Source organism: Lolium perenne, chromosome 4 (genome assembly GCF_019359855.2).
Source record: "Lolium perenne isolate Kyuss_39 chromosome 4, Kyuss_2.0, whole genome shotgun sequence".
Taxonomy (NCBI): Eukaryota; Viridiplantae; Streptophyta; class Magnoliopsida; order Poales; family Poaceae; genus Lolium; species Lolium perenne.
This window is the reverse complement of record NC_067247.2, coordinates 26,568,628-26,640,716: the sequence shown is the minus strand read 5'-3', so window position 1 is coordinate 26,640,716 and position 72,089 is coordinate 26,568,628. Positions and strand designations below refer to the sequence as shown.

Below are 72,089 nucleotides of genomic sequence, written 5' to 3'. Positions count from 1 at the left end.
TCATGTCTTAAACTTGTTTAAATATTGGTCAAACCTAGCTAAGATTTGACCAAAAGATTCAAACGGGCATAAAATAAAATAAAACAGAAAAATGAAAAACAAAAGCATATAGTCTTCTTATGTCATATAGTAAGCATTCAAGTTGATAAACAAGGTCTAGACATACTCAAGCCAGAAAAATCATGTATATATCTACCCCTAACCCTAAACTCTGTCTTATGAAGTCAAGCATGCATGAAGAGAAGTGGTTTTTGGTTTCAAACATGGATATTTCAAGAACCCTCCCAAGATTTACATTTTGGAGTGACTAAGAAGGATTTTTATTTAATTTTATATTCATGATTTACATTTGTTGAAACCATGGTCAAACCTAGGATTTGACCAAGATTCAAATGGGCATAATAATTTTAAAAAAATCAAAAAATGAAAACCAATGCACATAGTCTTCTTATGTCATATTGTAAGCATTCTCAATTAAGTTGATTTTAGAGTGACTAAGAAGGATGCAGGCTTCCCTTTTCATTTTCATGTTTTAAACTTGTTTAAATCTTGGTCAAACCTAGGATTTGACCAAAAGATTCAAATGGGCATAAAATTTCAGAAAAAAATCAAAAGAATGAAAAAACAAAGGACATAGCATTCTTATATGTCATATATATATAGTAAAGCATTCAAGTTGATAAACAAGGTCTAGACATATTCAAACCAGAAAAATCATGTATATATCTACCCCTAACCCTAAACTCTGTCTTATGAAGTCAAGCATGCATGAAGAGAGGTGGTTTTTGGTTTCAAACATGCAAATTTCAAGAACCCTCCCAAGATTCAAATGGGCACAAGAATTTTAAAAAAAATCAAAAAATGAAAAACCAAGGCACATAGTCTTCTTATGTCATATAGTAAGCATTCAACTAAGTTGATAAAAAAGGTCTAGACATATTCAAACCAGGAAAATCATGTATCTACCCCCTAACCCTAGCTAAACTATGTCTTAAGTCAAGCATGCATGTAGAGAAGTAGTTTTGGGTTTCAAACATGGAAATTTCAAGAACATCCCAAAATCTTCATTTTAGAGTGACTAAGAAGGATCCATGATTACCTTTTCATTTTCATGTTTTAAACTTGTTTAAATCTTGGTCAATCCTAGGATTTGACCAAGATTCAAATGGACACAAAATTTAAAAAAATCAGAAAAATGAAAACCAAAGTACATAGTCTTCTTATGTCATATCGTAAGCATTCAAGTTGATTAACAAGGTCTAGACATATTCAAACCATACAAAATCATGTATCTACCCCTAACCCTAAACTCTGTCTTATGAAGTCAAGCATGAAGAGAAGTGGTTTTGGGTTTCAAACATGGTAATTTCAAAAACCTCCCAAAAACTTCATTTTAGAGTGACTAAGAAGGATACAAGCTTCCCTTTTCATTTTCATGTTTTAAACTTGTTTAAATATTGGTCAAACCTAGGATTTGACCAAAATATTCAAATGGGCATAAAAATTCAGAAAAAAGTCAAAAGAATGAAAAAACAAAGGACATAGCATTCTTATGTCATATATATAGTAAGCATTCAAGTTGATAAACAAGGTCTAGACATATTCAAACCAGAAAATCATGTATATATCTACCCCTAAAACCCTAACTCTGTCTTATGAAGTCAAGCATGCATGAAGAGAAGTGGTTTTTGGTTTCAAACATGGAAATTTCAAAAACCTCTTAAAAAATTCATTTTAGATCGAGTGACTATGAAGGATGCAGGCTTCCCTTTTCATTTTCATGTCTTAAACTTGATTAAATATTGGTCAAACCTAGCTAAGATTTGACCAAAAGATTCAAACGGGCATAAAATTAAAAAAAAACAGAAAAATGAAAAACAAAAGCATGTAGTCTTCTTATGTCATATAGTAAGCATTCAAGTTGATAAACAAGGTCTAGACATACTCAAACCAGAAAAATCATGTATATATCTACCCCTAACCCTAAACTATGTCTTATGAAGTCAATCATGAAGAGAAGTGGTTTTGGGTTTCAAACATGGAAATTTTCATGTTTGAAACTTGTTTAAATCTTGGTCAAACCTAGGATTTGACCAAGATTTAAATGGGCATAAAATTAAAAAAAAAATAGAAAAATGAAAAACAAAAGCACATAGTCTTCTGATGTCATATAGTAAGCATTCAAGTTGATAAACAAGGTTTAGACATATTCAAACTAGACAACTCATGTATCTAGCTACCCCTAACCCTAAACTCGGTCTTATGAAATCTAGCATGAAGAGAAATCTTTTGGGTTTCAAACGTTTAAGCCAAAAGCCCCATTTCAAATATTTCAAACTTATTCAAATTTGGTTCAAATTTGAAAGACATACAAGTTATAGCACACATAGTGCATACATGTTCACACATACTGCACTAGATGCTAACCAAAGCACATAGTCTTCTTATGTAATATAGTAAGCATTCAATTAAGTTGATAAACAAGGTCTAGACATATTCAAACCAGGAAAATCATGTATCTACCCCCTAACCCTAGCTAAACTATGTCTTAAGTCAAGCATGCATGTAGAGAAGTCGTTTTGGGTTTCAAACATGGAAATTTCAAGAACACATCCCAAAAGCTTCATTTTAGAGTGAATAAGAAGGATCCATGATTACATTTTCATTTTCATGTTTTAAACTTGTTTAAATCTTGGTCAAACCTAGGATTTGACCAAGATTCAAATGGACACAAAATTTAAAAAAATTAGAAAAATGAAAACCAAAGTACATAGTCTTCTTATGTCATATCGTAAGCATTCAAGTTGATAAACAAGGTCTAGACATATTCAAACCATACAAAATCATGTATCTAACCCTAACCCTAAACTCTGTCTTATGAAGTCAAGCATGAAGAGAAGTGGTTTTGGGTTTCAAACATGATAATTTCAAAAACCTCCCAAAAACTTCATTTTAGAGTGACTAAGAAGGATACAAGCTTCCCTTTTCATTTTCATGTTTTAAACTTGTTTAAATCTTGGTCAAACCTAGGATTTGACCAAAAGATTCAAATGGGCATAAAAATTCAGAAGAAAATCAAAAGAATGAAAAAACAAAGGACATAGCATTCTTATGTCATATATATAGTAAGCATTCAAGTTGATAAAGAAGGTCTAGACATATTCAAACCAGAAAATCATGTATATATCTACCCCTAAAACCCTAAACTTTGTCTTATGAAGTCAAGCATGCATGAAGAGAAGTGGTTTTTGGTTTCAAACATGGAAATTTCAAAAACCTTCCCAAGAAGTTAAATTTTGGAGTGACTTAAGAAGGATAGATGCTTAATTTTTCACATTCATGTTTTAAACTTGTTTTAATCATTGTCAAACCTAGGATGTGACCAAGATTCAAATGGGCATAAAAATTCATAAAAAATGAAAAGAATGAAAAACCAAAGCACATAGCATTCTTATGTCGATCATATAGTAAAGCATTAAAGTTGATAAACAAGGTCTAGACATATTCAAACCAAAAAAATCATGTATATATCTACCCCTAACCCTAAACTCTGTCTTATGAATTCAATCATGAAGAGAAGTGGTTTTGGGTTTCAAATTAAACATGGAAAAAAATTCAAAACCCTCTTAAAAATTCATTTTAGAGTGACTAAGAAGGATGCAAGATTCCCTTTTCATTTTCATGTCTTAAACTTGTTTAAATATTGGTCAAACCTAGGATTTGACCAAGATTCAAATGGGCATAAAAATTCAAAAAAAATGAAAAAATGAAAAACCAAGGTCTTCTTATGTCATATAGTAAGCATTCAATTAAGATGATAAACAAGGTCTAGACATATTCAAACAAGAAAAATCATGTATCTACCCCTAACCCTAAACTCTGTTTCACCAAGTCAAGCATGAAGATATGTGGTTTTTGGTTTCGAACATGGAAATTTCAAAAACCCTCCCAAGAGCTTCATTTTGAAGTGACCAAGAAGCATACATGCTTACTTTTTCATATTCATGTTTTAAACTTTTCAAATCTTGGTGAAACCTAGGATTTGACCAAGATTCAAATGGGCATACAAATTTTAGAAAAAATCAAAAAAATGAAAAACCAAGGCACATAGTCTTCTTATGTCATATAGTAAGCATTCAATTAAGTTGATAAACAAGTTCTAGACATATTCAAACCAGGAAAATCATGTATCTACCCCATACCCCTAGCTAAACTCTGTCTTATGAAGTCAAGCATGCATGAAGAGAAGTGGTTTTTGGTTTCAAACATGAAAATTTCAAGAACCCTCCCAAGATTTACATTTTGGAGTGACTAAGAAGGATAGATGCTTAATTTTTATATTCATGATTTAAATTTGTTAAAACCATGGTCAAACCTAGGATTTGATCAAGATTCAAATGGGCATAAGAATTTAAAAAAAAACAAAAAATGAAAAACCTAGGCACATAGTCTTCTTATGTCATATAGTAAGCATTCAACTAAGTTGATAAACAAGGTCTAGACATATTCAAACCAGGAAAATCGTGTATCTACCCCCTAACCCTAGCTAAACTATGTCTTAAGTCAAGCATGCATGTAGAGAAGTCGTTTTGGTTTCAAACATGGAAATTTCAAGAACATCCCAAAAGCTTCATTTTAGAGTGACTAAGAAGGATACATGATTACCTTTTCATTTTCATGTTTTAAACTTGTTTAAATCTTGGTCAAACATAGGATTTGACCAAGATTCAAATGGACACAAAATTTAAAAAAATCAGAAAAATGAAAACCAAAGTACATAGTCTTCTTATGTCATATCGTAAGCATTCAAGTTGATAAACAAGGTCTAGACATATTCAAACCATACAAAATCATGTATCTAACCCTAACCCTAAACTCTGTCTTATGAAGTCAAACATGAAGAGAAGTGGTTTTGGGTTTCAAACATGGTAATTTCAAAAACCTCCCAAAAACTTCATTTTAGAGTGACTAAGAAGGATACAAACTTCCCTTTTCATTTTCATGTTTTAAACTTGTTTAAATCTCGGTCAAACCTAGGATTTGACCAAAAGATTCAAATGGGCATAAAAATTCAGAAGAAAATCAAAAGAATGAAAAAACAAAGGACATAGCATTCTTATGTCATATATATAGTAAGCATTCAAGTTGATAAAGAAGGTCTAGACATATTCAAACCAGAAAATTATGTATATATCTACCCCTAAAACCCTAAACTCTGTCTTATGAAGTCAAGCATGCATGAAGAGAAGTGGTTTTTCGTTTCAAACATGGAAATTTCAAAAACCCTCCCAAGAAGTTACATTTTGGAGTGACTTAAGAAGGATACATCCTTAATCTTTCATATTCATGTTTTAAACTTGTTTAAATCATGGTCAAACCTAGGATTCGACCAAGATTCAAATGGGCATAAAAATTCAAAAAAAACAATAAAATGAAAAACCAATGCACATAGTCATCTTATGTCACATAGTAAGCATTCAATTAAGTTGATAAACAAGGTGTAGATATATTCAAACCAGAGAAATCATGTATCTACCCCCTAACCATAAACGTTGTCTCATGAAGTCAAGCATGAAGATATGTGGTTTTTGGTTTCAAACAAGGAAATTTCAAAAACCCTCCCAAGAGCTTCATTTCGGAGTGACTAAGAAGGATATATGCATAATTTTTCATATTGGGACCTCACGCACTAGTCCATGCTCTCTGAAGGTATGAATCCATGCTCACTGAAGTGTGGGACCTCATGCATGGGCACCACACGTAAGTGACAGACCTGTTTGTGTAAAAACTCGGGTGATTATTATACTGCATTAGTACATTTGTGCACTAGTAGATATGATTTGGCCCATTTTTATCCATAGGCTCATCTGATGTGATGTCTGCTATATATATTGTCTTCGATGAGTAGCACACTCATTACATACTCATACCATAGAACGAAGATGAAACCCCTTACCCTCAGCGACGTACGCAACATGGTGTTTGGGTTGGATGGCCCACCCTATTTAAAAATGTTTTAATTAGTTATTTATGTAAAAACTTATCACATATAAAAGTGCAAAAAAAATAGTAAGGTGTGCCCACCCGGCCTACGGTTGTTTTGTGCGTCCTCCACCGCGTACTCATCTTGATCTCTGACGATGAACATAGTTCTTAAGAACACATGCAACACTTACAGTTGATAGGCCGTTGAAAAGCTAATCAATGATAAAACATGCTTTTATACATCCATTGTACTTTAATTTAATTAGTCCCTCTAATGGACCCCAACTATGTGTGCTTGAGATTTGGCAAAATGCTTTGCCGTCGTGCCACAGAACAAGTAATAAACAGACCAATCAAGTTTTAATCATTGCTAGACCTAACTAAGTGTTCAAGTGTTCGATTTTGACCACATTATAGTTGAGGGGCCAAACATAATTCTTAAATACTTGAGGGACCGAACATAGACTTCTAAACACCTGAGGAACAAGACAAAGTTGAGTACTATTGTTATTATTAGACTAGTCACAATGGGGAGTATCATATAATAGTATCATGCATATGATACTAGTGTACAATATTATTTTCACAATCCATAGTATCATCATGTAGTAGTATAATATGTTACATGTATTTAGTGATTTGTAGAATCTCAATACAAAAGTGTGTACAAGATTTGTTTGGCAGTAATTTTTCTAGTTCTACATGCTATGATACGATATCTACCTATGATACCACTATCGTCTCTTTCATCATTAATTGATATGACACATCAACATTTTGCATGCATGCAGTTCATGATACTACTTATGATATTGCCATTGTGAGTAGTCTCCCTTTGTCCTAGAGTACAATGCCAATTTGTTTCGAGAGGCAAACTTAGACTAATACTTGGGCCCGCCAATTATGAGTTGCATGTCATTCAGAACTATATCATCGGGTGCTTGTTTCGATGAACTTTCCAATGGTATATTTTGCGGATGTCATAAAATTAGGCTGGTCATACTATTTCTATAGTGGGTAGTATCATGGAGTAGTATCATAGTCATGCTACATTTATTATTTTTTAGAATCTCAATGCAAATTTGTGTACAAAATTTGTTTAGCATTAACTTTTCTCGTTGTTTCCGCTATGATATAGTATCTACCTATGTTACACTAATCTCCTCTCTCCTACTTAATTAGCTGCCACATCAACATTTTTTTGGGACCAATGCGTATGATACTAGCACTATCATGTGGGTACCTAAATCTCGAGTCATAGTTTGACACAAAACCGATGTGGACTTTATTCATGGTGGAAGGGAGTAACAATCATAAGCATATTATTATTATTGATTGAACAACATTTTATTTGATGTGCCATAAGAAGTTTAGAAACTCCTAGCCCCTGGAGGTGTCGTTTTGGCACACGCGTGCATATGCACCCATTATATAAAATAATAAAAAAACAATTATATAAATGTTATTTTTTTTTGGTATACGTTGTGACATCCTATGTTCGTTCATAACTTTTCGTGGAAAAACGACATATTGTGTGGCGTGTACAAAAAAGGCAAAAAATGTACTGTACGTAGTCGTGTTACAACATCAAAATTTGTCTTTTTTGCAGGAGCCACCTTTTTTTTGAGAAAATTTGTGTACCAACATAAAATGTCTAGATATACATGTAAAATTTTAGTTTAGAATTTTTTGACACTTTGAAATATGGATTCACATAATGGGAGCATATGCTCATTTTGGACTTGAGACAACAAAACGGTGTGCATCACAGTTATGCAGGAGAATTTGGATGTAATTGCTTCTAAAAGTAATAAAGCATCCTTATATCTCTATATTGTCTATATATCTATACCTCTACCTCTACCCCCCTTGGATTCTTGAACAGACGTACAGTACTAGTAGGGCCTACTATTTATTATTATTATTACCTACTGCAGCCAAAAATTAATATCATCGAGCGGTAAAATTCCCCGCCAATGCCCAAATATCTCGCGCCGCAAAGTTTCAGATCTGCGAATATTTTTTCCCTCAAAAGAAGGACTGCGAAATTCCCTTCGACTCCTCTATCGCCCAGCTTCACCCTAGTTTCGCCCGCAAGCCCTTAGAGAAACCGCCCGTCTTACCTACCTCCAGACCTTCACGGCCGCCGCACCGGAAAATCACCGCCGCACTTCGCCGTTCAAGCTGCCACGGCTTCAAACCCCGAGGCTGCCCTATCTGCTTGATCCGCACCTACTCCGGCGTCCACCGCACCATATCTCGTTCGCCGACTCTATCGACCACCGCACCTGACCAGCTTCGCCGACACCGACGCCCCCGTGCACTGCACATCATCTGCTTCACCGACCTTCTAGTTCGGCCGGCGCGCTGAACACTTCATCGACCGCCCAGCATGTCCTTCTCCGACCCCCCAAGATCTGCTTCCCCGGCACCCACCGCAACAGCAGCCCCCTCGCCGACCTCCACGTCACCCGTAAGAACGCGGAACACGTCTAAACGCCGCCCAGAAATAGGTAACCAGACATCCCTGCGCGTTTTGTTCTGTTAGGAGTATTGCAGCTGACTGTATTTCTGAATTCGTGCTATATTTTTATCTTACAAGTGCTTTCGTTGGTAACCACCTCATCCTTTAGATTTAAACACGACGCATAGGTATTTTTTTCCCTGACCTAACCCACCCATTTGCTGAAACTCTACATGGTATCAGAGCCTAGGTTTCCTTCCTGCTAGTGCTAGCCGCCCCAAACAGTACCATACAAGTTCTTCCTTTGACCACAAAAACCACCGTTGAGATGTAGAAATCCAGGCGGCGGGAGGCCGCATCAGGTGCTCCGCGTGGGTTGCGGCTATCACACACAGCGATGAGAGTTGTGTGAGATCGGCGGCTGCTCGCGCGAGGACAAAGAAGAGGGTGAAGATCGTTTTGGTTTAGAAAGGAGAGAAGAGGAAGTTAATCCGTGGCAGAGAGATCTGGATCCATGCGAGGTGGAGATGTTGGAGGCGTGCGGAGTGGGCCTAGCCTTTGAGCGTAGTGCGGAGCCGGAGGTTGGTGCTGGATGTTGACCAGCGCGAGCCAGTTGATGTGGCCAGGTGCGGTCTGCTAGGTTGGCCAGGGCGGCGCCATCCGAGTGGAAGTGAGGAGAAAATGGAGATGTGAGGCTGTGAGGATATGTTGTGATGGAGTTGATGAGGCTGCGGTTGAGTCGTGATGGAGTTGATGAGGCTGCGGTTGAGTCGTGATGGAGTTGATGAGGCTGCGGTTTAGTGGTGATGGTGATGGTTGTGGATTTGTCCAGGGGAAAGGCATGCGTGCCTGAGGTGAGACTGGTTGAGGCCTGACCGGGGGATAGGCATGGGTGCTTGAGGAGTGGATGGTTGAGGCAGGAATTGGCTGGGGGTTTGTGGGAGAGACGGAAGAGGTCAGTGGCCGGGCAGAGTGGAGAAGAGAGGCTGAGGACATTGAGGCGAGTGTGGATGGTTCTGCGGAACTTGTGTGGTGAGGCAGCCGGGGTTGTTGAGGACGTGTATGGTTAGGAGTTGTGCGTATCCCAGATGGTTGAAGCTGGATGTCTTCGCTGCTGATGAAGAGATGAATCGAGATGACAAGATGATGGAAAGTGCAATGATGTCATGTATCCTAGGAGTTATTGAAGGAGATATGCTCTAGAGGCAATAATAAAGTGGTTATTATTTATATCTTTATGTTTATGATAAATGTTTATAATCATGCTATAATTGTACTAACCGAAACATTAGTACATGTGTGATATGTAGACAACAAGAAGTCCCTAGTATGCCTCTTAAACTAGCTTGTTGATTAATGGATGATTAGTTTCATAATCATGAACATTGGATGTTATTAATAACAAGGTTATATCATTATATGAATGATGTAATGGACACACCCAATTAAGCGTAGCATAAGATCTCGTCATTAAGTTATTTGCTATAAGCTTTCGATACATAGTTACCTAGTCCTTATGACCATGAGATCATGTAAATCACTTATACCAGAAAGGTACTTTGATTACATCAAACGCCACTGCGTAAATGGGTGGTTATAAAGGTGGGATTAAGTATCCGGAAAGTATGAGTTGAGGCATATGGATCAACAGTGGGATTTGTCCATCCCGATGACGGATAGATATACTCTGGGCCCTCTCGGTGGAATGTCGTCTAATGTCTTGCAAGCATATGAATGAGTTCATAAGAGACCACATACCACGGTACGAGTAAAGAGTACTTGTCAGGAGACGAGGTTGAACAAGGTATAGAGTGATACCGAAGATCAAACCTCGGACAAGTAAAATATCGCGTGACAAAGGGAATTGGTATTGTATGTGAATGGTTCATTCGATCACTAAAGTCATCGTTGAATATGTGGGAGCCATTATGGATCTCCAGATCCCGCTATTGGTTATTGGTCGGAGTGATTACTCAACCATGTCCGCATAGTTCACGAACCGTAGGGTGACACACTTAAAGTTGGATGTTGAAATGGTAGAACTTGAATAAGGAATGGAGTTCGAATATTTGTTCGGAGTCCCGGATGAGATCCCGGACATCACGAGGAGTTCTGGAATGGTCCGGAGAATAAGATTCATATATAGGATGTCATTTTATGTGAATTAAAATGTCGCGGAAGGTTCTATGGAAGGTTCTAGAAGGTTCTAGAAAAGTCCGGAAGAAACCACCAAGGAAGGTGGAGTCCACATGGGACTCCACCTCCATGGCCGGCCAACCCTAGGTGGGGAAGAGTCCCAAGTGGACTCCCCCTTAGGGGGGCGGCCACCCCCCCATATGGGAGGTGGAACTCCCACCTCTAGTGGGAGTCCTAGCTTGGCTAGGTTTCCCCTCCATATGGAAGGTTTTTGGTTCGGGTCTTATTCGAAGACTTGGAGACTAACTCTTGGGGTTCCACCTATATAATGAGGGGCATAGGGGAGGGGCCCGGCCACCACAAAGCCACAAGTTGGCCGCACCCCCTTGAGGCCGGCCACCCCCTCCCAAACCCTAGCCGCTCCCCTCTCCTCCATATCTCCCGCGTAGCTTTAGCGAAGCTCCGCCGGAGTTCTCCACTGCCACCGACACCACGCCGTCGTGCTGTCGGATTCAAGAGGAGCTACTACTTCCGCTGCCCGCTGGAACGGGGAGGTGGACGTCGTCTTCATCAACAACCGAACGTGTGACCGAGTACGGAGGTGCTGCCCGTTCGTGGCGCCGGAACCGATCGTGATCAAGATCTTCTACGCGCTTTTGCAAGCGGCAAGTGAACGTCTACCGCAGCAACAAGAGCCTCATCTTGTAGGCTTTGGAATCTCTTCAAGGGTGATACTTGATACCCCCTCGTTGCTACCATCTTCTAGATTGCATCTTGGCTTGGATTGCGTGTTCGCGGTAGGAAATTTTTTTGTTTTCTATGCAACGTTATCCTACAGTGGTATCAGAGCCGTGTCTATGCATAGATGGTTGCACGAGTAGAACACAATGGTTTGTGGGCGTTGATGCTTATGTTATCTTTAGTTTGAGTACTTTGCATCTTTGTGGCATAGTGGGATGAAGCGGCTCGGGCTAACTTTACATGACCGCGTTCATGAGATTTGCTCCACGCTCAACATGCAACTTGTATTGCATAAGTGGCTTTGCGGGTGTCTGTCTCTCCTACTATAGTGAAGATTCAACTTACTCTTCTATTGACAACACTAGTATCACCGTTGTGGTTCATGTTCGTAGGTAGGTTAGATCTCTCTCGAAAATCCTAAACCACGTAAAATATGCAAACCAAATTAGAGACGTCTAACTTGTTTTTGCAGGGTTTGGTGATGTGATATGGCCATAATGTGATGATGAATATGTATGAGATGATCATTATTGTATTGTGGCAACCGGCAGGAGCCTTATGGTTGTCTTTAAATTTCATGTTGAGTAGTATTTCAAAGTAGTTGTAATAGTTGCTACATGAGGTGAACAACCATGAAGACGGCGCCATGGATCTTGACGCTACGCCGACGATGATGGAGATCATGCCCGTTGATGATGGAGATCATGTCCGTGCTTTGGAGATAAAGATCGAAGGCGCAAAGACTAAAGGGCCATATCATATCAAATATGAATTGCATGTGATGTTAATCCTTTATGCATCTTATTTTGCTTAGATCGCGACGGTAGCATTATAAGATGATCCCTCACATTAATATCAAGATAATAAAGTGTTCTCCCCTCGTATGCATCGTTGCCAAAGTTCGTCGTTTCGAAGCATCTCGTGATGATCGGATGTGATAGATTCAACGTTCATATACAACGGGTGTAAGCCATGTTGCACACGCGGAATACTTGGGTTTGCTTGACGAGCCTAGCATGTACAGACATGGCCTCGGGACAACGGAAACCGAAAGGTTGAACACGAATCATATGGATGATATGATCAACATGTTGATGTTCACCATTGAAGCTACATCATCTCACGTGATGATCGGTTTTGGTGTAGTGGATTTGGATCGTGTACCACTTAACAACTATGAGGGATGTTGTATTAAGTGGGAGTTCATTAGTAATTAGATTAAAACATGAACTAATTATCACAAACATAGTCTAAGTAGTATTTTGAATTAATTTTGTAGTATTGGCATTCGTTTCCTACCATGCGCTAGTCTTATAATTGAGATAGAAATACTGTTTATATCTGATAAGAAACTTTACGGACTGGTACCGTATTGTTAAAGAATCAAGAAATAATTAAGTCCTATTGCAAACTTTTAGTAAACCTCACATTGTTGATTCAAAGAGCTATGGTTTCAATTAGTACCTAAAGTGATCTTGTCTCCGTGAAACTTGAAGTTCAAATTTGTTTGAAAAGTAAGGAGCTGAAAATTTAGTTTTCAGAAATAATCAAGGTATGAGATATAAATGATATCTAAGACCTTATTGCAAGATGATAGAATATAATTTGGTGAGACTACATAAACTCATAAGTTTTATGGGAATGTACGAAGGTTGAAGACGCAAAGCGTCACAATCCTCCAACTATTGGGGCACTAACGATATTCGCATATCCATGAAGTGACCATCCTTAATATGCACCGTTGCTAAGACTCGTCGTTTCGAAGCATCACGTGATGATCGGGTGTGATAGATTCTACGTGTGCATACAACGGGTGCAAGCTAGATTTGCACATGCAAATACCAAGGTTAAAACTTTACGAGCCTAGCATGTACAGACATGGCCTCGGAAAGTCATCATGATATGATGGATAAAACTATGAGTGAAATTGTTCATCATATTACAAAGTTACTAATAGTGAAATATGGAACACTTGTCATATGATGATCAACTTCAAAGTAAGAACCTCAAGGTTATTGGTATTTCACCAACAAACCTAGAAGTTAATGATGTTGAAGTGTTTTTCTGAATAATGAGGAAAGCTAAAAGAGAAACTGCAAAAGATATTTTGGCAAAAAGAAAAGAAAAGACTAGAAAGTCTAGCTCAGGTGTATATAAATGATATACATGTTATGGTTGTATTCCTAGTTAAGTCACACTATGAAATTCTTGGGTATTAGTACTATATTGGTTGGTATGAAGTGTCATACAAAACAACGCAATACAAGAATACAATGGCCTAAGTGACTGACAAGGAATATGATAAGAATGCACGTCTGGAACAAAAATAAAGTGTTATTATGTTCATTGTTGGCATTCTATCTAGCCCTTAGAATTTATAATAAAGAACTTAATAATTGTTATTTTGCTCTTGTCAAATAAAAACAATGAGTTGTTCAAATTATGACATTACTCCATGAACGATGGATAAGTTATTATAAATTTTAATGGTGAAACACACATACATAACACTGACGCTAAAATGCCGTAAGGCAAATGATTTGAATTCCACTTATTTGTGGAACCGCCATTTAGGTCATGTTGGAAAGGAACGCATGAAGAAACTCCATGCAAATGGATTATTGGAGTCATTTGATTTTTTGAATCATTTGGCGCTTGCAAATCTTTTCTAAAAGAGAATGACTAAAATACCGTTCATAGGCCAAGAGTTGAACGGGCAACTAACTTAGTGAAAACATACATGATGATGTATGTGGTTCACTGGACATAGTTGTGTGCGGGAGATTCTTCTACTTCATGAAAACTTTCAACAATGAATTGAGTATATATATGTGAATATATTCAATAAGGAAGAAGTTTGAAACATTTGAATGGATTCAAATAAATTTCAGCATGAAGTGGAAATCATCGTAATAGAAAAGTCAAATATCTACGATTGGATCATGGTGGAAATATTTGAATTACGAGTTTTAGCGAACATCTAAGAGAGTTATGAAATTGTTCTACAACTCACATTTCTTGGAGTATCATAATGATGATATAGTATCCGAGATATGTATCCAAACCTTGTTGGATTAATGATGAGATAAAATATTATGACGCCATTATATTTTTGTGGATTATGCTTTAGTGACTACCGCTTTTACACTGAATAGAGCATCATCATGATCCGTTGAAATGACACCATACGAGTTATGGTATGGGTATAAACCCTAATAGTCTTTTCTTTAAATTTTGGTCTAAGAATTTACAACCAAAATCGGATGAATGTCTTTGTTGGTTATCCCAGAGATTTAATTGGGAATTCTTCCCACAAGACAAAGACAAAAGTGTTTGTCAATGTTTCTTATTTCTGAGAAATTGTTTCTAGTGAAGTATTTGAGTGGGAGGACAATATAATTTGATAAGGTTTATGAACCTGAGCATAATGATCAGAGTAGTGCAGCATCAGAATTGGTTTCGGAAGCGGCCACAACGATCATGGCTCCCATGACTACAAAGTGTTTTAGCCATGGAGATCGAAGTACATATTGAACCTTGTAGGTATGGTTTACTTTGTGATCAAATAAATGATTTGTGGACAAAGGATTGATTTTGAACAAATGATAAACCAACTACAAACAAAGAAGTTATGATGGGCCCTAACTCCGTTAAAATGGCTATACACCATGAAATCCAAGATAGATGAATACTTTTTGAAAGTAAATGGATCTATGAAAAGATATGGACTTGGATGAAAAATCCTTGAAGAAGCTCAACTTGTCGAAAAGTTGTTTACGATAAAGTTCAAAGAGTTGACTACGATAAGATTAGATCTTCCGTAGCAATGCTTATAGTCTATGTGGATTATTCTAGTAATCACTACATATTTCTTTTATGAGATATGTTAGTAGGATGGCAAAATACAATGCTTATCAGAAGTATGTATTAAAAGGTGTATACAAGATACAACCAAGAGTTTTGCTGATCCGTGGAATACTAGATAGATATACAAACTTCAATTTGATGAAGTGAGTATCGCGGAGTTGGAATCTTCACCAGATGAAATAATCAAAGAGTTTTTGATTTCATCAGAGATGATGAAGAGGCTTGCATTTGCAAGAAATTAAGTGGGAGCGCTAAAGACATATTTATAATACTTTATGTAGATGACATATAGTTGGTTATAAATGATGTAATTATATACTTGATTAAAAGGTTTCATTGAGAAATTAATTTCAATGAAAGGATATGGACTGAAACATATCTAGTGTCAATATCTATGAAGATAGATTGAAACACATAAATAAGTTTAAGTCAAAGTACATAGAATAGATATTGAAATAGTTCAATATAGAATTATTAAGAAAATATTCTTGTCATGTTAAAGTTTTAACAAGACTTGAGTGTATCTGACACTCAATGAGTAAAAACACATGAGTGATTATAGATCACGAATAATATGTACACAATCAGATATCATGTGCTATAAAGTGTTATGAGCATTTACCAGAATGATTCATATGATGATCATTGGACAACAGTAAGAATATCCTTGAGTACTTTAGAAGAACTAAGGATATATATATATATTTTTGTATGAAGAAATGACAAACAAATCGTTGTAAGGTGTTACACCAATATTGTTTTTGTCACATATAAAATATAATTTCAATCTCAAATTAGACTAAGTGTTGTTTAAAAGGTAGCACAATGAGCTAGAAGTTGTCTATGCTAGATTTAGAAGAGTTCTAAATATTGTGACGGATTCTACAAAAGAAGGCAGAATATGTCATTTCTTTGACAATGACAAAGGATGTTAAAGTCAAGAGGTTCTTTGAGAACTTGGTGTAGTTCCGACAGAGTCAGAACTTTGAAGCTATATTGTATGTGACAATATTAGTGACATATTTCAGACCGCGGAATTAAGGTTCCACCAGAAGACCAAACATATTTAATGCCGACTCATTTGTAAATGAGTGATGCGTTGAAACGCAAATGAATTACAAAATACATACGTTTCTGAGCGTATCAGATCCGTTGACTAAAAACCTCTCCCGTGAGCAATACATGATAAAGCACCATAAGGCCAGGGTGTTATATCTTTACAAATGTAAAACTAGATTATTGACTCTAGTGCAAGTGGGAGACTGAAGGAGATATGCTCTAGAGGCAATAATAAAGTGGTTATTATTTATATCTTTATGTTTATGATAAATGTTTATAATCATGCTATATTTGTACTACCGGAAACATTAGTACATGTGTGATATGTAGACAACAAGAAGTCCCTAGTATGCCTCTTAAACTAGCTTGTTGATTAATGGATGATTAGTTTCATAATCATGAACATTGGATGTTATTAATAACAAGGTTATATCATTATATGAATGATGTAATGGACACACCCAATTAAGCGTAGCATAAGATCTCGTCATTAAGTTATTTGCTATAAGCTTTCGATACATAGTTACCTAGTCCTTATGACCATGAGATCATGTAAATCACTTATACCGGAAAGGTACTTTGATTACATCAAACGCCACTGCGTAAATGGGTGGTTATAAAGGTGGGATTAAGTATCCGGAAAGTATGAGTTGAGGCATATGGATCAACAGTGGGATTTGTCCATCCCGATGACGGATAGATATACTCTGGGCCCTCTCGGTGGAATATCGTCTAATGTCTTGCAAGCATATGAATGAGTTCATAAGAGACCACATACCACGGTACGAGTAAAGAGTACTTGTCAGGAGACGAGGTTGAACAAGGTATAGAGTGATACCGAAGATCAAACCTCGGACAAGTAAAATATCGCGTGACAAAGGGAATTGGTATTGTATGTGAATGGTTCATTCGATCACTAAAGTCATCGTTGAATATGTGGGAGCCATTATGGATCTCCAGATCCCGCTATTGGTTATTGGTCGGAGTGATTACTCAACCATGTCCGCATAGTTCACGAACCGTAGGGTGACACACTTAAAGTTGGATGTTGAAATGGTAGAACTTGAATAAGGAATGGAGTTCGAATATTTGTTCGGAGTCCCGGATGAGATCCCGGACATCACGAGGAGTTCCGAAATGGTCCGGAGAATAAGATTCATATATAGGATGTCATTTTATGTGAATTAAAATGTCGCGGAAGGTTCTATGGAAGGTTCTAGAAGGTTCTAGAAAAGTCCGGAAGAAACCACCAAGGAAGGTGGAGTCCACATGGGACTCCACCTCCATGGCCGGCCAACCCTAGGTGGGGAAGAGTCCCAAGTGGACTCCCCCTTAGGGGGCCGGCCACCCCCCCATATGGGAGGTGGAACTCCCACCTCTAGTGGGAGTCCTAGCTTGGCTAGGTTTCCCCTCCATATGGAAGGTTTTTGGTTCGGGTCTTATTCGAAGACTTGGAGACTAACTCTTGGGGTTCCACCTATATAATGAGGGGCATAGGGGAGGGGGCCGGCCACCACAAAGCCACAAGTTGGCCGCACCCCCTTGAGGCCGGCCACCCCCTCCCAAACCCTAGCCGCTCCCCTCTCCTCCATATCTTCCGCGTAGCTTTAGCGAAGCTCTGCCGGAGTTCTCCACTGCCACCGACACCACGCCGTCGTGCTGTCGGATTCAAGAGGAGCTACTACTTCCGCTGCCCGCTGGAACGGGGAGGTGGACGTCGTCTTCATCAACAACCGAACGTGTGACCGAGTACGGAGGTGCTGCCCGTTCGTGGCGCCGGAACCGATCGTGATCAAGATCTTCTACGCGCTTTTGCAAGCGGCAAGTGAACGTCTACCGCAGCAACAAGAGCCTCATCTTGTAGGCTTTGGAATCTCTTCAAGGGTGAGACTCGATACCCCCTCATTGATACCATCTTCTAGATTGCATCTTGGCTTGGATTGCGTGTTCACGGTAGGATTTTTTTTTTGTTTTCTATGCAACGTTATCCTACAGTTATGCTGAAAGTTCATTACTCGTAGTTGTCATATGTGTCATGTTGTTGTTGCAAGATGGCCATGGTTGTTTACCCATGATCATCTTGAGGGGGTGTGTTGGACCATGAGTGAGTTTAGTAGTAGCGCTGTAGTAATATTGTATCCAGTGTGAGGCCCATAGAGGCCCATGTCCAGTGGTATTGTAACTCTAACTCAGATGATATAAATACAGAGTGTGGTGGTCTGAGTGACCTAACCCACCCATTCGCTGAAACTCCACAAAATATGAGCCACCAATCACGAGTCGTTGAATGCTCTACATGTCCACGATTGACAACAACAACAACAACAACAACAAAGCCTTTATTCCCAAACAAGTTGGGGGTAGGCTATACAAGTCCACCATTGACACGATTACAATTTCTCACTATTTGGCCGTAGGCTACTGCTCTAGTTACATCATGTTTGATATCTTTCTGCGATCCTGTATTACATGTTTATGCACGTCATAATGCTTCTACTACTGTTTGGTGTCAATTTAATTATAGCAAATCCTTGACTCGTAACTGTTTGTTGTTATTACACGTGCAGCAGGCACATCTTACACTCGTAAACGTAGAGTAAAGCTCGCCTATAATCATGTAAGTACCTGCTGTTTTTTGTATATTGCTTAATGCAAACTTCTATATCTTGGATCCTGTTTCTGTTTACAACTGGCCTCTCCTTCATGCAGAGGAGAAACAGTGAGGCACCAGGTTCTTCTGTCCAAGTACCTGATGAGGTCCGTGTGACTCAAAAAAAGCTCACGTAAGTTCCCTGTTTTTTTTTGGAATGTTAATTTACCTCCTGTGCGTAGTTCAATTGCATCATTTTCTGTATGTTGCACTACCTAACGTGCCTAATGGAATCTAATAAAATATAAACAATGACCATATGGAACATTGCACACTACCTTTGACCCATCTGGCATCCGGCATGTCTGTGTATAAGTTACATGATTTGGCTATCTTAAACAAGTCCTGAAATTCTATTATGTTAATTTTTTGCCTATTGCTTCATTGAGTTTGCCTGTTGTTCCATGGCTAGTGCATGAAGTTTGATAGAAATGATCCTAGCTGAAATGATGCACTTCATGTTTTTTTATTGCTTTATTCCTTACCTAGCTTCCTATTCTACTTGAAACATGATTGCTTTAATCCTAACCTAGCTTCCTATTCTACTTGAAACATGATTGCTTTATTCCTAACCTAGCTTCCTATTCTACTTGAAACATTGTGAAAAAAATAGTTATATTACTTGTTTAAATGTCTAGCTTTGTTTTTCTGAGTCCCATTGACATGATGTGGTATATCCATATTCAAATGATCTGGTTGTTTATATAATACGCTCCATGTTCAATTGCTTCATTCATTTTCTAGTAATCTACTAGTAAGTAGCACGTGCTTTGCACGTCACGACATATATAATTTTAAAATATATTTCCATATTTTATTTGATGTTGATAATTATTATTTTTTGCTAAAATTAGTCACAAAGCCTAAAGTTTGGCTTTTGAAAAACTAATACACCCTAAAAGAAGTAATGGAAGGAGTAATATGTGAGTTCACTACAATTAAGTTTTTTAGTCAGTATGAAATGGAAGTATACCCTAATACGAAAGTGACACAACTTTTTCATGGACACCCCATTAGGATTATGTATATTTTTGTGATTAGAGTCGAGAATTTTTAAGGATCTATCTTACCTTTTGCGGCATGCATATTGCACGGCAAGACTATCTAATTTATATATTTATACCATATTTTTTGAAATTTAAAATACATTATCCAATATCTATGTATAAATTTACTACCTCAATACTTTTTATGTGACCCACACATGGCCACCGTTAGATTTTATATCAAAACTGGTTGTCATGGGGAAAAAAGTTAGACCTTAATATGAGTAAATACGAAATATTAGTACTAAATTAATATATAATATTTTATTAGCCTTGGTTGGTTGACCAATGAACTTCGTATCTTCGAGCTTGAAGATGGTTCTTGTAACATAGTAATTGCTATTTGTTTTCCTAGCACTGAATTATATATCAATATCTTCACATAACCATGTACGATGAAGATGATATTTTTCATAACACAATGCCAATGTAGACGATGGCTTGTGCTTCTATAAACTCCCAAAACAAAAATGTTTTCTTGAGTAAAACAAAAGAACGGCTGAGATTAAATGATACATGTTTGGTATTAGGGGTGAGATGGCTGAGATTAAATGATACCATGATACCCTTTCGGGGGCTTACACTATTTTAAATTTTGAGGGTATATGAAAGCTAAAGCCTTAGATTTTGTTGGCAAGTGAATTTTGTCATTGGCCCTGTTATGGATTTTGCATTTCATTGCCACTACTTGTACTGACATCTCGCTTCATTCGTGTTTAATTCGGTCCCGTTGGTACTCGAACCCGGGTGCGCTGGCTGCGCACTCGTAAGCCTTGCCACTGAGCTAGCACTCAGTTCTCAGATTAAGCAATGCCTCGTTATGCTTAATTTAAAAGTTATGGTACTTCATACAAGCCATACAATTAATTGTTGCATTGACCTTCTACGTTGTCGAAGGCACTATCTGGGTCATGCTTAAATCAATCATACATTATTTTCCTAATTGTATCCAATCCAACATGCACATGTTTTGACTGTATTTGGCTATTTGCTAGATTTCTTCTGTGCAGTGACCTGGCTTCGTTATTGGGCACATGATGTCTAGTTGCTTGGTTCATTGTATACATCATCGCCATGATCTAGTTTGGTTTGTTCTAAGAGGCATGTGGCTTAACTGGTTTCTTTGTTATATCTGCCCATGGTTCTTTCAAAATTATGTCAACAAAGGTCTTTGTTTGTTTGCCGTGTATTGTATTGCATTTTAACTTGTTTTGTCTTAGTTTCAGCCTGCAAACAAAGCTGTAATGTCGTAGGGACAACCCATTTATCAAGTGTTGCGGTCATTTCACGAGCAACAAAGTGATGCTGGCACGTGCTCTCATTGGTCCACTGAGTCCAGTACACCAACCGTTCCAGAAGAAATAGATGTACGAGGCTCTATTTTTGATTGCTTGCTATGTTATATCAGCTCAGTGATGCTCTTGAAATTGGAGGTCTTTTATTGCATCATATGATGTTGTAACTTGTCTTATCTAAATTTCAGGCTTCAAATAAAGCTACAAAGCCAGAAGCAAGGGCCAATGCCTCAAGTATTGATGTTTCACAAAGCAGCAGTGAGAGTGCATATTGCTCGCATAGGCCCATGGTATCTATTGCTCAACTTAATCCGGCACAAAGAGATTTGGGGGATGCACTCCAAGAGGCAGTTGATATATTTGGGCGGGAAAACAAAGATGCTGATGAAATAATTGCCAACACACGCCAAGAGATACATGAATTGAAAAATAGGCAAATTTTGACAGAAAATGTTCTAAAGAATCTCCTATGCACTTGTCATGGTAAGCCAGTTGTGATGTGTCTGGGAATTGAAGGTGTCTAAATAAACTTTGATTCTGTTGTTTAGTCAAGTGGACTGCTGATGCCAATGCCGTAATTAATTACTGCTCAAAATTTCGTGGTCTGTAATAATTGCAAATTTTGTTGTTGTACTAAAATTAGATATGGTCCATGTGGCTGCTGTATTTTGTGTGAAATAATATCCTGATGTGTACTTCAATTGAACCATAAATTGGCTGCATGCTGAAAATTTGAATCTGAGCGCACGTGTGAACTGTTTTCTGCTCGTAATGCAATAAAGGCTGTTTGTTCGAAGACTACGAACATGGTAGCCCATTAATAATACCTTAATAATTATGCCTGCTAGCAAGTTAGATGGTCCTTATTATAGTCAGGCATGCCAACTTGTATGATTAAAAGTAGTTCGTACACATTAAATCTACCATCTGCATTTTTATCTGTAATAACTTTTCTTTTTACACAACTCAAAACTTGTCATGCTAATATGAAATTCGAGATGGCAAAACCTAGGAAAGATAAAGATATCACCAAAAACTCTTTCCTGCGAAATGCTGGGTTTTGAAGCCCAAGTCCAAGTCTTTCTCTGCTCAAGTTTTGGAGGAACAACTCCAAGTAGAACGAGTTGCAACAGCTATGCTAAGAACAAAAGTTGACATGTTGAGATCGAGATTAGAAGCATGTGATGCCCTACTGCACGAGGCCAATCAAGTTTGTTATAATCTCCCAAAGACTAAGAAAATGCCATAGATAATTGGAGATGAACACTACATAGTGAGTACATTGGTCTTGTGAAATGTTTCCTTAGATTATGGCACCGTTCCTACTTTTGTTGGTGGATGCATTTATCTGCGGTTGGGATCAACTTGGTAGTTGTTCATGTGGATGTTATATAAATTAATTGCATAGCATTTTTCAATCAGTTCGAACTTAAATGGTATCATAGCCAAGGTCTCAAGTTTGAATTGTCGAACGTATGGTTTAATTTAATCTCAGTCGGGCGGCAAAATCTCCCACCTATCCTAAAATATTTCAAACGCATTTTTGAATGGGATTAAGAAGATAGGGACTATATATCATGATCATGGTAGTGACTGGTATTTAATGTGATGATGATTTGATTTTGCACTCGGCCTTGAACAGAGGTACTAGTACGGTCTCACAATTTTTTATCATTATAGTTGGACCTTAGCCAAATTCAAAATCTCATAGCGGCAAAACTTCCCGCCCACAAAATACAAAAACTTCACACGCTTCCAAATTCCCATTCTGCCCCTGTGGAGATGACAGCAAAGTCGGTTGGTGGGGGGGGTATGCCCATCATTTTTTGGATCACCACCTCCCTAGCCCGGAAACCCTCCCAAAAAAAATTCATTTCCCTCAGACCACCCACCGGAACTTCCAAGTCCCTCTCTCCCACCTTCACGACCACCTCACCGGAACATCCCCGCCGGACGTCCCTGGCCTACCCGAGGCCTCGCGATCCTCGTCATCCGGCTGCCTGCCGGAGCCGCTTCATCGACGCCGTCATCAACCAGACCGGATCATCCCCGCCGAACCTCGAAACCATATGCTCATCCAGCAGTCTACCGCAGTCGCTTCAGCTGCGGTATCGTCCACCCCACCGGAGCCGTCGTCCACCGCATCGGATCTTGCTCACGGACACCGCTGTGCATGAACCGGATCTGCTTCACCGGCGCCGTGCATGATCTAAACTCTTCTACTGTCGCTTTTCTATTGCTTGCCTGCAAGTTCTTGTTTAATCTTGGGGGAACCTGTTTGTGCTAACGACACGCCGTTACGTTTTTTGCAGATGAGATGAGTAACCATGAATTGTCATGGCCGTCTCTCCAACCCCAAGTAGCACATGTAGCGTACTTCATCACCGGATCTATCAACCCCAGGAAGATCTGCTGTGACTCCCACAGAGTGCTTCTCCTAATGTAAGTCCCTTGTTTTAGCGCCATGTTCTGGGTTCAGATGCTTGTTTGTCTGAAGCTCTTTTAGTTCATTCCTAGATATGACCGTAACAACTTGCTATTTTCTAGTTCATTGCTAACTTTAAGAGATTGAACATTTTGGTTTGCATTCCCTGCTCTGTAGATGTAGCCATCATAACTTCTATCTTGCTCAGTCGTTGTTACAAAAATTATAGGCTGCTACTATTTTGTTCATGCCAATCTTGTTCTCCCTGAACATGTTGGTTTGCATTCCCTGTACTACAGGTGATACCATTGTTATTTCTATCTACTTCGTCGTAAGCTAACAAAGTAACTGCCTGCTATTAGTTCCTGCATGCTATCGCTCTGCCATCCTGCAGTACAAATTTATTTGAACTCGTCACAGCAGCTACTTCCATCATAATTTTGTCTGCCATCTGATTGTTCAAAAGCTGCAATATTAACTTGTTTCTCTTAATTGGCATGGCGCTCACATATAGAATGGTGAACATATTGGTGTGCATTCCCTCTTCTACAAGTTCACAGGTGATCCCACTATATTCCGTTTCTGGTCCATCCTAAGCCGTAGCATTAACTATCCTATATGTGTTGCTCATTACAACTTTATATCCCGAAACAAATTGATTTGTTTCCCTTATCTACAAGTTTATGAGTGATGCCATTATAACTCCTATCTGTTTTATTCCTAGCTATTATAGTAACATCCTGCTATTATTTAGTTCATGGCCAATTTTAAGTAATTGCACATGTTGGTTCGCATTCCCTGCTCTATAGCTTTTGGCATCGTAACTTCTATATTTGGTTTACATTCCCTGCTCTGTAGATCTAGCCATCATAACTTTATCTTGCTCAGTCGTTGTTACAAAAATTATGGCCTGCTACTATGTTGTTTGTGCCAATTTTTTACTTCATGAACATGTTGGCTCGCATTCCCTGTACTACAGGTGATGCCATTGTTTTGTATCTAGTTCATTGTAAGCTAACAAAGTAAGGACTTAGTTTGGCATGCTATCACTCTGCTATCTAGCCTATAGTACAAATAAACTTTTCATACTACTAGATAATAATTTTGCGTGCCATCTTGTTCTTCAAAAGCTGCATTATTGACTTGTTTCTCTGACTTGGCATGACGCTCACATATGGAATGCTGAACATATTGGTTTGCATTCCCTCTTATACAAGTTCACAGGTGATCCCACTATATTCTGTATCTGGTCCATCCTAAGCTCCAGCATTAACTATCCTCTATGTGTTGCTCATTACAAGTTTATATCCCGAAACATCTTGATTTGCATCCCCTTCACTATAAGTTCAGGAGTATTATTTAGTTCACGGCCAAAATGAAGTAATTGCACTTGGCACATGTTGGTTCACATTCCCTGCTCTATAGCTTTTGGCATCGTAACTTCTATTTTTGGTTTACATTCCCTGCTCTGTAGATGTAGCCATCATAACTTCATCTTGCTCAGTCGTTGTTACAAAATTTATAGCCTGCTACTATGTTGTTCATGCCAATCTTGTACTCCCTGAACATGTTGGTTTGCATGGGACTCGACAGTAGTAAGTCTGCTGTTTCATTCTAACATGCTCTGTTATATTGGCTATTGGTATGTGGCATGCACTCTTTGTTTGCTTATTGTGCGCATTACAATGATCTTGTTATAACGACGAAATGATTAGTTCCAAATTCTTTGGCAAACAATATTGTAGTGTCTTTGCCTTTCCATTGTTGCTGTCTTAACTTGTAATGTCTTTGTTTCAGATATAGGTGCTGCATGGACAACTTAAAAGATTGTCGGATCGCTTCATTGTATTGCTAGGTTTAATTACCATTCAATTTCTCTGGGTTCTGTAATATTTTTTCAAAGCCTTGCAGCTGATGTAATATTTAGTTAGTTTTTATAGTTCTTTCGCGCATTTTTTCTTTGGTGCTTGTGGTAAGTGAGGCTATCCGACAGAAATCATGTGCTGCGTAAATATTCTCATTAAATCACAAATTTCCATCACTTAAACGGCCCAATTAAGCGAAATCACATATGTGCCGGCCCGCAAAATCCTAAAGCGCCTATTATGCCGGCATATAAACACTAACTAAACGGGCTGGCCCACGTACTTATTGGGCCAGCCCACTTGCTTTAAGGTGGACCCCACCCACTACTGGGCCGGCCCAGTAACAGAAAAGTGGGCCCCACAAGCTTATTGGGCCGGCCCGCTAACTCGTCGGGCCAGCCCACCTGATTTACCGTGGACCCCACATACTAATTTGGCCGGCCCACTAACTTGTTGGGCCAGCCCAAAAACTTTTGTGGTGGACCCCACATACTAAATGGGCCGGCCCTTTAAAAGTAAGTGGGACCCACCTGCCTTTTTTTGGCCCGGACCACTATCTTGTTGGGCCGGGCCACTTGCCATACGGTGGACCCCACATACTAAATGGGTCGGCCCATTAACAGGGAAGTGGGACCCACCTGTGTTTTTGGCCCGGCCCACTTGCTATACGGTGGACCCCACACACTAAATGGGACGGCCCTTTAACAGGAAAGTGGGACCCACCTGTGTTTTTTGCCCGGCCCACTTTCTTGTTGGGTCGGCCCACTTGCTATATGGTGGACCCCACATACTAAATGGGCCGGCCCTTTAAAAGGAAAGTGGGACCCACATGTGTTTTTGGCCCGGCCCACCATCTTGCTGGGCTGGCCCACTTGCTATATGGAGGACCCCACGTACTAAATGGGCCGGCCCATTAACAGGAAAGTGGGACCCACCGGTGTTTTTGGCCCGGCCCACTGGCTTGTTGGGCCAGCCCATTTGATCTATTGTGGACCCCACGTGCTAAATGGGCCGGTCCGATAGCAGGAAAGTGGGACCCACATTGTAATTGGGCCGGCCCAGTAACTTCTTGGGCCGGCCCACTTGCTTTAAGGTGGACCCCACTCTGTAAATGGGCCAGCCCGATAACAGGAGAGTGGGTCCCACATGCCTTTTGGGCCAGCCCTTTTGCCTGTTGACCGGTCAAACGAGTGCGTTCGGCCCAGCCCACATGCTTAGTGGGCCGGCCCATTAAAATTTTGACTAGTCAACCTGAGAGGTTAGGCCCGGCCCACGTAACTAATGGACCAGCCCAGCTATATAGTTGACCGGTCAAACTAAGTCAGCTGGCCCGGCCCGCAAACTTAATGGGCCGGCCCGCTTAAGACGTGGCAGGCCTCGTGTGGGCCTACCATCTACCACGGGGTTTAGCCGGTTAACGCCGTTAATCGCGCCGATTAACGGCGTCTGCCACGTGGCAGTTTGCATGACGTCAGCAGTCAACGGGCTCCTGGAAACACTTCTGCAACGGTCCGATTTTCCGTGGCGGAAGGGCGCCCAAGCGCGACGGACCGAAAAAAACGTGGTAGGACTTTGCGCGCAGTTTCGACAACAGAACCCATATCGTCGGGTTAGGCCCATGGGCGACGAAAAATACCCCTTAGCGGATGATTTTGGGACTTTGCCTATCAGAACTTTTCTTGTAGTGCTTACCACATGAAGATCTTAATTTTCAATCGAATCTTGGATTTCCATATCCAATTATTGTGAGATCCATCCAGGTTCTTTTCCAGAAGGGTGTAAACATATCTAGTTGAGAAAATAGAATTCTTATTCAAGGACCAAGTAATCCTATCATTTTCATCATGAAAGGGAGCCGAAAGCAAGGCATTCAAGATATAATGCCAATGATCAAGTAACTCGCCTCTCAAGCGCTTGCGAAAAGGAATATCGATGTTTGCACCTCTCGGTCTTGCACCTGACATAGGTTAAAAAGAACAGGAAACTTTTCACAGAAAGGTTGCTCGCCATAATTGGGTCTTTCCAAAGCCTGGTAATGTTCCCATTATTCAACACAACTTTTCTCCCAGCAAAGTAAGTCTCTTTGACTTTTAAAATTTCTTTCCAGCAAGGGGAATCATTGAATCTTGAGGTGACCGTAGCCACAGTTCTACTTCTTAAATATTTTGCTTTGATTATTTCTTGCCCCAAACCATCTAGGGTGTCAAGTTTCCACCACCACTTGCATAGAAGGCTTATGTTTTGTTTCCTTATGTCTTTAACCCCTAGACTACCTTTCTTTTTCGATCGACAAACTCTGGTCCATTTGACCATATAGTATCCTTTTTTCTATTTTTTCCATGCCAGAAAAAACGTCGTCTATGTTTATCCAGTTTTTCCACGAATCTTTTATTCAAAAGGAACATGTCCATGATGTAAGAAGGAAGATTGGATAAACAGGAATCAACCAAAGTTAACCTTCCTCCAGAAGAGTAGGATCCACCAATCCAGGCATCAAGCTTTTTAATGAACTTCCCATCAATGAAATTTAAATCTGAGTTTTTTAGACATCAGAAAGAAACCGGGACGCCCAGATATTTCATAGGTAAGTTTCCTATTTGACATCCAAACATGTCGGCATAGAAGTTAGCAATATCATTTTCACCTCCGATAAGGAATATCTCGCTTTTCTGATAGTTTATTTTGAGCCCCCACATTAATTCAAAAAGATAGAGAAAAAGCTTCAGATTAATGTCATTGTTGGGATCATGTGAAAGACAAAGGACCGTGTCGTTAGCATATTGCATAATGGCCACTCCTTTATCAATAAGATCAGGCGCCAAACCAGTAAGGAGGTCATTGTTTTGAGCCTCAAGCACCATTTTAGTAAGGCATTGTGCAGCGGAGTTGAAAAGAAATGGAGAAAGGGGGTCACCTTGGAGAACCCCTTTCGAGCTTTGGAAATATGGTCTGATCACATTATTGATTTTTACCGACAGCGTGCCATTTTTGAGGATTTTTTCAACTTTGTTACACCAGAAATCTCCAAAGCCCATGGCTCGTTGGTTGTCGAGGAGGAAATCTCAATTTACTTTGTTGAATGCTTTTTCAAAATCAAGCTTCAGGACAACACCAATATGTTTTTCACATGGGCAGGATGCATAAGCTCATGAAGCGACATAATCCCATCAACTATGGTTCTATTTTTCATAAAAGCATTTTGATGCAAGCTAACAATTTTGGGAAGGAAAGGTTCCACCCTAATGGTAAGGACTTTTGTAAGCAGCTTGTAGATACATCTAAGAAGAAATATAGGTCTATATTGACTAATTTTATTAGCCTCGGACATCTTTGATAAAAGGGTGATTATGCCATAATTTAGGTGTTGCACATCCAGGGAACCATCATGAAAAGCATAGAAAAGGCTCATAATGTCATTTTTGACAATATGCCAACAATGTTGATAAAATTTGATGGGAATATTATCTGCCCAGGAGCTTTTTTTTTCATCGAGAAAAACGCATCTTTCACTTCTTCAATAGTGAAGGGCCTGCTAATAATCTCATTATCATTATCATCATCCATTCTCTCATGTGGCTTCCACAAAGAAAGATTAATAGGAAAAAGGTTCCTAGGGTCCGGTGCGAACAGGGTTTTTATAATAAGAAGTAGCATGGTCAATGAGCTTTTCTGTCCTTAATATGTCTACACCATTATCATCAAGGGAAATCATCGTATTTTTCTTTTCCGACAATTGGCCACTCGATGAAAGTAACTTGTATTTAAATTTCCCTCAAGCAGCCATTTTTCATGCGACTTTTGATACCACAACAGCTCTTCTTCTTTATAGATCTCCATAAGCTCGACCATGATCATAGTTTTTTTAATATTTTGATCACTTGGTAATTCCAAGATTTCTTCTAGCTCCTCAATATAAGCTAACTCAACTTTTAAATCATTTTTCCTTTTCTTAGTGTGCCCATATTGATTTGAACCCCAACCTTTAAAGAATTTTTTTAAACGTTTTAGCTTGATGTTAAAAATATCAATGGAGTCATCACTATAAACCCTTTTGTTCCAAATCTCAGTAACCAGGGGTAGGAAATCAGCATGTTTGAACCAGGAAATATCAAACCCGAACTCTCTCGACTTATTAGTAATAGGAGATTGAGTACTAGTATCAAGGAGTAAGGAATTGTGGTCTGACCAGCTTTCTAACCGAAACTAGAGGAAACATATCCTCCCAATCAGGTGACATAAAAATACGATCTATTTTTTGTAAGGTTGGAGAAACTTGCTTATTAGACTAGGTGTATTATCCTCCATGCATGAAAATCTCGTGGAGCCCTAGGGTGTGAATGACAGAATTGAAAATATCAATGGAATGTGAATGCACAAAATTATTATTTTTCTCCCCGCTATGTCTCACAATATTAAAGTCACCTCCAACAATATAGGGCATAAGAAGATTATGACGGAAAGCGGAGAGTTCAGTAAGGAACTCCAACTTAAGCTCTTCATGAGGAGCTCCATAGACAACAACAAGAGGCCAATTACGTTTATGAATTTTTTCCCAAATAACAAATTGGAGCATGTATTTGCCCCGTTTGACAGCATTTACTTCTAGAGCTTCATTTTTAACACCACAAAGGATGCCACCAAATTTTCCGGTGGAAGGGACCCACTTCCAAAAGAAATTGTTATCTGGGTCCAGTTTGCGAAAGAAACTAAGGTTGTAATCTTGCTTCATATTTTCTTCAATACCAATAAAGTCCAAGGAGTAATCAAACATCATATCTTTTATACAGACCAAAACCCCTTTCTTTTCGACACTCCTACTATTCCTTAGGACACCTTTCATCTAAAACGACTCGGTTTAGTATGTTTTCTAGTGACTCTGCCAGGATTCTGGGCAGATTTGTCACCAGAAGATAAGTCATTCTTGGATTGACTCCTCGTGTTAGGCCTAGAAACGATCACTACTGGTTTTTTCCTCGATGATTTTTTCCTTTATTTCTTACAATAGTAAAAGGTTCTTCATTGTCAGAGGGTGGGTTCAATCCATTGATAGAGGGGTCAAGTTACCAACATTGTTTTCAATGTAAAGAGTGTCTATATGTAATTGAGCAGATGCTTTTTTTATCAACTAATTCATTCCTAGATGTTTCCAAATCTCTAAGGATATCAATGGAAGCAAAGTCATTATCAGGAATGTGTACATCCATCTTATGAGCTCTACACATCAATTCACTATTGGAAAGAATAGCAAAGGAATTCAAACCATAGGAAGGAGGAGCAGTATTACCTTCCAAGTTCCTTTTCTTGGCAGCATTCTCCACTTTGTCCATGATGTTTGTGTTCATATCTGCTGAGGCCCTGCGGCTGCACCTTGAGGGATCCAACTCCGTTTGCACCTCCTCCACCATGTCCTCTAAAGAGATCTCAGGAGATTGAACCAGGTAACCTGGAGATCGATTCACCCATAGGGAAATTTACAGTACCAAAAATATCAGTTATCACAGGAAGTGGTGGCCATGTCTCTTCAGAAAGAGTATGTGAAAAAGGCAACAACATAGAGGAGAGAGGAGAAACAATCGGGGTCACAGGATTACAGTGCATGGAATTATTTCCATTAAGAATATGGCAGGGAACAAGCCACTTATTAGGAGACATACCAGGTTTGTGTTGAGCATCTCATGTTCTCTTGCAATGGTTTCAATAAGAAGTTCTCCACCAGTACTATCATCCTCCGATTCCTGAGTATCAACTTCTTCAGTAACATCAGTGATGGTCACATTCTCATGGTGGCATCCCTGCTGCACAGATTCAGTCTGGCTGCTAACGAGCTGTGATTCAGAGTTATCTTCAGTGACATTGTTGCTTTGTTCGACTCTTTGCCTCTTCGGGGAAGGAGCACCCGAGTTACCAACAGCCACATTAGTATTATCTCTAGGAGTTCTGCCAACAACAATCTTGTCTACCTCATAATAGATGTCATAAAAATTGTCACCAAGGCAGCCTTCAGCACTAAGGGGAATCATCTCAATGTTCCTACAGCCAACCAACACTTTAACTTATTCAGGTTTATGGAGGGTGGAAGCATCAAGGTCCAGGGATACAACAACGAGCCCACCAGCATAGAAAACATTGGCTTCACACCTCTTATCCAGGGGAATATTGCTGATTTTTACCCATGCTTTCTGAAGCGGAGCCTTAGCTCCAACCGAAGTTGTCTACGGAGAAAGACTGACAAAAGCATCGGCAGTTTTGAGTTTCATAGATGCCCCATAGCAAACAACTCATTCAACCTCACGAGGAGTAGGGAATTGCATGGTATACTGATTAGGACCATCTCCAGCTATCTCCAAATATGATGTTAAATGATTGCTCAATCTCTCTAGAGGTTGCACTCCCCTCTATGATAGTAATCACAAACACTGGTAGCCCTCTCCTTGATTAACTTGGAGGAACTCTAATCTGGCATATAGAAGAAGCCACGAACAGGTGCCTGGAACCCACACATGGAAGGAGCACATTCCCAAGGAAGCACAGTTTGACAAATCTGAGAAATATGCCCAAGTTTTTTTGCAACGATCGCATCGGATAGTGGGGCACCGAGCAGTGTAACGGCCAGCTATGTTGCAATTAAGATAGGGAGCTGGGTCACCGGCAGCCATGAGGGAATTGGCTCCGGCCCCCTGAGCAGCAACAATTTTACCTCCACCAGTTGAAGAAGCTTCTTGGCGGCGCTTCTCAGAGTCCCAGGCCACCGCTTCCCACCGATCGTTGGACTGCTGAGAGTGGGAGTTGGAGTCGCGCAGGTTGGTGGAGGAGGTCTGCGTCGCCTCATCGCGCTGCCAGACATTGCGGCCGCGGCCGCAGTTTGGCTGATTGCGACCTCTCCCGCCGCTGAACCGTCCTCCGTCGTCACCCATCGGAGGAGAGGCGGCAACTTGGGCGTAGGAGCGAGGATCTCCGGCGACCTTTCCGCGCCACCAGCCGAACGAATTGGGGGATCGTGGAGGAGAGCTAGTAGGAACCCTAGAATCCCCCCCAAAATGTTCGAGGATGAGATCTAGGTTAGACCATGTGGCGGCTCTTCCACCGGGAGATATATAAGAGCTAGGGTATCTTGGGTCCACATGTCGGAGGCCGCCATGGACGATGGATGGTGGAGGATCGGGTTCGGGACACGTGTGGTGATCTCCCTCCATGGCCGCCATGGACGCAGGCGCCACTGTGCTAGAGCCCAGCCCAGCAGAAGGACCTGGGCCTCCTGCCATATCAGTACCGGGAGAGGCCCCTAGCAAACCTTGTGTGCTCCATCGTCCTGGATAATTGGTGTATCCACCTCGTGGATGCGGCGGCGCCAGCGAGCTCGACCAAGGATGCGATCTAGTCGGAGCCTTCGAGTAGAAGAGCTCCTTAATCGACGAGGGAAAGGCTGGGGCCGAGATGCGTGGCGGAAATTCTCCCCCATCCGATTGCCGGAGCCCATGGGGGATCGCACCAAAGCCGATCGACTCCTTCTCCCCGAGATTTCTAGAATCGATGATGAATTCCGATCAGCGCTCCGTCGAGGAAGGGGTGGTTCCGGCCGCCGCCGGCGAACGACCGGCATGCGTATGTGACTCGCCAACTCGAGACGGAGGAGGAGGACGCCATTGCCTGTCCTGATTTACTTTTATTTGTGGTAGATGAATCTCTCGGTATCTCTTGCCACACAGCTAGATGTTAGTATATCGCGTCCTGATGATGATGATGATCTGGAACAGAAACATAACCTCTATAGCCGGCTCTATTGTCAACAGCGTCGATTTCTGAACTAGCACTAGCGGTTATACTGTTTCCCTGGAGGAAGCAAAGGTCAGCTACCGCCCAGAAGCAACTGGAGTCGGAGCAGAAAATGTGAGATTGTCAGGGTCCTGGTAGGCCGGAGGAGCGGACTCCTGGACAAGTTGTTGGTCGGTGCTGAAGTGCGCCGAGGCGATCCAGTGGACAAGGACGCCCGCCATCTCCACCATGGCCACCGTGCCCAGTTCACCCTCCATCTTCATGATGCCCTTTAGCCGTCGCGATCCTCTGAAGAAGGCCGTAGCGGCGCTGCCGAATACGCGCATCCCTGGGTGGAAATAACTGTTCATCTGGGGTCGCAAATGGTGTATCCTTGGACTCTGCGTCAGTAACCCTACATATAGCGCCGCCGTCAAACACGACGTCCACGTCCAGGGACACCTCGACCACCCGGCCGAGCCACGGCCCGGACACGACGTAGTCACCAGGGCTTAGCGCTCTCACCCGCCGCAGGCTAGACGGCGGCACGCCAGTGACGACGACCTTTGCCGCCGCTTCGCCGCTGTCCTTGAGCTGGAGTGCTGGACGACGTCCACCACGGTGGCAACGCCAGTGACAACGCCCATCTGTCCAACATCGTCAGACGCTGACACGACGATCTGGACGGCGCGGAGATAGCTCCGATCAATGAGGCTGACGTCGGTCTCACCGGCCTTCTTGGTGATTTCTGCGCCGGAGGCGGAGATCATCAGGAATTCGTCGGCGGGGGATACGCCCAGGTTTGCAATCTGGCCAGGCCATGCGCCGATCGGTAACTCACGAGGTCATTTGGATAAAAGTTTGTACATGCGGCAGCCTTCATGACGGCGACTGCTTCGTCCATCTGAATATGAATTAGCTCTGAATTCTTGTTGATCGGGGGTGTATGGATCGACGCTATTAATTAAATAGACGAGCTAGATGATCGATGGTTACGGGGAGTTAGGGTCCATGTAGGTTTAGGTACGGAGAGTCCGAGACGGTAACAGACACCGTGTAGTAGTACGTTTCTCTGATTTCCCCTCTAAAATAAGACCAGGAGATCACGACTTCAGGAGCCTCGGATCGTCTCACTCTAAATAAATGGTTTTGCTGTGTTCATCTCGGAAGCCACCACTCCAGTTCCAGTCCCCTGATTCCCCTCCCTCAGCCCTAGAAGTAGAACCTCTCACTCGAGGCCTGCTGCATCTCACCGGAACTCCTCCCCGTTAGATCTTTGAGTGTATCTTCTCATTCGCTCTGTTGGAATTCCACCACAGATCATCATAACAAACTATACGAACACATGTAAATACAAGAGTTACTACTAAGGGCATGTATCATGCCTGTTCTTTTTATATTTATTTCTCCTTTTATTTATGGTTATAAAACTCATAGCACTGATATGTATATATACCTGAGCATCCAACTCCGGCTGCGCGTTCGGTTAATTTGGTTAATTCGGTTCGGTTTATACGGTTTGTCGGTAAATACGGTTTTAATACTTCGGTAAATACGGTTTTGTACGAAAATACAGTTCGGTTTCGGTAGTAACCATTCAACTTCGGTTAGGTTTCGGTAATAACCAAATTAACCAAAGTTGACGCGAATTTTGTAATAACACGTAATTCTTACGTTCATATATTTTCAGTTTTGCATATAGTATAACTGAACTAAATCTACTACAACAAGACAAAAACAAAGAAGTGGTTCAGTTTCGGCAAAATAGAAAAAAAGCAGCAAATCTAGTTTAGAACTTGCAACCTGTACATTAAAATACTTAATATGCATGTTCGAACCAGTGTGATAGAATGATTTTCATTTAAGCATTGCATTTGGCGTACTATATAATAGTTATATGCATAGTTTGGCTGGGCGGGACATGCAATTATGTGTATGATGGCCAATGTTCAGTTTCATTCGGTTAACTGTTTTAATTCGGTTTTTAACTGAAATAACTGAATTTCTAATGGTTAGCTCTTTTGCTAACTGTAACCTAACTGAAAACTGAAAAAACCACAATTTTGGTTACGGTTAGGTTTTCGTCGGTTCGGTTTTCGGTTTCAGTTCGGTTTTGCACAGCCGGACATCCAACCAACCCAAACGTCTAAACCAACTCATACATAGAAACTAGACCAAGTACTAGCTAAGAGCATCTCCACTCGCCCTCTCCATACGGCATCCGGTGCAGTCGTTTTAGGAATCATATGGGGAAGTGCCGGCGCAAATTGAAAAATGGGGACATGCCGGGGCCCAGCCGTGGCCCCCATAGGATGCATATATAATTTAAATTTAAACAACAAATAAATGTGATAATTTATTACAACAAATAAGCTGCGATGGCACGAAACCGCACGGCAAAGAATGGAGAAAAACGCACGGCAAAGACCTCTAAACGGCAAAGACCCTTCATGATGTAAGGTAAAGAAAATGTGGATGGCAAAGCCGTATCAAGGCGTACGGCAAAGCTGCCGAACACAACAAAGCACAAAAGGCATCGCCATGCACGCCTTTGCCTAGTGTGTTTTAACAAATACGTGTGGGTATATGTCCATATGTGTGGGTACAAACTGCGGATCAATGGCCGCGCACAATAGCGCCGAAAACACGAGTAGAAACCTACCGGCGCAATTGACCGAATAGGTCGTGGGCGGCGCGGAAGGGCGGCGCAACCGGGAGCGTTTCGCCCGAAAACAGCCGGCAGGTACGCGGCGGAGCCAAGCCCGAGTATGCTCTCGCTCTCCCGCGCGGCAAGAACGCAGCCGACGGCGGCTGCTGCGGCGCTGCGGCGGGACGGCGGCGAATGGGGTTGGGGTGGTGGCAACGCACTAGGGCAGCAAAGAAGGGGAAAAAGATGCAAATCGAAGCGGTCGATTTCGCTATCCCTGACATGCGGGACCGGGTAAGAAATGGAGGACGCTCCGTGCGACCGCCGAGCGTCCGCGGAGACGCAAACCTGGCGCATATTTGGGCTAGGTTTGCGTCTCCGCGGACGGCCCGGTCACTTTGCGTCGCCCCGCTGGAGCAGGCCCCAGACGCATTTCCGCTCACGGCGGACGAAAATGTTGTTTGAGCGTCCGTTTGCGTCGCGCCGCTGGAGATGCCCTTGGAGAATAGATTAAGGCTTATATTTACGGAAAGTATCATTTGCTCATGAGCACCAGTGCTCTCGTCGTTTAAATAAATTTAAAATCATGGTTTACAAGTTTTAAAAAAAATCTGAAAATAATTCTGCACATAGTTAGCGTTGTATCCCACAAGCATGTAAAATCATGACTTGAAATTCTTTGTATTGTGGGCTACAGAAAAATGACAAATCTGATAAAATTTGGGGATTTGAAACATACTTCTACAGATCTACATTTTTGTTATTTTTTTACAGCTCAGAATACAAAGTATTTGAAATTGATATTTTACACGTTTGTGGGATAATTCATGAACTACATCCGAATATTTATTTTTCAATTTGTTTAAGACTCATAGATATGGTTTTGAATTTTTTGAACTAACCAGGAGCACTGGAGCTGGGGAGCACGAAATCTGCGTTCTTATATTTACCATTTGTTAACTGAATTAAAATTCAACAGTTTCTGCGAAATCATGTCTGACCAGCACGAGCGCTGCAGCTCGGTCCCACTTGGCAAGTGGCCCAATCGGAAAGGCATCTTCCCACGAGCTGTGCAGCCAGGTCCCTTCCTTGCACCTGACGTCACACGTCGGCCGCGGCTAGCCCGGGTCACTGTCATTTGGGGTCCACACCGACAGGTCCCACGTGTAGGTGTGTGGACAGGTCGTCTGGGTAAGAGAAGCACGGTCGACTTTGGGTTCCGAGCAATCATTCCTGCGACGCTGTCTGTATGTCGCGACCCCTGGGTCAGGTGGAGCTGACCAGTTGGCCATCCATGTGACTACACGCTGTATTCCCGGGCCCACATGCTTCGCTAACTACTCCAGCATTTCAGGTTCCAGAGCTCGCTGATGTTCTGGGATGGCATTTTGAGCTTTTATGGGGGTATTGTTGTAAAGGTAGCGACCACTTATCCATCGCCGATATAAGTTTCAGAAATGGACGTGATTGCTCGTGACCGTGGCAACACGAGATAGGGGCACTCGTCTTGGACTCGGAAAATAGGTGGATTGTCTTCTGTGTCAAACACAAATTTGTACTCCCTGCAGTTTGTATTAGTTGTCACAAATTTAGATGTACTTATGTACAGAATATTTCTTGATATGTATACAAATCAGCGACAACTAACATGTAACGGGGGAATATTATCTTTGATTGTACATGAGTGTACGCCGATAACATGTTTTCGAAACATAAACTTGTAATACATTTGAAAGCTTATACCATGCGAAAAAATATAGAATATCCCCAAGAAATAAAATATGTACTCATAAGAGCCATCACAAACAACTAAAGGAGGATCATCATTGTGAAATAATCAAAACATTCAAGGATGAGTTAACTTCTTATTTTTATCCAATGGATATCTAAGGCACACCCACCCCTGCTACTCCACTCAACGTTCTTAATACTGAAGCATGTGTTTTCTACAATAATGCACAATTTTGTCCGCACTCAACCATATTTGCTAGCTGGTGTGGTACATTATTTACCAAAACATTTTCTTTTTCAAAAACATGAGAATATAATATGGATACACACTGGCATGCACATGGAACGTCTACTAAGAGTGGAGTCATGGAGCTTCAAAATCGATCAAGATGCCATTGGCGCCTCGCCATCAACCGAAGCGGTATAATCCACGTGAAGGCTATCACAACTAGATTTATTGACATCTAAGAAATATTTGCTTCGGTCGTGAGGAATTTAGAGAAAGCATTAGCTGTTAATTGATCAAGCTAGCTACAAGCAACCTGGTTAATAAACACGCACTAGCTATTTTATGAACCACTTTATTTGTCTCTTGAAAAGAAAAGAAAATGAACTCTACCTCCCCCATCGAACAGAAAAATGACCACACATTCTGCATAGAATATTGATGCCTCCTTGTTCCAGATATAATAGATTAATCGACACATGATTCAACCATTTCTGCTTGTGATCCACAACAAGTAGAGGCGGATCTAGAAACTTCTCAGGGCACGCACAAACGATTTGAGATGATAGTTTTTCGATTAATTCCCTTTTGACAATCAATTCCATATATATTTATAGTAGCAAATAGTACACGTTAGAGATACATAAACTAACTTCAACGATTATAAAATAAAATATAAAGATTATATCATGGAACAAGAGTTTGAACATCTGAAAGATTTGTTTTTTTCTTTAAACATTTAAGCCAAACCTTATTTCATTGCTTCAAGCTCAAATTTTGGGTGTGATCCCGGATAGAATTTTCATAGCATCAAAATCCTAATAGTCTTTCACAAAAAATAATAAGTACTATAGTAATAAAAAAGACAAAGGTAAAAACACAAGTCTCCCTCACTTGCAAGCTACTGCAGCTTTTTCAAATCGACCCCTCTACAAAGCAGAGTTTGCTCTTCCCCCGTCTTCGTCGCCACTTCAACCAAGTCTTCCAACGCCCTCTCGCGACGCGATCGCCCAAATCAAATCCTACCTGCTCGCTCGCCGGCCGCGAATCCCGATGCCCGCCACCGTGGCCGCCGCGGCGGCCGCCTCCGGAGGCGCGCTCCTCCTCTATCTGCTCATCAACACCTGCCGCCCGCTGCCGCCGCCGCCGCGCGCCGACGGTGCGGCGGGGGAGGAGGAGCCGCCGCTTCTTCTGTCGCGGGCGGAAGAGGCAGCGCGCCGGGGTGGCGACTTCGCGGAGGACGGAGAGGAGGCTTGGCCGCACACTCCACCGGTTTCCTGCTGCGAGGCCGCGGCGGTGGCCGCGCGCACCACGCGCCGCCTGTGGGAGCTCCTCGTCGGCCGGTGGGGCCTCCACGGCCTCGCCTTCGGGATCAAGCGCCATATGAAGCGTCAGGTCCGTCAGAAATCACTTCTGTATTGTAGTATCCGTACTACTCTGCTGTGCCTCTGTTCCTGCGTGTTTGCTCTGCTTTTTTACTTGCATAAGTACAGCAACAATTTCGACCAATGGCCTAAGGTAAGCGACTGATCATGATGTTCTAATTTTAGTAAATGCGTGGATATTCCTACAGGGTGATACTAAGATTGGCTCGAGTGGTTGGCTAGTCGCTCTCAGTAGACTGTTTATGGCCTTTAATTTTGTATTTGGCTCGAGTGAAGGCAAGATTACTTTCTATTCTAAGGTTTCACATGAGTTGACTTGCAAGCAAAGTTTAAATTTACTTTAGTTTATCCTGTGAAAGCAATGCTTTGGTTTTGGTCACTCTGGCTTGCTTTTGCTTCACCTCGGCTCGGACCGGTAGTGGACTAGGATCATGGTGATGTGCCTACTTGGGACAGTATCGTTTCTGTAAAAATGGTTAAGCCCCTCCACTTGAATTGTGTTCAAGTACAACTAATAGTATTGACGTCTGACATTAAATGGTACTCACTCTGTTTCACATTACTCGGCATATAAGGTTTGGTCAAAGTCAAAATTTTCCAAGTTTGACCAATTATATGTGGAAATATAATACTACCTCCATCCCAGGGCTTACGGCATATTTTTTCTAGAAAGTCAAACTATGTCAAGTTTGACCAAGTTTTTATCAAAAATCATTCACATGTAAAATATTAAATCAATATCATTAGATAGATAATGAAATATAGTTTTATATGGTATCTACAAAATATCATATTTGTTGATAGATTCTTCTAAAAGTTTGGTCAAACTTTACTTGTTTGATTTTTTTTTAAAAAGCCTTAAGTGTTGGGATGGAGGTAGTATTATTTAGAAAACCACAATGTATCATTAGTAATAATAAAATATACTATCATATCATTTACATTTAATTTTGTATATATTAATATTTTATCATTAATAGTTGGTCAAAGATTACAAAACTTGACTTTGACCAAACCTTATGTGCGGAGTAATATGGAACGGAGGCACTAGTTCAGTAGGGAAGAAAAAAAAGTTAGAGGTACTGGTGAGAGACATTCCTACTCTTTTCGATAACAGACCCAGGTAGATTCACTGTTATGTTTATCTTGACAACAGCTACAATCAGCATAAGCTTAGCATTTTCTTTTGGTTGCATGAGAATATGGCCATACTAGAATGCTCCAAGTGGATCAGCTATGCAAATATTACCGCTGTGCATATGTATTACTATATCTAATACACTGCACAGAAAATGGAAGAAAATATCTGTTAATTATTGTGTTTTTTCTTGCATGTGCTCTAGGGTAATTTGCAGCATGAGTATAGTGGAAATGACTGCGTTCAACTAAAAGGCCACGAGGTGCATACTGAAGTGGCTTATCTCCTTGAGTTCTTGAAGCTTTGCATGTACTACTCAAAGGAAAGATTTTCTGAATTCCTAAAGTTTGGTGGGTACAGTCAAGAAGACATTCTCATCCACAAGTCTAGGGCGAGGGTGAGTAAGTATCACCATATTCTTCTTATCTCTCTCTTAAGGTATACTTATTCTAAGGAATGCCCCCTAAAGTATGACTCGTTCTTGACTCCTTACTTGATGCAGCTTATGCAACCTTCTTTTGCACTTGTGCGTGACAAAAAATCCAAGTGCTTTCTGCTTTTCATTCGGGGTGCTATCAGTCCTAAAGAGCGCCTGACCGCAGCAGCTTCTGTTGAAGTTCCTTTTCACCATATAGTTTTAAATGATGGACAGATCGACAATGTAATCTTAGGATATGCACATTGTGGAATGCTTGCTGCAGCTCGTTGGATCGCTAACCTTGCTATCCCCCCTCTTCGTGATGCAGTAGGAAAATTCCCCGACTACAAAGTAAAGGTAATTTTCAGTATTGAAGTTTTTTGTCTACCTTGCCGAGGAGGCGAGGAATATATTTATTTTAGAATTTTAGCTGTTGGAGGTTGATGCATAATAAGGAAAGATTGGTTTCATAAGCTTTGACAAAACAATGGGACTCCTCCCTGTAACCTTTAATGATTTTACCCTATAATATGAAGTACAATGCTACCAATAAGCTTATTATTGCAGTAAGCTACTTGCTATTGAAGTCAGAGTTAACTTTCTAGAGAGGCTACACTGCTTTACACTGCTGCAGATTATATGCCTTTTCCAATATTCATTGTAATGTTGGTACTTTGTGGTAGAACTTAATGTACATACTGATATGCATGCATTGGTTTTGATTCGTACCTTCTAAGAAGTTCATTTATTGATGCTAGCTTACTCCTGTGCAAAAAACAAGAAAATTAGGTTTTGCGTGAATTAGTAACACTGGAACATTGTATCAGCATGTAATAAATCCTCTGCCTCTGTCGCACCATGTTTACTTGTCTTAGATGATCCAGTCCAACACATTCTGTATCTTTTGCGCTAGGTCATTGGGCACTCAATGGGAGCAGGTATTGGAGCAATTCTGACGTATATTCTGCGTGAACAATATGATTTTACATCATGCACATGTCTAGCGTTTGGTCCTGGTAAGTGACTACTACATGAGCTATGCCTTTTTGTGTACATGATACGAAACTTGTTGGTTATCGTTCACTAATAGTTGCCTGAACATTTCAGAACCTATCGTCTTTTCAGTAATCAGATGTTTACTTTGATTTTGTGTATGCAAACTTTTAGCTATTTTTATATCTGTTAAATGGTGATAAAGTTAGTAGTAACACAAACTTTCAAAAAATAGCATGCTTTAACTATGATGGGATGTATTGTAGCAGATATCTTTACCTTGAGAAATGTCATTACTGAAACACAAAATTTAATCCAATTGTATTTGACTTTATAGATTATTCTACCATCTAATCTGAGAAGTGGCAGCATTATATGAAGTTTGTAAACATATCATTTATAAGTTCTGAAGTATCTTTTTGTGCTACTTAGCTGCATGTATAACTTGGGAGCTGGCGGAATCAGGCAAAGATTTCATCACATCTCTTGTCAACAGAGATGATGTGGTGCCAGCATTTTCAAAAGTTTCTATTGAGAGCCTGCGATCTGAGGTATTCTGATGGCCACTGTTCTATACAGCAATATACAAAAAAAAAGTGTAGATTGGACCTTCGCAGACATGGGCTTCATTTGCAGTTGACACGAAAACACCAAAGTACTTGGCAAGTAATAAGTTGCTATCCTGTAATTTGTTTTTGCAGGCATCCTCTTATATTCAGTATATATTATGATAAGTTTTCCCATTTTCTTGAAAATAAATCGCACTTGTGCTGATATAATGATGATTATCTTCCTTATGTCAACCTGAATTACATTGATTATCTTAACAATAAAAATATGAAACTCATTTTCGCTGTCATTCTGAATTACATGATTATCTTCCTTATGTCAACCTGCTATAGATCAGATAACACTATTAAATCGGGAAAGTGTTGATGTTAATGAATACTGACATCCAATTTCTTGCAATTTGTTCTATTTTCAATGTAGTTTTGGTCTTGCTACTGCAGGTAATGGTATCATCGAAGCTGGATGATCTGCAAGATCAAGATCACCTTTGTTTATTTGCAAAAATAAGTCAGCATGTAGCTTTAGCAAAGTCTCACATGCGGTCCATCTCTCATCCAACGCCGAAGACTGACGAAGTTTCTTCCAGCATTTATGAGGTAACTTAAGCTCCTGCCTTTTTGTACATGTGAACTTATAATGTGAGCGTACACTTTTTGAAGCAACTTCTATAGTCTAGCACCAGTATCAGTTTTGAACCAGTGGTTGTATTATATTAGTGACAGGCAGGATCCGCTGATCCTTTCTGATACCCTGTTCCAATCAGTACCATAGCACTAGCAACAGTTGGCCTACAAAATCTCTTTTTTTATTTAGCAGTTTGTACATTTAGTACCAATGCTTATCCTTTTGCGGACAATGCATGCTTCGCAAATTCACTGTGGTGCTTGACGTAATAATTTGCCACCATGCACATTCTACTCCTGTCTTGGTTTCTTGGGGAAGTGGCTCTATTTTATTTTACAAATGTGCTTAATGTACTAGTGAAATGCAGCTACATAAATTTATAGAAGAAAAGAGACTGCACTTTTCTGATCAAAATCAGTTTGTGGTGTGACCCCTCTGCACATATAGAGAAGATCAGTGCTTTTATTTTTGACAATTTTGACATTCTGTCATGCAGCCCTTGCTGAAGCAAGCACCAGAAACCACACAGCTTGAAGCAAATGAGCCAAACATTGAATGTAGTCAGCAGCAAGCAGACCTCGAGGCAAATCCAGAACGTGACTTTCCAGCTCCATCTGTGGAGACTTGTGAAGAAAAGATTATCCTGGTTAACAAGGAGGATGCTGCCAGTGTCGCATCGGTTGCTGTTTCATACTTTCCATCGCATGGGTACACGGACAGTAACAGAGATACGGAACAAGCATCCTTTGCTAGAGAGGAAGAAGCACCGTCCATGAAGCCGCAGAATGGCGTCGGCAAAGAAAAACAGAAAGAATGCCCGTCGGCCCCTGGTTTGCGCCAACTTTTCCCTCCTGGGAGAATCATCCATATGGTCGCGCAGCCGTCACCGGACCCGGATCCTGGCGAAGGCAGCAGCAACAAGGAGATCATCGGTGTCTACGAGACGCCCAGAGAATTGTACGCAAAGATAAGGCTCGCGCCGAATATGGTAAATGAGCATTACATGCCTAGTTACATAAGCACTATGGAGTCATTGTTGGAACAGCTTAATAGCAATAACATTGTAAGTACAACAACATTGAATGATTTGTGAAACTATTGTAGAACACAATAATAGTTATCCAATTCTTTTATTGCACTGAAATCATATCATTTTCTGTTTTTTTATTAGATTGGAATACACGAGGAGGAATCCCACCGCCTGTGATATTTTCTATCCCAGGCTCCACAGAGCCTAGAATTTGCAAAATTTAGAGAAAGACAGTATTTATAAGTTTAAGAAATTGTCAAAAAAAATCCGACAAGTATGTGTAGATGTGATCTATATTTATGTACACCCTCTGTCTATAAAAGGATGTCGGAGATTTGTCTAAATTTAGATATATGAATACCATAAATAGTGTCTAGATACATCCAAATTTAGACAAACTAGCGACATCCTTGTATGAATAAAGGTAGTAACACAATCTTATTGATAAATTTCTTTTGAGCTAAAAAAATAGTGGACTATATGTATAATAGGAAATAGTGCGACCCGAATTTGTTTTCTTAGCCCAGAAATAGGCATATATATTTTTAATAAATTTCACTCTTGCATCGCATAGCAAGGACTTGTTTGTACGTGAAAAATAATTCGGATTCCAAACTGCAAAATTCAAAATATGTTTTTCGATTTATTTCAAAATGATGATTCATGGAGCCCGAGATCAACTCCCTATGGGTTATGGGAGGAAAACCCCACGTCGGTTTGGTAGTCGCGTGGGGGAGTCCAAGCCGGACTCCTAACGGACTTGCCTTCCGGCCGATAGAAGCGGGGTATTTGCTCGCCGGCCGGAGCGGAGAGAGAGATAGAAGCCGTTCGATCGCGGGGTGACAGGAAGCGTAGAATCCAACGAAAGGATGACTGAAACCAGTGAAGCCAGCCATGCCGCGCCAGTGAAGGACAAGGATCCGCCGCTGGAGCCGAAGCCGGAGAGGCAGAAGATGCAGGTGGAGGAGGTGAGCTGGCGGCAGCCGCCACCTCACTCTACCTTCGATCTCCCGCCGTACTACCAGGATCCAGATCCCGAGGCGCCGGAGTACTTCGACGACATGGCCGTGTTCTACCTGGAGGCGGCCCGCCGCCTCCCCATCGCCCAGATGCCGAAGCTCGCCTGCTACCTCTCCTTGGGCGGCCTCCTCCTCGGCCTCAACAATCCGGTCACCAACATCATCGTCAACGCCATCTACCTCATGGGAAGCTCCAGAGCCTCCGACGCCCTGCCGGCCGGCGTCGACCCGGTGCGGCACGCCGCGGACAGGGCCTCGTACGTCGACATTGCGCGCAAGTCCCGCGCCGCACTCGTCGTCTTCATGACCTTCTACTTCCGCCACCTCACCCAGGCCCAGGCCAAGCGCTACCTCCGCGCCGCCCGCCACGACCTCGCTCTGGCGATCGGCCTCGTCGAGTGGCACCGCAATGCCGGTGGCTTCGAGCTATCCCCGGACTGTAGCAGGACCAGGACAGCGCTCCGTTACGCCGCCAAAGTACCCATGCTGCTGGACGACCCCCACGACCTCGTGCAGCTCCTGGCGTCCAGGTTCCCATGCCACCTGCTCGACCCTGTCCTCGACGACCTCCGCCGAGGGGGACAGCTCAGCGTCGGCCGCGTCAACGACATCCTCAACTTGCTTCGACACCCATGGTCGCCGCCGCCGCCGCCACTGCCGGCCCCCACTCCCGGCACCTTCCATGATGCCGACGGGAACGTCACCATAATCGCCAACATCGGGCAGGACCTCTTCTCCACCACGACCATTACAAGACACCGTGCCGCAACTTTGGATAACAACAAACACGGCGACTTTGTCACCACGACCACCATCTCTAGGCATCCTAGCCGCCCCAACGACGACAACGACGATTTGGCCGCCGCCGCCTATCTGACGACAGGATCAGACACGAAAAGCAGACTATGCTCCTTCCTGAACAGCACCACCGCGCTTCAACTGCAACCGGACACCAACTCTCTCAAGATGTGCCTTCTCGACACCATACACGCCTTGTACATCCAGGCGCTCGCCATGCTGCCGAGCGACCACCAGCCCCGCCTCCTCCGCGCCATGCTGGCCGGCGGGCACTGTTACGGCGTCATGGAGGACCCCGTGTCCAACATCGTCGTCAACTCCATCTGGTACAACGCACGCTTCCCAGACCCCCAAACCGCCAATGAGGAAGACGAGGATTTCCTGATCACTAGCAGCCGTGCCGAATCATCTTCTCTCCACGGACTCATCGCCATCCTCCGCGCCGATCGTGGCGTCACGGAGCAAGAGGCGGTGGCATGCCTCCGTGACAACCTCCGCAACCTCTCTCACCTGATGAGCTCTCTGAACCACCAATCTTTGGCTGCCGCGGCAGAGGCGGCCAAACACCCCCAGCCGGCTGCCCTCGTGGCATTCCTCACGACGTTGCTGACACCTGAGAAAGGTGATCACCTGCGCTCCTTGCTGACAAACAAAAATGCTCTCTCCAATGCTGACTTCAAAGATCTAAACACGATGATAGCCGGCAATGACGTTGCAGCAGCACCGGTGCAAATAATGGCTGCGACTCCTAATCCGGGCCGATCGGCCTTGAACACAATGCCTGGGGCGACGGGGCCAGGGGGAATGTCCATGTTCAGCACGTCCATCTTCAACAAGATGCCCGCCGCACTGGTGCAAACAACGGTGCCTGATCGCGGGCCGAAGTCTTATGTTCGTACCAAGGTCGAAGAACTGCTTCTGGACTACGGACGTAATTATCCTCTGGTAAATTTATATTTATACAGACTCCATTTCTTATATACCTCTCAACTTCTCTCTGCCGTCGGCTGGTCGTCGTCCTTGTTACTTATTAGTCTGTTCAATTTCGCTTGTTTCAGGGACCTCGGTACAAGCTTTGCGTCATCTGCGGAATGGCGTCCAAGTCATGGTACTGCTTCAGAGGCACAACATGCTACCATGTCAACTTTCTGGCGAGCACCCTTGTTCCAAATGACGATGCTACCACGTCACCCCCTCCAGAGTGCAGACTGTTCTTCACCGAATTCTGGACCAATGCTGATGACGGCTTTGAATCCTCAAAGAAGCCACCCGTCTGCTGCCCGATTCAGGACTACCATGCATTCCCTGGTAAGCCAACCATTGATCCTCTTTTCGCAGCTATGATGATTACGGTAGAATTGCATCAACAACGATGCAAAGGGATTTACAGCCAGGTCATGATTATTGATTGACATGAGCATATCATGTTTGTTTTGATTTTGTGAACAGGTCGCTGCTTCATCTGCGAGTGCGCTTTGGTACGGATTGTGCATCCCCCTTGTGGCAACTACTTCTTGCGCCAAGAGTACTCCACTGATTCGTTATGTGCCATCACGGCGCGTCATGCAGAATTTGGTGAGTAGGGTGTATATATGTGGTCGGACACTGATCTTGGTGAGTAGGATTCAAGTGCTCGTGGAAAGGGTGTAGTATGTGTTTGTGTGGTTGGCTTCTAGGCTAAGGATAGTTTGGCGGTGTCAGTTGTAACGTGTGTCATAATTGTTGCTCGTGTTCTCCTCTTGAGTGGTAGGGTCAAATATATAGTATCCGTCGTCCAAATTCTATTTTGCATTACCAACCAAGCAAAACAAAAAAAATTACACTTTGGTGGAGCCCAAACTTTCCAACCCGGAGCATTGAGAGACAGTGAAATTAGCCCCTCATATTGCATTTTGTAGGCCGACGAGGCGGGGTATTGACCATCTTTAGTGAGCTTCCATCAAATACTATAAGCGACCTCATGGTCAAGTTAGATATTGGATACCATCTCCCATAGAGTGACAAATAGTTGGATGTGCTCCATGTCGAAACCACTGTGAGAGCTACTTCGGTTGACCCAAAAGTTGTTATCAAGAGCCTTTCGGACGGTGCATTTTTTATTTTTTTTGTGCAATATCCTTTAACCAAATAACATTAAGCCAAGCCGAGCTCCAAACTTTTGCGTTTTCTCTATTTCCAACCGTAACCACTTTGGCCGCAAAAAGCTCATGGTCGTTGTAATTGCAAGGGTTCCCTAGGCTTATCCATGCCTTGTTCTCATCTACCCACTCAAGCCAAAGTCATCTAATCATTAGAGCAGCAGCAAACTTGTGGAGGTGTAGTTTCCCAAGGCCACCAAGCTTTGTGGGGCTGTAAACTTTGTCCCAATTACCATTGCATTTTTCAGCGTAAACTTTATCTCCTCCTACCCACAAATAATATCTTAGGAGGGCAATGATTCCTTTTGTAACATCTTTTGGAAGATCAATATAAATGATATGGTAGATAGCTTGGGATGTGAGCACAGCCCTAACCAAGATGCTATATTAACATTTTTCCAATTCCCGGAGGAAAACTTTCCGGCTATTTTATCTTCAACATATTGAAGCTCCACTCTTCTTAGCCAGTAAACACTCAAAGGAAGCCCCAAATATAGCATTGAGAAGGTGTTTCTTGTTGCCGGGAATGATTGCAATATGTCATCAAGATCAAGATCCTCACAAACAGACAGGGGCTTCAAGACTTCTTGACAACTTGCACTCAAGCAAGTGACAACTCCAAAGGTTGCAAGGATGGAGGCAGGGTTTTCAATATCCTCTTTGATCGGTGCCATGAAGACCGCCACTCATTGGCATAAAGAAAGTGCGGGCCATATGATTTCTTCCTCGTAGCGGGCGGAGGAGCCCTTGCGAAGTTTCCTTTCTAGCAGATGATTGATGGGATCAATGGGAAGGGCAAAAAGGAGGGGCGGTGGAGGGTCGCCTTTCCTAAGGCACACCATTGAGGAGAACTCGCAAGATGGAGGTTGAGAGAAGATTCCAAACCCATTCGGAGAACTTTTGCGGGAAGGCACAATGACGAAGAAGATCCATGAGATAGTCCCACCTAACCGAATCGAACGCCTTCTTAATGTCAAGTTTGAAGAGGTAGCAAGGAGTTTTTGATTGATGGAATTTGCTTGCAAGGTTTCTCACATACATGTAATTATCATGAATCCTTCTCTTCTTGATGAAAGTACTTTGTGCATTTGACACAAGGGAGTCCATATGGGGAGCAAGTCTTGATTCCATCATCTTGGAATATATTTTGCAATTTCATGTATGAGGCTAATTGGCCTAAAATTCGGCACATCTTCGGCCTCCACTTTCTTTGGAGTTATTGATATGATGGCGGAGTTGATCCAATGCAGGTGTGTCACACAAAGTCTATGAAAATTGTTGATGATGACTTGCATGTCTTCCGGTTTGAGTATATTCGAACAATCTTCATAAAAATCCCTGGTGTAGCCATCGGGTCCGGATGCCTTGTCAATAGAACACCCAAAGATGGAACTCTTCTCTTCTTCTGTGAAATCTCCATCTAAGTTGGAGAGATCACAATCCGGCACCGGTATGTCAGCCCAATTGAGATCTGAGGCTCTAGGGGCTCCTTTCTTCGTGACCGATAATAAGTGGTTATGGATGATATTTTTCTTTTCCTCACGGTTTGTGACCCACCCATTGTTGTTTTTGAGCCTATGAATAAAATTCTTTCTCCATCTAGCATTAATGCGAATGCGAAAGAATCTAGCGTTCATGTCACCATCTCCAAGATTAATAACTCTTGAGGCATGTATCTTTCTTGCACGCTCGGCCACAACCATGGCCATGCTAATAAACTTTCTCTTTAGTCTCCTCTGAAGGTGTTTTTTCTCCGACTAAGGATTATAGATTCTTGAGAAATGTCAAGCCTCAGAATGACATTCCAAGCCATGTGAAGTTGCACTTTAGACATCGGGAAAAGCCTTTTTCTCCATTTTCCTCGACCGTTGAGAAACCCTCTTTATCTTGTGGAAAAGATGTTGGCAATGTTACACATGAGGGAGACACTCATTCCAAGTTTCTTGCACTACATCCATGAAGTCCGACATTTTAATTAAAAAGTTCTCCAAGCAAAAGAATTTTGGTTTTCTTGGCCCGGCATCTCTTGCAAGAAGAGGGTAATAGTCGAATAACAATGAGGAGAGGGCATATAGGATGTAATTTGGGAACTCAATGTCACATTCTTTATTGCAAACTAAGGTGTCTAGATTGCTCAAAGTTGGATCATCCCTCTCATTGCTCCATGTGAACTTCCGGTTTTGGAGGTAAATTTCTTTTACCTCACAGGAATTTAGAGTGTTACAAAAGCGCATCATCCTACTACAGTTGGATTTTCTATGGTTTTTGTCTCATCACCTGTGACTAGCCACATTGTCCCTGATGCCGATTTTTCGTTGAGAATCTCTTGATAGAAAGCATCTTTGCGGCGTAGACATTTTTAAGTTTGAAGGTTATGTTAGTTTGCACAATGGTGACCATTCCGCAGGAGCGCCACGCATGAGGCGGAACATCTTGATCCTACTTCTGAGGAAGACAATTCAGTCCCGCCACGCTCCTTTCAGAATTGCTCTTGATTAGGTGCGGTAGTTCTTGATTTGGTAGTGACGAAGGGGAGTCCAAGATGGGCTCGAGTCCGAGTTCTAGCGTGAGTTGGGACTTGAGCCGCTGATCGATCGAGCCTATTTATGTCCCTCGGCGATGGGAGCGGGAAGGGGGATAGGACCTAATCGATCGATCGGGATGGCAGGAGACGGAGAAGCCGAGGACCGGATGACTGATGAAGAAAGGGAAAGGCGATACACTAGGTTTTTCGGCGAGGGGATGGCAACGCTGTGGGCTATCCTGGACTCGCCCGGGGGGGCGCAGTTCTGGGGCAAACGCCTAGAGGGCTACGGCCTCGGCGTATTACAACAAGCCATGGAGGAAGCCAGCCGCCGGAAGGGAAAGGAACCGACCAAGGAGTCGCCGCCGCGAGAGACGGAGAGGCACAAGATCCAGCGGGAGGAGGAGCAAGGGAATGAAGAAGAAGCCGATATCGATAACCGGATCACTAAAAGCAAGGAAAGGTTTTACAAGGAGAAGGAAGGACTCCTGCGGCTGCATCGGGCACTGCAGGTCGTCGGGGGCCCCCGCGTGGAGGGCTACGACCTCGACCTAATCGACCTACGCCGGGAGTATCAGCCGCCGGAGCCGGAGTCGGAGAAGATCCAGGAGGAGGAGAAGCAAGGGAGCTCGCCGCCACCGCCGTCGGAGCAAGCCAATACTCGGTGGTTCCCGAGCTCTTGGGGATCCTGGGTCACGTTTCCCAGGGAGCAGGACAACCCCGCGAACTGGATCACCGACGAGTACGGCGAGTGGAGGTCTCGCTATGACTGCACCGTAGCGCCCTACCACCGAACTACAGATCCCGAGGCGCCGCAGTACCTCGACGACATGTTTGCCTTCTACCAGGAGGCGGCCCGCCGCCTCCCCATCGCCCAGATGCCAGAGCTCGCCGGCGTTCTCTCCCACGGCGGCCTCCTTCTCGGCTTTAACGATCCCGTCACCAACATCATCGTCAACGCCATCTTTTTCATGGGAAAAATCAGCGACTTCGGCGTCCTGCCGCCAGGCACCGACCCGGCGCGGCACGCCGCGAACAGGGCCTCGTACGTTGACATCGCGCGCAGGTCCCGCGCCGCGCTCGTCGTCTTCATGACCTTCTACTTCCGACACCTCACCCAGGCGCAGGCCAAGCGCTACCTCCGCGCCGCGCGCCACGACCTCGCTCTTGCTATCAGCCTCGTCGAGTGGCACCGCACAATCTCGCATGAGCCGTCAGATGTGCTAAATCACCAGTTAGACGAGGTGTGGCCGGATTGCAACAGGACCAAGACCGCTGTCCGGTACGCCTCCGGTGCAGCCATGATGCTGTCCGATCACCACGACTTCGTGCGGCTCGTGGCATCCAGGTACCCTTGGCACCTGCTCGACTCTGTCCTAGACGACCTCCGCCGGGGGGAACAGCTCAGCGTCGGCCGTGTCAAGGACATCAGAAACTTGCTTCAACAGCCATGGTCGCCACCGCCGCCACTGCCGGCCCCTACTCCCGGCACCTTCCGAGACGCCCAAGGGAACGTGACCATAATCGTCAACATCGGACAGGAACTCTTCTCCACGACCACCATTACAAGAGACCGTGTGGCAGCTTTTAATAATAATAAGAGAAAGGGGGATATTGTCACCACGTCCACCATCTCGAGGCATCCGAGCTGCCGTCGGGACGACGACGACGACATGGCGGCCGCCGCCTCCCATCTGTCCACTGGTTCAGACACGGAGAGCAGGCTCCGCGCCCTGCTAAGAAGCACCACCACCACGCTGCAACTGCAACCGAACACCAAGTCTCTCAAGTTGTGCCTCCTCGACATGCCCATACACGGGTTGTATATCCAGGCGCTCGCCATGCTGCCGACTGACCACCAGCCCCGCCTCCTCCACGCCGTGCTGGCCGGCGGGCACTGCTACGGCGTCATGGAGGACCCCGTCTCCAACATTGTCGTCAACTCCATCTGGTACAACGCACGCTTCCCGCACCCCGAGACCCGTGCTGATGATGACCTGATCAAGGCCACTTGCTCCATGACCCGTGCCGAATTATCTTCTCTCGAAGGACTTATCGCCATCCTCCGCGCCGACCGCGGCATCACGGAGCAAGAGGCGGTGGCATGCCTCTGTACCAACCACTGCAACCTTTCTGAGCTGATGATGACGATGAGGAGCTCTCTGAACCAGCACTCTTTGGCTGCCGCGGCCAAGGCCGCCAAACACCCCCAGCCGGCTGCCCTTGTGGCATTCCTCACCACATTTCTGCCCCCAGAGAAATGTGTTCGTTTGCGCTCCTTGCTGAACGCTAAACCTGCTCTCTCGGACGCTGACTTCACGGAGCTAAGCACGATGATAGCCGGCTATGACGTTGCAGCAGCAGAGGTGAAAAGAATGGCTGCGACTGCTGATCCGGGCAAATCGGCCTTTAACACAATGCCTGCGGCGAGGGTGGGAGGGTTCGGAACACCCTCTGCGGTGCCCCTCTTCAACTTCAAGACGGTGTCCCCGGCGGTGCAAAGCACGGGTTTCAGTTTCAACACAGTGCCCGCCGCACCGGTGCAAAGACAGTCTTACCTTCGTGCCAAGGTTGAAGAACTGCTGCTCGACTATGGCCATCCTATGGTAAAAATATGCACACACACACACACACACACACACACACACACACTCTTGTTCTTACCTCTCAGATTACTCTCTTCCATCGTCGTCCTCATTAGTCTGTTCAATTCTGCTTGTTTCAGGGACCTCATTACAAGCTTGGCGTCATCTGTGGAGTTGCTTTGATGTTTTTCTCCAGGCACAACAGAGGCACAACATGCTACCATGTCAACTTTCTGGCCAGCAAACCTGCTGATAACCCAAATGATGATACCTCTTCACCCCCTGAGTGCATGCTTTTCTTCGCCCAATTCTGTGACCCAGCCCTTGATAATTTTGAACCATCCGAGAAACCGCCCATCTGCTGCCCGATTCAGGACTACCATGCATTCCCTGGTAAGCCAGCCATTGAACTTATTTTTCGTTGCTGTTATGATTAGCGTAGATAATTACCTACAACAAAGATACAAAGGAATTACAGCTAGCTCTCTTGATTATATACACATGAACTTATCATGTTTGTTTTGATTTTGCCAACAGGTCGCTGCTTCATCTGCGAGGGTGATGAGAATGCTGGGGCTAGGATTGTGCATCCCCCCTTTGACAACTATTTCATGGGCCATTTGGTCCCTACTGATTCACTATGTGCTATCGCGGAGCATCACGCAGATCTTCCGTAGGAAGCAATTATGCACGTGGTCTGACTGGTCGTGGAAAGAATGTTTGAGTTTGGAAATGTTATGGTTGAAAGACAGAAATATATTATGGGTCCTGGGCTTCCTTCAGGAGCATGGAAATATTTTTAGCCGGCTCCCACGAGCCCCATCGTGTAGTATCCTTGATTTTAACCTGAAAATCCATTGTAAAATCATCTGAATACAGTTGTGATTAGTCATCATGTTAACTGTCGAGTAAGGTAGCTTTAGTGTGGAAGCTACTGTGACTGTTTACTGTTGTACCTATGATCCATGTTTTATCATGCTTGTTTGATTGTTTTTTGCGAGATGTAAATATAGGTGGAGCTAATTAGCTGAAACTAGGGTTGTGCATTCGTTCCTTCCGAGGTTTATAAAAATAAAGTAGATGTTGTTTTATTTAAAGTTGATTTCGAGAAGGCCTACAATAAGATTAATTGGTCTTTGCTTAAAAAAATGTTAGAGTTAATTCCACGTTTTACCTTGTACTTGTGTATTTGTGACACATATTACCTCGTTTAGCAGAACTTCTACCGAAATATATCATTTAGCCCAGTTTAGCATTTTACTTGTGTTGGTCAGATAGGACCGGCACGCTAGGTCAATGTGGCGCGAAAAAATCGGTAAAGATCAGAGGTCGACCTCGACGATCATCTCCAAACTTAACATCTCCATTTGTTACATTCTTGTCATCATTTTGATCTTCTAAACCATCCAAAAGTGCAACCACATAGCAGCAATTTCCAATGAGTTTATTGAGCTGAGATAAACTTTTACTCCATTTCTTTTATCCATGCCTGAGAGTTTTGAATTTTGCAGTAAGGTCTTGGGAAGAATTTTTATAAACCCCTTGGTTATACCAATTGGTGGCTACAACATTATTGAAATCTTCATATTCAGTCCAATACTCCTCAAATCTGAAAATCCTTGCCTTGGGAATTTTTGTGCCAATCTTTATTTGTATAGGAATAATATGATCACAGGATAATTTTGCAAGTGGAATAGCCATAGTATCTGGATATTTAGATGTCCATTCTGCTGAGGTGAAGATCCAGTCAAGTCTTTCAAGCAATGGGTTCTCTTGCTTATTACTCCATGAGTAAAACCTTCCTTTTAAAGGATTTTCTTCCAAGTCCAGGTGTTGTATGATATTGTTGAAGAGTAGCATGTTGTTATGACCACCACCAGGTCTATTTCTGTTATTTGGGCTTCTCATCAAATTGAAGTCTCCAATAAACATCCACATGTTGTGTTCATCTCGGTCGAGGGAAAGAAGCCAGTTTGTAAAGAGATTTCTACCATCAGTGCTAGTTGGTCCATAAATATTCGTAATTGTCCATTCATCTCCATTCATATTACATTTGAACTTGACAGTGATTTCGACATGATACTGGTGAATGACAGTGCCAGTAAATTGTGATCCAACCCATATAATAATAAGTCCCCCCGAAATGCCAATTCAAGGAACATATGCAAACTGGTTAAATTTTCTCGGGCAAAGTTTCCTCATGTAAGCGTGATCAAAGTGCTCCTTTTTTGTTTCCTGTAAACATACGATATTGTAACTACTCTCATCTATTTTCTTGTTTAAATCATCCTATCTGACTTGGATAATACCTCTCAGGTTACAGTCCAAAACACACCAGGTTCTATTCATTAAATAAACTGATAATGATTATTGTTGCCCTGTATGAGTACGATACATGAGCTCTATCTCGATCTGTATATTGGTTGCAACTGCACTTTTTTCTGTTATGTCTTTTGCAGAATTTCTCAATGTATTTGAGGTAGTATATGCCTTTTTTCATGTGTGGAACAGAGTAGTGCAATATATAGAATAGGAAAATGCAAGTGACACAGAGAGGCATAGAATAACTCGAAGCAACACTAGATAAGGAAATTGTTCTGATGTGAGAAACAAATAAGGTTCTGCTGCTGAAAAATAAAACGACATCCTCGAAACTAGGGATAAATAGGCAGTTTAAATTTGTCCTACCTACAGCCATATAGATATCTGATTCAGACTATGATTTGAGCTATCATACAAGAGAGCTCCATCAGATACCACCTCAAGTGGCATCTAGCACAGGCCGGTGCCTATGGCCTGCACAGTCTTCATCGGAAGGAAAGGAGGTGGTGGAGCATCATGATCGATTGCAACAACTTCGAATTTTGGTGCTACATCTAGTGCAAACATGGTTTCATCCCCATCAGCTTCCTCCTGTTCAGCTAAAGGAATGAAGCTTGTTGCCGTACAACTTGCAGCGTCCTTGTATCCACCATTATGCTTGGAAATTCTTTCACTCCTCCGAACAATGCTAACTTCAGTTATTGTCTTCTTCTTCCTCTTGCTCTTGGGGAATTCAGCTAGCTTGTTGATCTCTTCCACAACATCATCAGAGATTTCGACAATGTCTCTCGATTGGGAGGGCTGGCTGACATCAGTATCAACTGTGTTGACCTGAAGGAAACACTTCTTGATCAGGACATTATTTTCTTGGACATCAACAATCGATTCATTGATAACTTTTGTTCCTCCAAGCTTCGGGATTATATCATGAGCATTGACCACCAGGTTTGAGATCAACCCTTGCAGAGCTTCAATTTGATCAGCCATCTGGTTCTGTAGATCTGCAGGAGCTGGCTGATTCAGATCAGGAACTTGAGCTGCATTTTCATCAGGTTGTGGATCACCGCAGGAGCTGGCTGATTCAGATCAGGAACTTGAGCTGCATTTTCATCAGGTTGTGGATCACCGTGCCGTGCTTCAGGTGCATCGTCCTGTACCCCCTGTTCCATAGGTTGCTGATTTTCATGTTGTTGAGCCGCAACAGGGTTATCTCCATGCACTTGGTGTTGCTGGGCCGCAGCAGCTTGTCCATGACCGTGTCCTCCTACCCAGATGTCATCAAAACCCATATGCATTGGGTGAGGATTGATGTCGCCCGGTGGGATCGGATCCTCATCTCCTCCAAGTGCACCAAAAAGAGTACTAGACAAAATATATGTCGGGCATGTCCAGGAATCTCCATGACCATGATTAGAGCTGTTTGATGGCGCGTGATGCACACGTCCGTTGGGAATCCCAAGAGGAAGGTGTGATGCGCACAACAGTAAGTTTTCCCTTAGAAAGAAACCAAGTTTATCGAACCAGTAGGAGATGAAGGCCACGTGAAGGTTGTTGGTGACGGAGTGTAGTGCGGCGCAACACCAGGGATTCCGGCGCCAACGTGGAACCTGCACAACACAATCAAAATATTTTGCCCCAACGTAACAGTGAGGTTGTCAATCTCACCGGCTTGCTGTAAACAAAGGATTAAATGTATAGTGTGGAAGATGATGTTTGTTTGCGAAGAACGGTAGAGAACAATGATTGCAGTAGATTGTATTCAGATATAAAAGAATGGACCGGGGTCCACAGTTCACTAGTGGTGTCTCTCCCATAAGATAAATAGCATGTTGGGTGAACAAATTACAGTTGGGCAATTGACAAATAGAGATGCATACATATCATGATGATTACTATGAGATTTAATCAGGGCATTACGACAAAGTACATAGACCGCTATCCAGCATGCATCTATGCCTAAAAAGTCTACCTTCGAGTTAGCATCCGCACCCCTTCCAGTATTAAGTTGCAAACAACAGACAATTGGATTAAGTATGGTGCGTAATGTAATCAACACAAATATCCTTAGACAAAGCATTGATGTTTTATCCCTAGTGGCAACAGCACATCCACAACCTTAGAACTTTCTGTCACTATCCCAGATTCAATGGAGGCATGAACCCACTATCGAGCATAAATACTCCCTCTTGGAGTCACAAGTATAAACTTGGCCAGAGCCTCTACTAGCAACGGAGAGCATGCAAGAACATAAACAACATATGTATGATAGATTGATAATCAACTTGACATAGTATTCAATATTAATCGGATCCCAACAAACACAACATGTAACATTACAAATAGATGATCTTGATCATGATAGACAGCTCACAAGATCTAACATGATAGCACAATGAGGAGAAGACAACCATCTAGCTACTGCTATGGACCCATAGTCCAAGGATTAACTACTCACGCATCAATCCGGAGGCGGACATGATGATGTAGAGCCCTCCGGTGATGATTCCCCTCTCCGGAAGGGTGCCGGAGGCGATCTCCTGAATCCCCCGAGATGGGATTGGCCGCGGCGGCGTCTCTGGAAGTATTTCCGTATCGTGGCTCTCGGTAATAGGGTTTTCGCGACGGAGAGTTTAAGTAGGCGGAAGGGCAGAGTCGGAGGGCTGACGAGGGGCCCACACCATAGGCCGGCGCGGGCCCCTCCCAGGCCGCGCCGCCCTATGGTCTGTCCACCTCGTGGCCCCACTTCGTATGCTCTTCGATCTTCTGAAAGCTCCGTGGAAAAATAAGACCCTGGGCGTTGATTTCGTCCAATTCCGAGAATATTTCCTTTGTAGGATTTCGGAAACCAAAAACAGCAGAAAACAGCAACTGGCGCTTCGGCATCTCGTTAATAGGTTAGTGCCGGAAAATGCATAATAATGATGTAAAGTATGTATAAAACATGTGAGTATTGTCATAAAAGTAGCATGGAACATAAGAAATTATAGATACGTTTGAGATGTATCAAGCATCCCCAAGCTTAGTTCCTACTCGCCCTCGAGTAGGTAAACGATAACAATGATAATTTCTGAAGTGACATGCTATCATAATCTTGATCAATACTATTGTAAAGCATATGAAGTGAATGCAGTGATTCGAAGCAATGGTAAAGACAATGATTAAACAACTGAATCATATAACAAAGACTTTTCATGAATAGTACTTTCAAGACAAGCATCAATAAGACTTGCATAGGAGTTAACTCATAAAGCAATAAATTCTTAGTAGAAAGTTTTGAAGCAACACAAAGGAAGATATAAGTTTCAGCAGTTGCTTTCAACTTCAACATGTATATCTCATGGATAATTGTTAACACAAAGTAATATGATGAATGCAAATAAGCAAGTATGTAGGAATCAATGCACACAGTTGACACAAGTGTTTGCTTCTAAGATAGAAAGAAGTAGGTAAACTGACTCAACATAAAGTAAAAGAATGGCCCTTCGCAGAGGGAAGCATGGATTACTATTTTTGTGCTAGAGCTTTTATTTTAAAAACTTAGAAACAATTTTGTCAACGGTAGTAATAATTCATATGTGTTATGTATAAGACATCTTATAAGTTGCAAGCCTCATGCATAGAATACCAATAGTGCTCGCACCTTGTCCTAATTAGCTTGGATTAACATGGATTATCATTGCATAACATATGTTTCAACCAAGTGTCACAAAGGGGTACCTCTATGCCGCCTGTACAAAGGTCCAAGGAGATAAATCGCATTTGATTTCTCGTTTTTGATAGATCTCAACTAAGGACATCCATACCGGGACAACATAGAAAACAGATAATGGACTCCTCTTTAATGCATAAGCATTCAACAACTGATAATATTCTCATAAGAGATTGAGGATTAGTGTCCAAACTGAAACTTCCACCATGATTCATGGCTTTAGTTAGCGGCCCAATGTTCTTCTCTAACAATATGCATACTCAATACATTTGATCATGAAAATCGCCCTTACTTCAGACAAGACGAACATGCATAGCAACTCACATGATATTCAACAAAGGTGTAAAATTTGATGGCGTCCCCAGAAACATGGTTACCGCTCAACAAGCAACTTATAAGAAATAAGATACATAGCAACATATTCAATACCACAATAGTTTTTAAGGCTATTTTCCCATGAGCTATGTGTTGCAAAGACAAGGAATGAAATTTTAAAGGTAGCACTCAAGTAATTTACTTTGGAATGGCAGAGAAATACCATGTAGTAGGTAGGTATGATGGACACAAATGGCATAGTTTTTGGCTCAAGGATTTGGATGTGATGACCCACAAGTATAGGGGGTGTATCATAGTACTTTCGATAAATAAGAGTGTCGAACCCAACGAGGAGCAGAAGGTGTTGACAAGCAGCTTCGATGAAGGATATGCTCATAGACAAGTATTCAGGGGGTTTTGATATAGCAGATAAATAAAGTACAAGTAAATAAAATGCGAGAGTAATAGTTGCAGCAAGTGGGCCAATCCTTTTTAGCACAAAGGACAAGCCGGTTTGTTTACTTATAATGACCAAACGTTCTTGAGGACACACGGGAATTTAGTCTAGTGCTCTCGCTTCATATAGTTGATTAATCTTCATTGTTTTGATAAGTGTTGTGTGGGTGAACCTATGCTAATGCATCGCCCTTCCTAGGACTAATACATACTTGTGATTATACCCCTTGCAAGCATCCGCAAATACAAGAAAGTAATTAAGATAAATCTAACCACAGCCTTAAACTCTAAGATCCTGCTATCCCTCATGCACCGATATACCAACAGGGGTTCAGGTTGCTGTCACTCCGGCAACCCCACAATTAGCAAACGAATACAAGATGTATTCCCCTAGGCCCATAAAGGTGAAGTATCATGTAGTCGATGTTCACATGACACCACTAGAAGAATAACACCACAACTTAAATATCATAACATTGAATATTACTCAACATAGTTCACTACTAACATTTAGACTTCACCCATGTCCTCAAGAACTAAACGAACTACTCACGAGACATCATATGGAACATGATCAGAGGTGATATGATGATGAATAACAATCTGAAAATAAACCTTGGTTCAATGGTTTCACTCAATAGCATCAATAACAAGGAGTAATCAATACCGGGAGAGTTTCCCCTATCAAACAATCAAGATTCAACCCTAGATGTTACAGCGGTGACGAGGTGCAGCGGTGGAGATGATGGTGTCGGCGGTGGAGATGATGGTGATGATGATCCCAATGAAGTCCAGCTCGATGACGGTGACAATGGCGTCGATTTCCCCCTCCGGGACGGAATTTCCCCAGCGGATTTCAGCCTGCCGGAGAGCTCTTTTCTCTCTGGTGTTTTCCGCCCCGCAGAGGCGGCTGTGTCTCCTCGCGATTATTCCCAGCACCTTAGGTTTTCGGGTAGATGAAGTACGCGAAAGAGAGGCGGCCGAAGGGGGCTGTGGGCCCCTCCCCACAAGGCGGCGCGGCCAGGGCAGGGCCCGCGCCGGCCTATGGGGGGGCCATGGCGGCCCTCCTTGGCTCCTCCTTTTGGCTGGCTCATTCTTCTGGAAAAATAAGATCTTCGGTGTAATTTCCGTCAATTGTTGATCTCCAGAAATATTGCATTCTGACGGTGCTTTTTCCAGTAGAATCCTTACTCCGGTGAATGATTCTTCAATAATCATGAAACATGCAAAATAGGTGAAATAACATAAGTATCATCTCTAAATATGAAATATATCAATGAATAACAGTAAATTATGATATAAAATAGTGATGCAAAATGGACGTATCAGGATGCACGAGAAGTATTTCCTCTCAGTACAAGGCTTTGGCTAGCAAGGTTGTTTGAAGCAAACACAAGTATGAACCGGTACAGCAAAACTTACATAAGAACATATTGCAAGCATTATAAGACTCTACACTGTCTTCCTTATTGTTCAAACACTTCACCAGAAAATATCTAGACTCTAGAAAGACCAATTATGCAAACCAAAGTTCAACAAGCTCTATGGTAGTTCTTCATTAATAGGTGCAAAGTACATGATGCAAGAGCTTAAACATGATCTATTTGAGCACAACAATTGCCAAGTATCAAATTATTCAAGACAATATACCAATTACCACATGAAGCATTTTCTGTTTCCAACCATATAACAATGAACGAAGCAGTTTCAACCTTCGACATGAACATTAAAGGTAAAGCTAAGAACACCAGTGTTCATATGAACGAGCGGAGCGTGTCTTTCTCCCACACAAAGAATGCTAGGATCCGAGCTTATTCAAACAAAAACAAAAATAAAAGCAAACAGACGCTCCAAGTAAAGCACATATGATGTGACTGAATAAAAATATAGTTTCACTAGAGGTGACCTGATAAGTTGTCGATGAAGAAGGGGATGCCTTGGGCATCCCCAAGCTTAGATGCTTGAGTATTCTTGAAATATGCAGGGATGAACCACGGGGGCATCCCCAAGCTTAGACTTTTCACTCTTCTTGATCATATTGTATCATCCTCCTCTCTTGATCCTTGAAAACTTCCTCCACACCAAACTCGAAACAAACTCATTAGAGGGTTAGTGCATAATCAAAAATTCACATATTCAGAGGTGACATAATCATTATTAACACTTCTGGACATTGCACAAAGCTACTGAAAGTTAATGGAACAAAGAAATCCATCAAACATAGCAAAACAGGCAATACGAAATAAAAGGCAGAATCTGTCAAAACAGAACAGTGCGTAAAGACGAATATTTCTGGGGCACTTAACAGGCTCCGATGAAAAAGCTCAAATTGAATGAAAGTTGCGTACATATCTGAGGATCACGCACGGAAATTGGCAGATTTTTGTGAGTTACCTACAGACGGGGCTGCTCAATTTCGTGACAGTAAGAAATCTGTTTCTGCGCAGTAATCCAAATCTAGTATCAACCCTACTATCAAAGACTTTGCTTGGCACAACAATGCAATAAAATAAAGATAAGGAGAGGTTGCTACAGTAGTAACAACTTCCAAGACTCAAATATAAAACAAAAATGCAGAAGTAAAATAATGGGTTGTCTCCCATGCGCTTTTCTTTAACGCCTTTCAGCTAGGCGCAGAAAGTGTGAATCAAGTATTATCAAGAGATGAAGCATCGACATCATAATTTGTTCTAATAATAGAATCAAAAGATAGCTTCATTCTATTTCTAGGGAAGTGTTTCATACCTTTCTTGAGAGGAAATTGATACTTAATATTACCTTCCTTCATATCAATAATAGCACCAACAGTTCGAAGAAAAGGTCTTCCCAAAATAATGGGATAAGATGCATTGCATTCAATATCCAAGACAACAAAATCAACGGGGACAAGGTTATTGTTAACCGTAATGTGAACATTATCAATCCTCCCCAAAGGTTTCTTTGTAGAATTATCAGCAAGATTAACATCCAAATAACAATTTTTCAATGGTGGCAAGTCAAGCATATTATAGATTTTCTTAGGCATAACAGAAATACTTGCACCAAGATCACATAAAGCATTACAATCAAAATTATTGACCTTCATATTAATGATGGGCTCCCATCCATCTTCCAACTTCCTAGGAATAGAAGTTTCAAGTTTAAACTTATCTTCTCTAGCTTTAATGAGAGCATTGATACGTCCCAAACGTATCTATAATTTCTTATGTTCCATGCTACTTTTATGATGATACTCACATGTTTTATACACATTATATGTCATTATTATGCATTTTCCGGCACTAACCTATTGACGAGATGCCGAAGAGCCGATTCTTTGTTTTCTGCTGTTTTTGGTTTCAGAAATCCTAGTAAGGAAATATTCTCGGAATTGGACGAAATCAACGCCCAGGGGCCTATTTTTCCACGAAGCTTCCAGAAGTCCGAAGAGGAAACGAAGTGGGGCCACGGGGCGACGACACGCCAGGGCGGCGTGGCCTGGGCCCTGGCCGCGCGGCCCTGTTGTGTGGGTCCCCCGTGATGCTTGCTGACCTGCCCTTCCGCCTACATATAGTCTTCGTCGCGAAACCCCCAGTACCGAGAGCCATGATACGGAAAACCTTACAGAGACGCCGCCGCCGCCAATCCCAACTCGGGGGATTCAGGAGATCGCCTCCGGCACCCTGCCGGAGAGGGGAATCATCTCTCGGAGGTCTCTTCATCGCCATGATCGCCTCCGGATCGATGTGTGAGTAGTCCACCCTTGGACTATGGGTCCATAGCAGTAGCTAGATGGTTATCTTCTCCTCATTGTGCTATCATGTTATATCTTGTGAGCTGCCTATCATGATCAAGATCATCTATTTGTAATGCTACATGTTGTGTTTGTTGGGATCCGATGAATATTGAATACTATGTCAAGTTGATTATCAATCTATCATATATGTTGTTTATGTTCTTGCATGCTCTCCGTTGCTAGTAGAGGCTCTGGCCAAGTTGATACTTGTGACTCCAAGAGGGAGTATTTATGCTCGATAGTGGGTTCATGCCTCCATTAAATCTGGGACAGTGACAGAAAGTTCTAAGGTTGTGGATGTGCTGTTGCCACTAGGGATAAAACATCGATGCTTTGTCTAAGGATATTTGTGTTAATTACATTACACACCATACTTAATGCAATTGTCTGTTGCTTGCAACTTAATACCGGAAGGGGTTCGGATGATAACCTGAAAGTGAACTTTTTAGGCATAGATGCATGCTGGATAGCGGTCTATGTACTTTGTCGTAATGCCCTGATTAAATCTCATAGTACTCATTGTAGGGATTCGTTGCATAGAAAATAAAAATTTTCCTACCGCGAGAACGCAATCCAAGCCAAGATGCAATCTAGAAGACGGGAGCAACGAGGGGATGGTCAAGACTAACCCTTGAAGATTTCCAAAGCCTATAAGAGTAGGCTCTTATTGCTGCGGTAGACAATCACTTGCCGCTTGCAAAAGCGCGTGGAAGATCTTGATCACGGTGCCACGATCGGGCAGCACCTCCGTACTCGGTCACACATTCGGTGTTGATGAAGACGACGTCCTTCTCCCCGTTCCAGCGGGCAGCGGAAGTAGTAGCTCCTCCTTGAATCCGGCAGCACGACGGCGTGGTGGCGGTGGTGGTGGAGAACTCCGGCAGGGCTTCGCCTATGCGCTGCGGGAGTATTATGTGGAGGAGGAGAGGCTAGGGTTTGGGGAGAGGGGGAGGCTAGGGCGCCGGCCAAGGGCAGCCCTAGGTGGTGCGGCCAAGAGTGGGCAGTCCCCTCCCTCTCCTCCTCATTATATAGGTGGAAATCCCCAAGTGTTGGTATCCAAGTCTTCGAATAAGACCCCAACAATGAAACCTCCCATAGGTGGGAAACCTACTCAAGGGGGGAAATCCCACTCAAGGTGGGACTCCCACCCCTTCCTTGGGGGGTTGGCCGGCCACCCTTTGGGGAGTCCACCTTGGACTCCTCCCGGGACTCCACTTTCCATGGTGATTTCTTCCGGACTTTTCTAGAACCTTCTAGAACCTGCCATAAATGCACCGGATCATTTCCAAACTTGGAATATGACTTCCTATATATGAATCTTATTCTCCGGACCATTCCGGAACTCCTCGTGATGTCCGGGATCTCATCTGGGACTCCGAACAAATATTCGAACTCCATTCCATATTCAAGTTCTACCATTTCAACATCAAACCTTAAGTGTGTCACCCTACGGTTCGCGAACTATGCGGACATGGTTGAGTACTCACTCCGACCAATAACCAATAGCGGGATCTGGAGATCCATAATGGCTCCCACATATTCAACGATGACTTCAGTGATCGAATGAACCATTCACATACGATACCAGTTCCCTTTGTCACGCGATATTTTACTTGTCCGAGGTTTGATCATCGGTATCACTCTATACCTTGTTCAACCTCGTCTCCTGACAAGTACTCTTTACTCGTACTGTGGTATGTGGTCTCTTATGAACTTATTCATATGCTTGCAAGACATTAGACGACATTCCACCGAGAGGGCCCAGAGTATATCTATCCGTCATCGGGATGGACAAATCCCACTGTTGATCCATATGCCTCAACTCATACTTTCTGGATACTTAATCCCACCTTTATAACCACCCATTTACGCAGTGGCGTTTGGTGTAATCAAAGTACCTTTCCGGTATAAGTGATTTACATGATCTCATGGTCATAAGGACTAGGTAACTATGTATCGAAAGCTTATAGCAAATAACTCAATGACGTGATCTTATGCTATGCTTAATTGGGTGTGTCCATTACATCATTCATATAATGATATAACCTTGTTATTAATAACATCCAATGTTCATGATTATGAAACTAATCATCCATTAATCAACAAGCTAGTAAAGAGGCATACTAGGGACTCTTTGTTGTTTACATATCACACATGTATCAATGTTTCGGTTAATACAATTATAGCATGATATATAAACATTTATCATAAACATAAAAGATATAAATAATAACCACTTTATTATTGCCTCTAGGGCATATCTCCTTCAGTCTCCCACTTGCACTAGAGTCAATAATCTAGTTTACATTTGTAAAGATATAACACCTTTGGCCTTCTGGTGCTTTATCATGTATTGCTCACGGGAGAGGTTTTAGTCAACGGATCTGACACGCTCAGAAACGTATGTATTTTGTAATTTATTTGCATCTCAACGCATCACTCATTTCCAAATGAGTCGGCATTAAATATGTTTGGTCTTCTGGTGGAACCTTAATTCCGCGGTCTGAAATATGTCACTAATATTGTCACACACAATATAGCTTCAAAGTTCTGACTCTGTCGGAACTACACCAAGTTCTCAAAGAACCTCTTGACTTTAACATCCTTTGTCATTGTCAAAACAATGACATATTCTGCCTTCTTTTGTAGAATCCGTCATAATATTTAGAACTCTTCTAAATCTAGCATAGACAACTTCTAGCTCATTGTGCTACCTTTTAAACAACACTTAGTCTAATTTGAGATTGAAATTTTATTTTCATATGTGACAAAACAAATATCGGTGCAACATCTTACAGCGATTTGTTTGTCATTTCCCATACAAAACTATATATATATCCTTGGTTTCTTCTAAAGTACTCAAGGATACTCTTACTGTCGTCCAATGATCATCATATGAATCATTCTGGTATATGCTCATAACACTTTATAGCACATGACATCTGATTGTGTACATATTATTCGTGATCTATAATCACTCATGTGTTTTTACTCATTGAGTGTCAGATATACTCAAGTCTTGTTAAAACTTAACATGACAAGAATATTTTCTATATTGAACTATTTCAATATCTATTCTATGTACTTTGACTTAAACATATTATGTGTTTTAATCTATCTTTATAGATCTTGACACATAATTTGTTTCTGTCTATATCCTTTCATTGAAGTTAATTTCTCAATGAAACCTTTTAATCAAGTATATAATTACATCATTTATAACCAACTATATGTCATCTACATAAGTATTATAAATATGTCTCAGCGCTCCCACTTAATTTCTTGCAAATGCAAGTCTCTTCATCGTCTCTGATGAAATCAAAAACTCTTTGACTATTTCATCTGGTGAAGATTCCAACTCCGTGATACTCACTTCATCCAATTGAAGTTCGTATACCTATCTAGTATTTTACGGACTAGCAAATCAATTGGTTGTATCTTGTATACACCTTTAATACACACTTCTGTTAAGTAGTGTATTTTGCCATCCTATTAGCATATCCCATAAAAGAAATATGTAGTGATTACTAGAATAATCCACATAGACTATAAGCATTGCTACGGAAGATATAATCTTATCGTAGTCAACTCTTTGAACTTTGTTGTAAACAACTTTTCAACAAGTCGAGCTTCTTCAAGGATATTCCATCCAAGTTCATCAATTTTATAGATCCATTTACTTTCAAAAAGTATTCATCTATTTTGGATTTCATGGCGTATAGCCATTTTTAACGGAGTTAGTGCCCATCATAACTTCTTTGTTTGTAGTTGGTTTATCATTGTTCACAATCAATCCTTTGTCCACAAATCATTTATTTGATCACAAAGTAAACCATACCTACAAGGTTCAATATGTATTTCGATCTCCATGGCTAAAACACTTTGTAGTCATGGGAGCCATAATCGTCGTGGCCGCTTCCGAAACCAATTCCGATGATGCGCTACTCTGATCATTATGCTCAGGTTCATAAACCTTATCAAGTTCTATTGTCCTCCCACTCAAATACTTCGCTAGAAACAATTTCTTGGAAATAAGAAACATTTGACAAAAACTTTTGTCTTTGTCTCCACAGTGGAAGAATTCCCAATCAATTCTCTGGGATAACCAACAAAGACATTCATCCGATTTTGGTTGTAAACTTATTTACTTATGCTATGCATACCAAAATTTAAGAAAAGACTATCAGGATTCATACCCATGCCATAACTCGTATGATGTCATTTCAACGAATCATGATGATGCTCTATTCAGTGTAAAAGCGGTAGTCACTAAAGCATAATCCACAAAAATATAATGGCGTCATAATATTTTATCTCATCATTAATCCAACAAGATTTGGATACATCTCTCGGATACTATATCATCATTATGATGCTCCAAGAAATGTGAGTTGTAGAACAATTTCATGACTCTCTTAGATGTTCGCTAAAACTCGTAATTCAAATATTTTCACCATGATCCAATCATAGATATTTGACTTTTCTATTACGATGATTTCCACTTCATGCTGAAATTTATTTGAATTCATTCAAATGTTTCAAACTTCTTCCTTATTGAATATATCCACATATATACTCAATTCATTGTTTGAAAGTTTTCATGAAGTAGAAGAATCTCCCGCACACAACTATGCCCAGTGAACCACATACATCATCATGTATTTTTCCACTAAGTTAGTTGCCCGTTCAACTCTTGGCCTATGAACGGTATTTTAATCATTCTCTTTAGAAAAGATTTGCAAGCGCCAAATGATTCAAAAATCAAATGACTCCAAAAAATCCATTTGCATGGAGTTCCTTCATGCGTTCCTTTCTAACATGACCTAAATGGCGGTTCCACAAATAAGTGGAATTCTAATCATTTGCCTTATGGCATTTTAGCGTCAGTGTTATGTATGTGTGTTTCACCATTAATATTTATAATAACTTATCCATCATACATGGAGTAATGTCATAATTTGAACAACTCATTGTTTTCATTTGACCAGAGGAAAATAACAATTATTAAGTTCTTTATTATAAATTCTAAGGGCTAGATAGAATGCCAACGACGAACATAATAACACTTTATTTTGTTCTAGACGTGTATTCCTATCATATTCCTTGTCAGTCACTTAGGCCATTGTATTCTTGTATTGCGTTGTTTTGTATGACACTTCATACCAACCAATATAGTACTAATACCCAAGAATTTCATAGTGTGACCTAACTAGGAATACAACCATAACATGTATATCATTTATATACACCTGAGCTAGACTTTCTAGTCTTTTCTTTCTTTCTGCCAAAATATCTTTTGCAGTTTCTCTTTTAGTTTTCCTAATTATTCAGAAAAAAAAACTTCAACATCAATAACTTCTAGGTTTGTTGGTCTAATACCAATAACCTTGAGGTTCTTATTTTGAAGTTGATTATCATATGATAAGTGTTCTAGATTTCACTATTAGTAACTTTGTAATACGATGAACAATTTCACTCATAATTTTATCCATCAATTCATGACAACTTTCTGAGACCATGTCTGTACATGCTAGGCTCATAAAGTTTAACCTTAGTATTCGCATGTGCAAATATGGCTTGCACCCGTTGTATGCACACGTAGAATCTATCACACCCGATCATCACGTGATGCTTCGAAACGACGAGTCTTAGCAACGGTGCATACTAAGGATGATAACTTCATGGATATGCGAATATTATTAGTGCCCCAATAGTTGGAGGATTGTGACGCCTGGCGTCTTCAACCTTCATACATTCCCATAAAACTTATGAGTTTATGTAGTCTCACCAAATTTATATTCTATCATCTTGCAATAAGGTCTTAGATATCACATATATCTCATACCTTGATTATTTCTGAAAACTAAATTTTCAGCTCCTTACTTTTCAAACAGATTTGAACTTCAAGTTTTACGGAGACAAGATAACTTTAGTTACTAATTGAAACCATAGCTCTTTGAATCAACAATGTGAGGTTTACTAAAAGTTTGCAGTAGGACTTAATCAATTCTTGATTCTTTAACAATACGGTACCAATCCGTAAAGTTTCTTGTCAGATTTTAACAGTATTTCTATCTCAATAACAAGACTAGCGCATAGTAGAAAACGGATGCCAATACTACAAAATTAATTCAAAATACTACTCAGACTATGTTTATGATAATTAGTTCATGTTCTAATCTAATTACTAATGAACTCCCACTTAAGACAACATCCCTCATAGTTGTTAAGTGGTACACGATCCAAATCCACTACACCAAAACCGATCATCACGTGAGATGATGTAGCTTCAATGGTGAACATCAACATGTTGATCATATCATCCATATGACTCGTGTTCAACCTTTCGGTTTCCGTTGTCCCGAGGCCATGTCTGTACATGCTAGGCTCGTCAAGCAAACCCAAGTATTCCGCGTGTGCAACATGGCTTACACCCGTTTTATGTGAACGTTGAATCTATCACATCCGATCATCACGAGATGCTTCGAAACGACGAACTGTACAACGGTGCATACGAGGGGAGAACACTTTATTATCTTGATATTAATGTGAGGGATCATCTTATAATGCTACCGTCACGATCTAAGCAAAATAAGATGCATAAAGGATTAACATCACATGCAGTTCATATGTGATATGATATGGCCCTTTTGTCTTTGCGCCTTTGATCTTCATCTCCAAAGCACGGACACGATCTCCATCATCTTCGGGCATGATCTCCATCATCGTCGGCTTAGCGTCAAGGTCAATGGCGCCGTCTTCATGATTGTCCTCCATGTAGCAACTATTACAACTACTTTGAAATACTACTCAACATGAAATTTAAAGACAACCATAAGGCTCCTGCCGGTTGCCACAATACAATAATGATCATCTCATACATATTCATCATCACATTATGGCCATATCACATCACCAAACCCTGCAAAAACAAGTTAGACATCTCTAATTTGGTTTGCATATTTTACGTGGTTTAGGGTTTTCGAGAGAGATCTAATCTACCTACGAACATGAACCACAACGTTGATACTAATGTTTTCAATAGAAGAGTAAGTTGAATCTTCACTATAGTAGGAGAGACAGACACCCGCAAAGCCTCTTATGCAATACAAGTTGCTTGTCGAACGAGGAACAAGTCTCATGAACGCGGTCATGTAAAGTTAGTCCGGGCCGCTTCATCCCACTATGCCACAAAGATGCAAAGTACTCAAACTAAAGATAACAAGAGCATCAACGCCCACAAAACCATTGTGTTCTACTCGTGCAACCATCTATGCATAGACACGGCTCTGATACCACTGTAGGGATTCGTTGCATAGAAAATAAAAAAAAACTTACCGCGAGAACGCAATCCAAGCCAAGATGCAATCTAGAAGACGGGAGCAACGAGGGGATGGTCAAGACTAACCCTTGAAGATTTCCAAAGCCTATAAGAGTAGGCTCTTATTGCTGCGGTAGACGATCACTTGCCGCTTGCAAAAGCGCGTGGAAGATCTTGATCACGGTGCCACGATCGGGCAGCACCTCCGTACTCGGTCACACGTTCGGTGTTGATGAAGACGACGTCCTTCTCCCCGTTCCAGCGGGCAGCGGAAGTAGTAGCTCCTCCTTGAATCCGGCAGCACGACAGCGTGGTGGCGGTGGTGGTGGAGAACTCCGGCAGGGCTTCGCCTATGCGCTGCGGGAGTATTATGTGGAGGAGGAGAGGCTAGGGTTTGGGGAGAGGGGGAGGCTAGGGCGCCGGCCAAGGGCAGCCCTAGGTGGTGCGGCCAAGAGTGGGCAGCCCCCTCCCTCTCCTCCTCATTATATAGGTGGAAATCCCCAAGTGTTGGTATCCAAGTCTTCGAATAAGACCCCAACAATGAAACCTCCCATAGGTGGGAAACCTACTCAAGGGGGGAAATCCCACTCAAGGTGGGACTCCCACCCCTTCCTTGGGGGGTTGGCCGGCCACCCTTTGGGGAGTCCACCTTGGACTCCTCCCTTTTAGGGTTGGCTGGTCATGCAAGGTGGAGTCCCTCCGGGACTCCACTTTCCATGGTGATTTCTTCCGGACTTTTCTAGAACCTTCTAGAACCTGCCATAAATGCACCGGATCATTTCCAAACTTGGAATATGACTTCCTATATATGAATCTTATTCTCCGGACCATTCCGGAACTCCTCGTGATGTCCGGGATCTCATCCGGGACTCCGAACAAATATTCGAACTCCATTCCATATTCAAGTTCTACCATTTCAACATCAAACCTTAAGTGTGTCACCCTACGGTTCGCGAACTATGCGGACATGGTTGAGTACTCACTCCGACCAATAACCAATAGCGGGATCTGGAGATCCATAATGGCTCCCACATATTCAACGATGACTTCAGTGATCGAATGAACCATTCACATACGATA

The 72,089-nt window shown here is 42.0% G+C and overlaps 2 protein-coding genes across 2 annotated transcripts; both read left to right on the top strand.

Annotated features, from left to right (window-relative positions):
* The first annotated feature begins 38,857 nt into the window (after window positions 1–38,857).
* LOC127291987 (uncharacterized) lies at window positions 38,858–44,496 on the top strand. Its single transcript, XM_051321331.1, has 8 exons — window positions 38,858–39,284; window positions 40,618–40,809; window positions 40,915–41,187; window positions 41,744–41,846; window positions 42,256–42,374; window positions 42,834–42,989; window positions 43,514–44,080; window positions 44,189–44,496. The coding sequence occupies exons 1-8, from the start codon at window positions 38,943–38,945 to the stop codon at window positions 44,222–44,224; spliced, it is 1,788 nt and encodes a 595-aa protein (XP_051177291.1). The 5' UTR covers window positions 38,858–38,942; the 3' UTR covers window positions 44,225–44,496.
* Window positions 44,497–44,628: 132 nt separating this feature from the next.
* LOC127291986 (uncharacterized) lies at window positions 44,629–47,635 on the top strand. The gene is made up of 3 exons (XM_051321330.2): window positions 44,629–46,809; window positions 46,923–47,172; window positions 47,314–47,635. Exons 1-3 carry the CDS (start codon window positions 44,917–44,919, stop codon window positions 47,445–47,447), a joined length of 2,277 nt encoding a protein of 758 aa, XP_051177290.1. The 5' UTR covers window positions 44,629–44,916; the 3' UTR covers window positions 47,448–47,635.
* The last annotated feature ends 24,454 nt before the right edge of the window (window positions 47,636–72,089 follow it).

Excerpts from the sequence above, each read along its gene's own strand:
- LOC127291987 (XM_051321331.1), top strand. The coding sequence starts at position 38,943 with ATGCCCGCCACCGTGGCCGCCGCGGCGGCCGCCTCCGGAGGCGCGCTC. Across the intron at positions 39,285-40,617 it reads AGCGCCATATGAAGCGTCAG|GGTAATTTGCAGCATGAGTA; the intron begins GTCCGTCAGAAA and ends CATGTGCTCTAG. Across the intron at positions 42,990-43,513 it reads TTTCTTCCAGCATTTATGAG|CCCTTGCTGAAGCAAGCACC; the intron begins GTAACTTAAGCT and ends TCTGTCATGCAG.
- LOC127291986 (XM_051321330.2), top strand. The coding sequence starts at position 44,917 with ATGACTGAAACCAGTGAAGCCAGCCATGCCGCGCCAGTGAAGGACAAG. Across the intron at positions 46,810-46,922 it reads ACGGACGTAATTATCCTCTG|GGACCTCGGTACAAGCTTTG; the intron begins GTAAATTTATAT and ends CGCTTGTTTCAG. Across the intron at positions 47,173-47,313 it reads GGACTACCATGCATTCCCTG|GTCGCTGCTTCATCTGCGAG; the intron begins GTAAGCCAACCA and ends TTTTGTGAACAG.